The sequence below is a fragment of the Pseudophryne corroboree genome, chromosome 6, assembly GCF_028390025.1.
Source record: "Pseudophryne corroboree isolate aPseCor3 chromosome 6, aPseCor3.hap2, whole genome shotgun sequence".
Taxonomy (NCBI): domain Eukaryota; kingdom Metazoa; phylum Chordata; class Amphibia; order Anura; family Myobatrachidae; genus Pseudophryne; species Pseudophryne corroboree.
Window position 1 is genome coordinate 79,333,618 of NC_086449.1, and position 60,948 is coordinate 79,394,565.

A 60,948-nucleotide genomic window follows, 5' to 3' on the forward strand; every position below is an offset into this window, starting at 1 on the left:
GACAAACAAAGGCAGAAAAGATAACATAGGTGCCTATTCGGAAGAGCAAGGTGAACGTTTTCATCAAGATGTGATGGACTTTGAACGTCGTTATCAGGGGCAATACAATGAGAGTATGATGGGGGATTATATTTGGGGGCTAATACGAGAAAGTCCACAAATCACAGAAGGAATACGAAAAAATATTAATTTCTAAAAAAAATTATACACTGCTCAAAAAAATAAAGGGAACACTTAAACAACACAATGTAACTCCAAGTCAATCACACTTCTGTGAAATCAAACTGTCCACTTAGGAAGCAACACTGATTGACAATCAATTTCACATGCTGTTGTGCAAATGGAATAGACAACAGGTGGAAATTATAGGCAATTAGCAAGACACCCCCAATAAAGGAGTTGTTCTGCAGGTGGTGACCACAGACCACTTCTCAGCTCCTATGCTTTCTGGCTGATGTTTTGGTCACTTTTGAAAGCTGGCGGTGCTTTCACTCTAGTGGTAGCATGAGACGGAGTCTACAACCCACACAAGTGGCTCAGGTAGTGCAGCTCATCCAGGATGGCACATCAATGCGAGCTGTGGCAAGAAGGTTTGCTGTGTCTGTCAGCGTAGTGCCCAGAGCATGGAGGCGCTACCAGGAGACAGGCCAGTACATAAGGAGATGTGGAGGAGGCCGTAGGAGGGCAACAATGCAGCAGAAGGACTGCTACCTCCGCCTTTGTGCAAGGAGGAACAGGAGGAGCACTGCCAGAGCCCTGCAAAATGACCTCCAGCAAGCCACAAATGTGCATGTGTCTACTCAAACGATCAGAAACAGACTCCATGAGGATGGTATGAGGGCCTGACGTCCACAGGTGGGGGTTGTGCTTACAGCCCAACACCATGCAGGACGTTTGGCATTTGCCAGAGAACACCAAGATTGGCAAATTTGCCACTGGCGCCCTGTGCTCTTCACAGATGAAAGCAGGTTCTCACTGAGCACATGTGACAGACGTGACAGAGTCTGGAGACGCCAAGGAGAACGTTCTGCTGCCTGCAACATCCTCCAGCATGACCGGTTTGGCAGTGGGTCAGTAATGGTGTGGGGTGGCATTTCTTTGGGGGGCCGCACAGCCCTCCATGTGCTCGCCAGAGGTAACCTGACTGCCATTAGGTACCGAGATAAGATCCTCAGACCCCTTGTGAGACCATATGCTGGTGTGGTTGGCTCTGGGTTCCTCCTAATGGAAGACAATGCTAGACCTCATGTGGCTGGAGTGTGTCAGCAGTTCCTGCAAGACGAAGGGATTGATGCTATGGACTGGCCCGCCCGTTCCCCAGACCTGAATCCAATTGAGCACATCTGGGACATCATGTCTCACTCCATCCACCAACGCCACGTTGCACCACAGACTGTCCAGGAGTTGGCGAATGCTTTAGTCCAGGTCTGGGAGGAGATCCCTCAGGAGACAATCCGCCACCTCATCAGGAGCATGCCCAGGCGTTGTAGGGAGGTCATACAGGCACGTGGAGGCCACACACACTACTGAGCCTCATTTTGACTTGTTTTAAGGACATTACATCAAAGTTGGATCAGCCTGTAGTGGGTTTTTCCACTTTAATTTTGTGTGACTCCAAATCCAGACCTCCATGGGTTAATACATTTGATTTCCATTGATAATTTTTGTGTGATTTTGTTGTGAGCACATTCAACTATGTAAAGAACAAAGTATTTAATAAGAATATTTCATTCATTCAGATCTAGGATGTGTTATTTTAGTGTTCCCTTTATTTTTTTGAGCAGTGTATATTCTGTTACAGTAGTTGTTTGTTTAAAAAAAAGTACATAAAAGTAATTCAAATTCATAACAAAAGTTTGTTTTATTTTTACATAAAATAAAGTTATGAAAATAAGGAAATTTTGTTAAAATCCGTAATTTCATTCTGATAGCTACAAAAGCAAACTTTTTCGGGTACAACTATTTTTTCTTTAATTAGTAATGTGGAAGATATAAAAATCAGATATGCAGAATCCAGACTCAAAATTTGTGTTGACCGGTGTTATAGGTGATCCAACCACTGCATCCCCCAACAATCCATAATATTGATGCCACCAATCATCAGCTGACCTCCTGTGTGTAAAGTTACGGCCTTAGGGGGTCATTCCGGGTTGATCGTAGCTGTGCTAAATTTAGCACAGCTACGATCATTCACACTGACAATGACATGCGGGAGGACGCCCAGCACAGGGCTAGTCCGCCCCGCATGTCAGTGCCAGCCCTCCCCTTAGAAGTGCAAAGGCATCGCACAGCGGCGATGCCTTTGCACTTCAAGAGTAGCTCCCAGCCAGCGCAGCTTTAGTGTGCTGGCCGGGAGCTACTCATCGGTCCCCGGCCCGCAGCGGCTGCGTGTGACGTCACACAGCCCTCGAAACGGCGGCCAAACGCAGCTATTCCGCCCCCTCCCGCCCAGCTACCGCCTCTGCCTGTCAATCAGGCAGAGGCGATCGCTTTCCTGCTACGGCCTTCGGCCGCCTGGCGTGCGCCGGCGCACTACGGCACCGGCGCATGCGCAGTAGAGACCCGTTTGCTCGGCTGCGACAAACAGCAGCGAGCGAACGGGTCAGAATGACCCCCTTAGGACTAAGAGTCCCATTTATCATTAATTGCATATTGAATAAGATCTGGGCACAATATTAGCGCCCAGGATCCCGTTGCAATATGTGATTGTACCAGGATATGTATCAATGAGCACCTGCAGGGACAGGGGCTCTGAAGGGAACCCGTCCCTTGTACCAGGACATGTATCAATGAGCACCTGCAGGGACAGGGGCTCTGAAGGGAACCCGTCCCTGCGATGTGCTCAGTGTGGAAGCGGAACTACTGGGTATGCGCGGTCCCGCTGACCACACATACACAGCAGCCATTACTGGGTAGGGTTCTGCTGGGTAGTTTTGCAGTGTGTAACCTTCCAGTGGGGTCTAGTACTTTATGCCGGCGCCCAGCATACTGGCGCCGGGATCCCGACCGCCAGCATGCAGGCAGCGGGGTGAGCGCAGAAGATCCCCATGTGGGCTCACCGCGCCGGGATCCCAGCAGCCGGCATATCAAATGCCTCTCTTCCAGTTTGTAGTCCTCTTTAATCCCTGGGATCATATCTCCCCACCACGTCCCCATACACCTGCAGTCACACACTGCTTTATTTAAGGCACACATTTAAAAATACTGTGATATGGAATATGGAAGGTTATGGGTTCGAATCCTGGGTATGAAAGTATTTTGAAATGTGTTCTTTAAATAAAGGTGGATATGACTGAAGTTCCTGAGTATGACCGGCTCAGGGCACCAAAATGTCTAGTTACGGCTCTGGCCTTGTGTTCCTCTTTCCTGCATGAAAGTAGGTACATAAAATTATCTTTATTGTGGACTGTTATTCCAACTTCACCCAGTAGATGGCAATGCTTCCTCATTAATAGCTGTATAGCTTTCCGTGCTTGACGAGTTTACAATATCTCTGTTAGGTTTTTTTTGTCCATGTCTCATTTGTTTTTTCATACACCTAAAACTTTCTCCCAGTTCTTGCTGTTTGTATTCAAACTGTTCAACAAACTACATTAATAAGTCACCCCTAAAAGATACATTAACGCCCTTTGTATCTTACTGCCCGTGGGGGAGACTTAACAGGGGGTTTGGTACGAAATACCTGTGGTCAGGATGTCGGCGGTCACAGAGCCGGCCCTAACTAATATGGTGCCCTAGGCAAGATTTTGGCTGGTGCCCCCTAGCACCACCGCTAGTTCTGCCTCTGACCCTGCACCAATTTCCCAGCACCATCACCCCCCACCCATAGCAGTCCTTTTTTGGGTTTTCCTACCCCCTGTAATTTAAATAAGAACAGTGTGCACATTCGATGCACAGCCCAAAAAATTATGTGTTTTTGCTGGCAAGGGGCATGGCCACACAATAGTACCCCCAATTCAACTTATGCCTCACAGTAGTGCAACTTTATTCACAATTTATAATGTGATAGTGTCCCTTATTCACATTACATCACACAGTAGTACCACTTTACCTTATATATGTTACTCCTCACAGTAGTGCCCCTCATTCACATAACATCATACTGAATTGCTCCTTATTCACATTACACCACACCATATTGCTCTTTATTCACATTACCCCACACCATATTGCTCCTTATTCACATTAGACCACATAGTAGTGCCCTTTCTATACGTTACGCCACACAGTAGAGCACCTTATACACATAATGCCACACATTGGTAATGTATTTATACACATAATACCACACAGTAATGCCCCATACACATATGACACACATTATTAATGTCTTTATAAACATAATGTGCCTTACACATTATGCCAACCCTTATAAGTGCCCTTATGCACATAATTTCCCTTACACATATGCCGCACATTGTTAATGCCCATAATGACACACTTAATGTCCCTTACACATATGCCGCACATTATTAGTTCCCTTATACACTTAATGACACACATAGTGCCCCTTACACATATGTTACACATTACTAATGCCCTTATACACACATATAGTTCCGTGCGTGAGTCAACTGGCAGCTCTGCTAACGCTGGGTGCACATTTTTTATGAAAATGCATCTTATTTGCATTGCTATGTGGCTAGGATGCACAAGCAGTTTCTGCTGATTAAAATATGTGGCATGCCTATATACTGTGTGCATCTGTGGCTGTATCTGCATACAAAATGCTACACACAGAATATAGGCATGCCACATATCATTTTAATCAGCAGAAGCTGCTTGTGCCCCATGGCATACCAGATGCCCTAGGCAATTGCCTAGTTTGCCTATACCTAACGCCGGCTCTGGGCGGTCACATGACCGACAGCGGCTTCCCGACACTGAAGATCCTGACCACGGGTCCTAATCCGAACCCTGATACTTGCTGAACGCATCCCATATCAGATCTATCGCATGGTAATCACTTTGGCAGTACAGGTGCGATTTCATCGCACCTGAACTGCCGGTGCGATGCCCCGCGATGTTGCGTCACGGGGCATCGTACAAGTGTATGGGCACCATTACATTTATCTAGCACAGTCTTTGAAATGACAGTTAGGGTTTATTTACGAAGCGTCATGTTGTAAATCATGTTTATGGCCGGAATGTAAAAGTGCAATGATCTTACTAGCAAGCCCCGGCTAATAAAATCTCTCCCCTTTTAAATTTCAGTCATAAAGACAATCAGAAGTGCCGGGTTTTACAACCCAATACTTTGTAAATAAACCCCAAACTGATCTCCACTTTATCTCCCTCCAATGTTTGGTACATCAGCCCCTCTTATAGGAAGCATGCCAGAGATAGGGGTGTAGTATGGTTTGCCGGCGGTCGGGGTTCCGGCGACCAGTATACCGGCGCCGGAATCCCAACCGACGGGATACCGACAGGTGGGCGAGCGCAAATCAGCCCCTTGCGGGCTCGCTGCGCTTGCCACGCTGTCTATTCTCCCACCAGGGGGGTCGTGGACCCCCAAGAGGGAGAAAAGATGTCGGTATGCCGGCAGTCGGGATTCCGGCGCCAGTATGGTGTTCGCCGGGAGCCCGGCCCCAGGCAACCAGCAGACCACCCCAGAGATAGAGTGGGCCACTATATAACTGACCAGGTTGTAATAATCCCTCTTCTTAGCCCCTGAAGAGCTTCTGGGCAAATATACTATATAATTATATACCACATGGTAAGTACACCTGCTTTCTATGGATACGTGACTTTAAGATTGGACAATTAAGGTTGTATTCCTGCTCACCTTACTTGCCCTCTCAGTTTTTATAGCTATATATATATAGCTTGGCTGAATACCATCTAACTGCCATGTGTCTGATACTTGGAGGGGGAGATAATGTCTGTAGTAAAACCATAAAGCGTTCCGTTTTAAATTCCACGTTTACAGAAGTGACGCAACATTTTAATCTGTAGCAAACATCTCACTGGTCAGTTTGTTTTTCCTGGTACTGTGTCATGTTTGAAATGACACCTGCTGTGTTTTGTGCAACTTTCAGCTTAAATCTTATGATTAATATGAATTTAAAATAGTAAAAAAAAAAAAAAACAACTCATAGTTTTATTATTCCCGTCGATTGAATGGTAATTCTCCTGAAAGGCCAGGTTCAAGTGTAGTTTGGCGACGCATATGTCCAAGGGCCCGATTCAGACCTGATTGCTGCTGTTTGTTTACACACAGCGGGCGATCAGCAATAGACTGCGCATGTGCACGCGCGTTGCCAAACAACAACAGGCATCATTGGTCAGCGACAGGTTGGTGCAAAAAATCTAATTGCACAGCCATTCGCATGCTGATTAACAGGAAGAGGCCGTTTGTGGGTGGTAACTGACCGTTTTTGGGGAGTGTCAGGGAAAACGCAGGCGTTCCCAAGTGTTTTCAGGGAGGGTGTGTGACGTCAGCTCCGGCCCCGATCAGCTTGTTCTTATCACACTGTGGGAGTAAGTCCTGGGCTGCGCAGAGAATGCACACAGTAGAAAAATCATTCACTGGTGAGCGAGGTGCGAACGGATTTGCAGCTGTCCGCTGACTGAAGGTTTTTTGAGCAGCTCGCTGTACACATGCACACTTACACGGTGAATATACACTCCCCTTGGGCGGCGACTATCTGATCACAGGACAACAAGTTTAGCAGCCCAGCAATCAGGTCTGAATCACCCCCTGCCCCCAAATGTGGAAGATCTACTTGGTTTCAAAATTCATCCTAAGTGGTGGGACTCTATGAAGGGACCGACTGGGGCTAAAACTCACCCACAGCATTCACACAGGGAAATGGGGCGTGACCATGATGCAGGGGGCGTGGCCACGTGTTGCAGTCCATTTAAGCATGCCAGGAGAGTAGAGCCCCGGGAGGTGAAGCTGCTCAGCCAGATGGGAGGACCGGACCGTCAGACCATTACCCCTTCTGGCATTACTAGAATTGACAGGTGGCCAGTCCAGCCGTTGTGGAGACCCAGTAGGGTGGTTGTCCAATGACCTCACATAGAAAATTATTGTGGTTTGTAGTAGGGGGTGGTATTCATGTGACCGCCGGTCAGCTGACCGACAGTCACATGACCTCCTCCACCAGCCCGACGGGTCACTATCCCGACAGTCGGCATGCCGACCAACAGGGACTATTTCCACTCGTGGGTGTCCACGACACCCATAGAGTGGGAATAGAACCCGTGGCGACCGCTGCACTCGCCCCTCCCCGCCAGGATCCCGGCGTCGGTATGCTGCCGGGATCCCGGCGTCGGTAAGCTGACCGGCGGTCGGGAGACCACCGGTCAGCAGTACTACACCCGTAGTAGGAATGGCCATCAGAAATGTTCATAGGGAACCACTGTCGTTTACGATCTGATGGAGAAGCGTTTTCTATTAGATGCCAGGGCTGAGATGGTTGCCACCAACGCATAATCCTTTCCAATGCCCACTTTCCGATGGTTGCTGAAGTCACTGTTGCTGCATACAGCAGGACTGAGAGAGACTCTGTGGGGGTAATTCAGAGTTGTTCACAGCAGCAAATTTGTTAGCAGTTGGGCAAAACCATGGGGGTAATTCCAAGTTGACCGCAGCAGGATTTTTTTTAGCAGTTGGGCAAAACCATGTGCACTGCAGGGGAGGCAGATATAACATGTGCAGATAGAGTTAGATTTGGGTGGGTTATTTTAGTTCTGTGCAGGGTAAATACTGGCTGCTTTATTTTTACACTGCAAATTAGATTGCAGATTGAACACACCACACCCAAATCTAACTCTCTCTGCACATGTTATATCTGCCTCCCCTGCAGTGCACATGGTTTTGCCCAACTGCTAAAAAAAATCCTGCTGCGATCAACTTGGAATTACCCCCCATGTGCGCTGCAGGGGGGGGCAAATATAACATGTGCAGAGTGAGTTAGATTTGGGTGGGGTGTGTTCAAACTGAAATTTAAATTGCAGTGTATAAATAAAGCAGCCAGTATTTACCCTGCACAGAAACAATATAACCCACCCAAAACTATCTCTCTCGGCACGTTATATCTGCCTGCCCCCCCCCCCCCCCCCCCCCTGCAGTGCACATGGTTTTGCCCAACTGCTGACAAATTTGCTGCTGCGATCAACTCTGAATTACCCCCTGTGAGTAGAAAATGGAGGTTCCAAGCATTCCAATAATGAGAATTATACACATATAAATGGTGTCCCATCAAGTACATGATTCAAGTAAAAGGCTAAAATTAGCAATATTTTATCAGAAAATAATTACAAATACAATTTAATGAAGGAGTCCGAATCTACAGTATCTTAGGAAGCTTTCTACCATCTAGCTTGTAGCATATTGCTTATAGCGGGGTGCAGCAGATTGGATATAGCAGGGTGCAGCAGATTGGATATAGCGGGGTGCAGCAGATTGGATATAGCGGAGTGTAGCAGATTGGTTATGGGGGGTAATTCCAAATTGATCGCAGCAGGAATTTTGTTAGCAGTTGGGCAAAACCATGGGGGTAATTCCAAGTTGATCGCAGCAGGAATTTTGTTAGCAGTTGGGCAAAACCATGTGCACTGCAGGGGAGGCAGATTTAACATGCCATGCAGAGAGTTAGATTTGGGTGTGGTGTGTTCAATCTGCAATCTAATTTGCAGTGTAAAAATAAAGCAGCCAATATTTACCCTGCACAGAAACAAAATAACCCACTCAAATCTATCTCTCTCTGTACATGTTATATCTGCCTCCCCTGCAGTGCGCATGGTTTTGCCCAACTGCTAACAAAATTCCTGCTGCGATCAACTTGGAATTACCCCCATAACGGGGTGCAGCAGATTGGATATAGCGGGGTGCAGCAGGTTGGATATAGCGGGGCGCAGCAGATTGGATATAGCGGGGTGCAGCACATTGGATATAACGGAGTGTAGCAGATTGGATATAGCGGGGTGCAGCAGATTGGACATAGCGGAGTGTAGCAGATTGGATATAGCAGGGTGCAGCAGATTGGATATAGCGGGGTGTAGCAGATTGGATATAGCAGGGTGTAGCAGATTGGATATAGCGGGGTGTAGCAGATTGAATGTAGCGGTGTGCAGCAGATTGGATATAGCATGGTGCAGCAGATTGGATATAGCGGGGTGTAGCAGGTTGGATGTAGCGGGGTGTAGCAGATTGGATATAGTGGGGTGTAGCAGATTGGATATAGCGGGGTGCAGCAGATTGGATATAGCGGGGTTTAGCAGGTTGGATGTAGTGGGGTGTAGCAGATTGGATATAGCGGAGTGTAGCAGATTGGATGTAGCTGGGTGTAGCAGATTGGATGTAGCGGGGTGTAGCAGATTGGATATAGCGGGGTGCAGCAGATTGGATATAGTGAGGTGTAGCAGATTGGATATAGCAGGGTGCAGCAGATTGGATATAGCGGGGTGTAGCAGATTGGATATAGTAGGGTGCAGCAGGTTGGATATAGCGGGTATAGCAGATTGGATATATTGGGGTGTAGCAGTTGGATATAGCGGGGTGCAGCAGGTTGGATATAGCGGGGTGCAGCAGATTGGATGTAGCGGGGTATAGCAGATTGGATATAGCAGGGTGCAGCAGATTGGATATAGCAGGGTGCAGCAGGTTGGATATAGCGGGATGTACCAGATTGGATATATTGGGGTATAGCAGTTGGATATAGCGGAGTGCAGCAGATTGGATATAGCGGGGTGTAGCAGATTGGATATAGCGGGGTGCAGCAGATTGGATATATTGGTGTATAGCAGATTGGATATAGCGGGGTGTAGCAGATTGGATATATTGGGGTGTAGCAGATTGGATATAGTGGGGTGTAGCAGTTGGATATAGCGGGGTGCAGCAGATTGGATATAGTGGGGTGCAGCAGATTGGATATAGTGGGGTGTAGCAGATTGGATATAGTGGGGTGTAGCAGTTGGGTATAGCGGGGTGCAGCAGATTGGATATAGCGGGGTGTAGCCGGTTGGATATATTGGGGTGTAGCAGATTGGATATATTGGGGTGTAGCAGATTGGATATAGTGGAGTGTAGCAGATTGGATATAATGGGGTATAGCAGGTTGGATATAGTAGGGTGTAGCAGTTGGATATAGCGGAGTGTAGCAGATTGGATATAGCGGGGTGTAGCAGATTGGATATAGTGGAGTGTAGCAGATTGTATATAGCGAAGTGTAGCAGATTGGATATAGTGGACTTTAGCAGATTAGATAAAAAACATTATTAAAATGCTTATGTATCTAGTAAGTAGAAGAAACTAAGGGCACGATTCATCAAGCATCGCATTTTAGATGCGATACTTCCCGCTAGTTACTGCATACATAGTATTTGTAATGCCAGCACAGTGTCGGACTGGGGCATGAAGGGCCCACCGGGGAATGCACTAATAGGGGCCCATACTTAGGGGTGTGGCCAACCTCAACAGAGGCTTGGCTAACCATTATAGTGCGGAAGGCCTGGGCCCCTTTATAAATATACAGTAAATATAGTAAAAAGTGCTAGTGCATGCATGAAAATCTACCAAATTAATAACAGCAATGCACTGAAGAAAAGACAACAAAGTCCTGTGCAGCATAATGTAACATATATAACATATAATTCAAGTGCACAATCTAGATACTGATCCGCAGAGGAGGGGATGGGCCCTCGGGCAGTAGGGCCCACCAGGGGTTCCCCCTGTGCCCTGTGGGCCAGTCCGACTCTGTGCCAGCATGCAGGGCCGTAACTAGGTGTGTGCCGATGGTGCCTTGCCCACAGCGCACATGCACTGAAGGCGCACCATCGGCAGCATCCCCTCCCGCGCGCACACGGCCACAGACACTGTCAGTATACTCACTACTACAGAGTCCAGCGCTGCCGTCTGTCTCCTGCCGCCTGCCGGAGCCACTGTCTCTGAAGGACTCTGACCTCCACCCCCCACCCCCACCCTCCCAGCACTGCCACCTGTCTCCCGCTGGAGCCGCCGCCTCAGAAGGACTCTGACCTCCGCATTCCCCCATCACTGATGCCTGTCTCGAGCCGCCGCCTCTGAAGGACTCTGAGTGCTACATTTCCCCCACACTGCCGCAATGTCAGGTACCCGAGTCCCGCCGGTGCCTGTCTCCCGCCACTGCCACATCTGCAGGGGACGTGGGAGCTTGAAACACAGCAGATGGATGCCAGATTGCAGGTCACAGGTGAGTCTCTCTCTCTCTCTCTCTCTCTCTCTCTCTCTCTCTCCCTCTCCCTCTCTCTCTCCCATAAAAGGGGGACTGCCTGCCATAATGTGTACAAAAAAATGGGGACTGCCTTCCATAATGTGTAAATATGGGGACTGCCTGCCATAATGTGTAAAATAGGGGACTCTGCCTGCCTAATGTGTACAAAAGTGACTCTGTCTACCTAATGCGTAAAAAAGGGGGATTCTGCCTTCTTATGTGTAAAATAAATAAAGGGGAACTCTGCCTGCCGCAATATGTAAAAGTGAGCTCTGCCTGCCGTCATTTGTAAAAGTGAGCTCTGCCTGGCATAACGTGTGAAAGGGAGCTCTGCCTGCCTAATGTGTACAAAAGGGACTCTGTCTACCTAATGTGTAAAAAAGGGGGACTCTGCCTTCTTAATGTGTAAAATAAATAAAGGGGGACTCTGCCTGCCGCAATGTGTGATAGTGAGCTCTACCTGCCTAATGTGTAAAAGTAAGCTCTGCCTGCCATAACGTGTGAAAGGGAGCTCTGTGGTCATGCCCCTTCCCCACGAAGCCATGACCCTATATTTTTGCCGTGCGCCTGCGGCACGCACTTACCCTTATTTGTATATGGGGGGTGGGAGGGGGCGCCGACGCTGTTTCTTGCACACAGCATCAAAATATTTTACGGCACTGCCAGCATGTATGTAGATAAAGAATTAGAGGTTAGCAACTATATGCTTGTTCAGACGCTTCCATTTGGTAGATACATTACCTGTGACTGTTCAGTACACTGATGTCATTGTTTGCTATTAATGTGAACATTCCGCATCAGTAAATACAGCTTTCCTTCCTGCTGCAGACTCATAATAAACCACTGTTATATTTCTTTACCTGTGTAATAAAGCTTGACACTATTGCACAACGCAAACCCTGCCGTCACTTGGGCAATTCCAGGAGGGCAGACGTTACAGATCGGCACCAGTGTCGCTGCTGCTGCCAACATCACAACGGTATTATTAGCTGGTAACCTGACGACCAAGCTGGCCAGCAGAAGGCAGAGACTGAATAAATAAACATAACGAGAGCACCAACGGTACAGCTCAAGTAGTTTCTAGGGCTATTACTGCCAGCAAACCCAGGAAAATGTGATTTGTTGCAATAGGCTTATTATAGTATGACTTGTATCTTTTCAAACTGACAGACAGATATTCTAATGGTTTTATTTACAGATATGAAGGTAATATATGTAATGATGATGAGGCCAGGCGACGTTTCTTATCTTGCAGACTCGCAACCTCCACATATATATTCCTGACCTTTAAAATTTTCCCAGTGAGGTGCCTCCTACTGCGGTCGAAAATGGTGGGCTGCAGCAGATATTAGAGATATTCTGTCCTCCCTAGGTACATCCCAGGGATGCTAAATATTTGCGGGTAGTTTCCTATAATGGGTGTTTTTGGGGGATAACATGAATATTTTTTTTTTTATAATTTGTCCCAATGTGAGCCCAAAATTGCTGGTCATAATGCCCCCTCCTGAAAGGGTAACATCCCGGAAACACACATTCAGGGGAATAAATAAAACACAAAAAATAACTTACCCCTCCTGCAGTCCCGCACCGTGTCTTCACATGCTTTCAGTAAATGGCTATCAGCACTCTGACTGGTGGATAGCTCCAACCATCCACCAATCAGCATGCTGACTGCAGGCTGGGATGTGGTACAGAATGCCGCACTCTGATTTGTGGATTATGCCAGCCTTGCACCAATCAGCATGCTGACAGTCATTCACCATCTGGCTGCAGGCTGGGAGTAAGGTACAGAATGCTGCACTCTGATTTGTGGATATCGCCAACCTTGCACCAATCAGCATGCTGACAGCCATTCACTATCTGCCTTCCAGCTGGGAGGCAGGTAAAGAATGCTGCATTCTGATTTGTGGATAGCGCTAGCCATCCACCAGTCAGCATGCTAACAGCCATTCACCATCTAGCTGCAGGCTGGGAGCGGATGCATTTTAAGAGAAGAGGGAGCCAATGTGCAGGCTCTAATCAGGCCCCCTCCTCTCCAGTGGTGCAGTAGACTCTGGCATTGTTCTGCGCCTTGTTCCTGGGGGGACATCTCTGCTGCGCAAGCGCAATTCAAGTGGTGTCCATTTTCCCAGTGAGTTCTGCAGAGAAGTAAGTATAATTATATGGGAGAAGGGTGTGCGATGTGTAGGCCCCCCTGGATCCCGAGCCTGTGTGCACCCCACACACATTGCACCCATTTGTTACGAGCCACCGTCTCACTTCTATTACGAGCCGCCGGCCTGCTCTCCCCAGCGTCCTGGCCGTTGCTAGGTTATCGGGACGCTGAAGAGCTTTCACCCGGCGGCTTCCTGCGGTCATGCCGGGAGGGGGTTTAGCTACGTGCAGTGCTCAAGCTGCACTGAATTTTAGGCCCTCATTCCGAGTTGTTCGCTCGCTAGCTGCTTTTAGCAGCATTGCACACGCTAAGCCGCCGCCTACTGGGAGTGTATCTTAGCTTTGCAGAATTGCGAACGAAAGATTAGCAGAATTGCGAATAGAAATTTCTTTGCAGTTTCTGAGTAGCTCGAGACTTACTCTGCCACTGCGATCAGTTCAGTCAGTTTCGTTCCTGGTTTGACGTCATAAACACACCCAGCGTTCGCCCAGACACTCCCCCGTTTCTCCAGCCACTCCCGCGTTTTTCCCAGAAACGGCAGCGTTTTTCCGCATACACCCATAAAACGGTCAGTTTCCGCCCAGAAACACCCACTTCCTGTCAATCACATTCCGATCACCAGAACGATGAAAAATCCTCATTATGCCGTGAGTAAAATACCAAACTTTTGAGCAAAATAACTAAGCGCATGCGCTCTGCGAACCTTGCGCATGCGCAGTAAGCGACTAATCGCAATATAGCGAAACTCAGCAACGAGCGAACAACTCGGAGGAGGGCCTTAATTAGGAGAGAGTCTGGATGTGTAGTGCACGGTTGCACAGGATTACTAATTGGGGTAATTTACACCTACCTACTAAATGGGGTAAAATTAGGGGATTCTGTACTGGAAAAGGACTTAGGTGTCCTCATAGATAGCAAGCTAAGCAGTAGTACCCAAAGTAGGACTGCAGCAAAGAAGGCTAATAAGATATTAGCATGCATAAAACGGGGTATTGATGCTAGGGACGAGAGTATTATACTCCCGTTATATAAATCACTAGTGAGGCCACACCTTGAATACCGTGTACAATTCTGGGCACCGTACTACAAAAAGGATATCCTGGAGCTTGAAAAGGTACAGAGGAGGGCGACCAAACTAATTAAGGGCATGGAGACGATGGAATACAAGGAAAGGCTTGAAAGACTAGGCATGTTTACATTGGAAAAGCGGAGACTAAGAGGGGATATGATCAACATCTACAAATATATAAGGGGACAATACACAGAGCTTGCGCGGGACCTGTTTTTGGTTAGATCAACACAGAGGACTCATGGACACTCGCTCAGGTTAGAGGAGAGGAGATTGCGCACAATACGGCATAAAGGCTTTTTCACGGTAAGGACAATACGTGTTTGGAATTCCCTGCCCGAGGGAGTTGTAATGGCGGAATCTGTCAACACCTTTAAGAATGGGTTAGATAAATTCCTAATGGATAAGGATATCCAGGGGTATGGTGCATAGTCATGCATTATAGTTACTATAAATAGGGATAAAATGCAACGGCTGACAGCAGCATCAGTCAGAAATTTTAGTCAAATCATGCATAGGAGACCACAAATAGGTTGAACTCGATGGACAATTGTCTTTTTTCAACCTCAGATACTATGTTACTATGTTACTAAGGGAGCCTGACTGCATTGAATTTTGTCATTGGTTGGTGCTCCCTTTATATTCTCAGCCTACCCATTATTCCCTGCTGGTCATAGCCTCTGCTGCAGCGGGAGCCGTTGTCATGTAAAGTCTCAGTCCGTGGATTTCTCCAGCTGTTCATCTGTACTCGTTTCTGGACAGTGTTCCAGGGTCCAGCCATTGCTCTCTACATATTGCCTGCTGAGCTGTTCCTAGTACCTAACTCTCAGCTCTAATTATTTATTTCTGTTATACACCTATGCTATAGTGTTCCATTGTACTTATTGCTCCTCCCAGTCTGGAGGAAGCTCCCCAGTTAAGGGTAGTTTCTGTTACTCCTTTCCTTTCTTCCTCTTAGTTTTGTCTCTTCCTTTTCCTTCAGTACCTCCACTCCAGCCTAATCCTCATTGTTTGCCTTCCCTTAGCCCTGTCCTCCTCAGCCCAGGTCTGTAGTGTATCTCCGGTATTTGTTTCCTCCAGCATTACCTCAGGTCACCCAGGGGTTGAGCTCATACTACCGCCAGTGGAGTAAGTCCTGGTGGGCACCACAGTACCGGTGGGCGCATCAAGTCTTAAGGGAAAAGCAGCTCTTATAGGCATAAAGACCTGCTGGTGGGTTCTATGAGTCTCAACTCCAGGTGTACAGGAGTCACTGCCAGAAGACCTGCAAGAGACACAGAATCTTCTGAGAAGGAGTTCATCCAGTCATAACATCATTAAGGATAAGCCAGTGGCTGGGAGGACGGTGGGAAATGCTGGCTAACCACTCTGATTGTGTGTAAGCCACAGTCAGAGCAGCCGGGGCCGGGCAGCATTCTCTACCTGATTCCCACGGAGTTCTGGAGGCACCAGGCTGGCGTGCATCTGTTTACAGGTCCCAAGAATGGTGGCCCAGTGTGCCTATACTTTAAGATAGCCCTGAACAGAAGCAGCAGTCCCTCTATCTCTGGCTTTTATGTCAGTGCCGTCACACGCCTCCATGTGCTGGGTGACCTCACTCCATTCATGGTCACACTTGGGGCTCTAGCAAGTGCAGTCTTGATCCTCAAGGGTGAGCAATGCACCAGGGTTAGGTGTGAAATATCGACATGTTACTCACTCACTGGAAACTCAGTTGTTGTTTTTTTGGACCGGAAGTTTAGATATCATTTTCCCCATGCTACGAAATTGTACATTTCTGTATTAATATCATATGCTGCATTGTAATGTTAAGTACTTGTTTTACATCACTGCCAGTAAGTAACACAGTAAATATACCTGCAACCCCAGATCATATCTCTCAACTGCCCCGATTTATGCTGGGAGGGATTTATGCCCCCAGTTCTAATGAACAGTCCCGCCATCCAGCCAGTCATGACTTTTGGCTCAATCTTTGGAATGTTGGGGGTGGGGGGTAAATACCTCACAGCCATCTGCCCTAGGGGCAATGCTGGTTATTGTAAGGGATGAGTATTTCAGGATGGGGACCCACATAGTAACTCGGCCATGCCCAAAAGTATTTAAGCATTTAAAATGTTATTATTTTAAATGATGTTACTTTTCATTATTTAATGCCTGTTTCATGTTGGCCTGATGTTATAACATACTGAATACACATGTCCTGTTTATGGATAGGAAAAAAGGTTGCGTGCAGTCTTAACAGGGAAATCTAAAAAAAGGAACTCATACGCGTTTCTCAACTTTCTGTAAGTGTTGCCCCTTGCAAGGCTGTGATTGGCTGCCAGCTCGTGGCCAGGGACCTGTAACGTATTATACCCTGTACAGCATGCTGATGATGAGGAATAGAGGAATGTGCAAGACACGGGCCTACGCGTGAACTTCCCATAAACTTCTCATTCCAAGCCCTCTGACTTTTTAACCTTTCTCACTAAACATAACTGTAGGCCACACTGACACGTGCATTTTACACATAACCACACATTTGTATCACTAGTATTAGTTTATATTCTGCTCAAAAACATTCCTACATACAGTTCCGCTATTGGGGGCTTTAACTTAAGCAGGCAGTTATCAGTGCACTTAGGTCCCCATTCCCCACGGGCCAGAGGAGATACAGGGGTGATGGTTGTATATCCTCCCTTCTTCCCGTTAAAGGTGAAAATCGCTTTAAATATTGATCCTGATATATTCTGTATATCTGATATATGCTTCAAGATCAGGACATCTTAGATATAAAAGAAAATATATAAATCTTTGGAATGAAATCGGTAATTGGGTTAATGTGCACCTGGTGTTTGTATAATTGTGGTACCCATGTTTGGGGTACCCCTGCTGTAACCCCATGCCGCCCTATCTGCAGTCAGCACCGCTTAAAGAGCCTGTCATTTTGCAGGCACTGACAGGGTTAAACTCCCTACCTGGTGCCTGTCAACAGTTGGGGCACTGGGACCTAGGACAGCCCGCCGGATGCCAGGGAGCGGGAATCTCTGGAGCCCTGGGGATTGGAGGAGAAAAAGGTGCGAGGAAAAGGAGGAGGGAACAGTGTGGAGAACCGGGGCAAGAGAGGAGGAGAGAGGTCCGTCGTGGGTGCTAAGCAGAGCCAGGAGACCGGAGCGCAGGACAGCCAGCGGCCGCTGTACAAGGAGAGCGGGTGAGGATGCGGCTAGCGGGGACGGACGGGAAGCCGCTGCTGCTGTGAACAGAGACCCGCTGGTGGTGAGGAAGGAGAGCAGCCGTGCGGGGAGCAGAGACGGAGCTGCGTCAGCGCCAGGCCACTCATCACATCCGCGCCCAAGTACGGGAGAGAGACGGAGCCTCCCGTCAGCCTTCCCCCCTTGGTGACAACACTGCAGGCAGCCTCCTCAGCCCGGCGCTGGAGGAACAGGGAGCAGACAAGCGGACACCCGGCCAAGGGGACCGAACTGAGGGCTGCAAGTAGACGTGACTGGCAGGAGCCAGCAACTCAATCAGGTACCCTCATGTGCGGCCCCCCTTTTCTCCTCGATGTCATGGCCCCACAGTGACTGGTCCTCACCCCAACGTTGATATATGTACCCCATCACACCTCCGCTACTGCCCATTCACGTATTTGGGGGTCCGTCTGCAACAATATATCTTGGGTGGAAAGGGGGACGCCCCTGCCCGGAACACACCCCAATCCAGAACCCTCCCTAGGTGTGCCTTTACTACATCGGAACATTCCGCACGAACTTGTGCCCCATGCTCTTCTCCCAGGGCCAGTATTGTTTATAAAGTCACCACCCTATGGTACCAATACTTACCTTACGTCCACTGACTTCTTCAAGGAGACCATTATTGACATGCAGGTGTTCTTCCAATTAAAGGGGACATTGACCTAACGCCAGTTAAGGCGCAAGAACCGAACCTTATCGTACGGCGTGTAGCGCCCTCCTGTGGACAAAGTGGGTAGTGTGTTAAGTCGACTGCCAGGGCATTCCTTGCCTTAAAACGCTTGAAGCGGGTAAACATATCCTCATGATTAAATGCTGCATGTGATATATTTGATTGTTTGATCCAGTCCTAGTTATACTTTTGAGATATCTAAACTGTGAACACTGTTATAAACAGGGAAAGAAGTAGAGTATGATAATGATGTTCAACCTATGCAATTGCTCTAAATGACGAGCAAGTTATAGCGGTGACTGATATTTTCAGTGTAATAAATGGTTGTCACCGTATCCCTGTGTAGTGGTCCTTAAGCACACCGTGTTTGGGTTGTCCTCCCGGGGCTCTCCTGGTCCTTCTGTCCCAGCTTTACAGGTGACGCAAAGAATCGTTGCTGGCCTCGACATCGCTGAAGATGGGATACTGCCGATCACAAAACGACTGAACCACAGGTACAATCACACTCCACCAACCTTATAGCGATATTACACTTGGCGTCCGCGAACAGGATCATTTCAAGATGTCGAACCCAGACATTCCTGAGTCGTCCTCGGGACAGGGGCAACCACCAGCGGCACCCGGAAACCCGACAGGGACAACGGCATCACCTATCACCGTGCCATACTACTTTGGGGCCCCATGGTTGCCGACATACACAGGAAAACAAGTCCCTGGCTCAAGTACTTTTAAGGCATTCATAGACAAAATGCTCTCCATGTTTCACCTATATATGCTCACAGAAGAACAAAAAGTAGAGATCCTGAAGGGACAATTAACCGTCCCAACACTGAGGGAAGTAGAAGCATGGGTAGATACTGAGAAGAAGAGTGCAGATTGTATACTCCAGAAATTAAGGAACATATTTGAATGCAAAACGGTAGCAGAACTAAAGAGCCAGCTGTACGCAAGAAGGCAACGGCCAGGTGAATCTTTACGGGAATTTGCACTAGGCCTACAGGAAGCCTTGAGGGCTGTACGAGCGCTGGACTCACTGGATGCCGGACTGACCGATGACACCCTAATTAATTTATTCATTGAAGGAGCGCAAGGTGAAGCAATTTGGTCACAATTGCGAATGTGGAGACGCCAAAAGCCAGACAGTTCTTTCTCTGCATTTAAAGAAGATGTTCTACAGATATTAGGACTAAGTCAGGGCGACGGGACTGAAGATGACGAGGCACCAAGGAAAGTGGACGAAGAAAACCTCCAGAGCATCCCTCCGTACAAAGATGTAGATGTCGCCACCCGAGTGGGGGCAGTCCTTCAGCAGGCACAGGCCCCACCAGGGCTAGACCCTATCGAAGCCCTGAATCGACAGATGTCAGAAGTGACGCTCAGCCTGTCTCGGATGAGCCAGAGGCTAAAAGAACTCGGCAAAGAACCAAGTGGAAGCCGATGCAGAGAATGGCATCAAGAACGCGGTGGAAGAAACCACCCTCGATGGGAGGTCACGAGAGAGTCAGGCCGACGGCCTACCGATCGGTTTGAGCCACAGGGGCGACCGATTTGTAGGGGATGTCACCAGAGCGGACACATCGAAAGGAACTGTCCGCTTGACCCTTTAAACGGGGGAACCTCGAGGTGAGGGGCCGACCCTCGGGAGGAGAACCACTGACAGGTCCGCCATCACGGGATTGGTGGCCCCAGTATGTAGGAGAGTGCCCCCACCTGAACATCCGCATCAATGGGATCGAGATACCGACTCTCTTGGATACGGGCTCACAAGTCTCTACAATCCGACTCACGGAGTTCCTTCAACACTGGGACGAAGCCACCATTGTGTCCCCACCCACTACATGGCTCCACCTGCTAGCTAGCAATGGACAATCCATCGCCTTCCAGGGCTACTGGGAAGCCGACGTGGAAGTAGGAAATGCCACCTTGACCCACCAAGGATACCTCATCACTACCGCGCCCAACGCGCACTTGCCACCCGTGATCCTGGGCATGAACATTCTGAGAAATTGTCCAGAAGAGCTAGTAGAGGCCCTACTACACGAGATGAATACTGCGGCCCCTATGGAACGAAAGGCCCTGCAACAGGCCGTCAAAGTGCTAGAGGGCCAAAGGAAATTCGTTAATGGTCAGGGTGAGATTGGAAAGGCCCGAATCACCGACTGCCAACCTGTTCTGCTGAGACCGAACTCCGAGCAAGTGGTGTGGTGCAAAACAAGAACTGGTCCGTGGGGAAGAGACTACGAGGCTCTGGTGGAACCCTGTGACCGGGATGGGCAACAGCCGTTCGCTGTGGCAAGAACACTAGCCAAGGTGGTACACGGGAGGGTGCCAGTCCGCCTTCTGAACCCACACTCGTATGCCATCAGACTCTACAGGTACTGTCTGGTGGCGAAGGTCTGTTGGATCGACTTCCAAGACATTGTGGGACGAGAAAACGTCAGCAACTGAGGGAGAACATGCATGGTGGGCCGAGATCCAGATCGGTGATGTTGACACCCCCGCTGATAAAAGAGACGGAGTACTACAGATTGTACGACGCAACGCTGCTGCATTCAGTCAACACCCTTCTGATTTTGGACAAGCGGACGAAGTGTATCACCACATCCCCACGGGGACGACTCTCCCTATCAAGGAACGGCACCGACCTCTCCCCCCAGCCATGTATCAGCCAGTAAGGAACATGATTGCGGAGATGAAAGAGGCTGGAGTTATCCGTGAGAGCCACAGCCCATGGGCCGCTCCACTGGTGATAGTGAAGAAGAAAGACGGTAGTCTGCGCTTCTGCGTAGATTATTGCAGGCTCAATGCTGCAACTCACAAGGACGCCTATCCGCTTCCCCGAATTGAAGTATCTCTGACGGCCTTGAAGACGGCAGCATATTTCTCCACACTGGATCTCACCAGCGGCTACTGGCAGGTCCAAATGGCCCCTGAAGATATCGAGAAGATGGCCTTCACTACGCCAATGGGCTTATTCGAATTTATGAGGATGCCATTCGGGCTCTGCAATGCTCCGGCCACCTTCCAGCATATCATGGAGCACTGTCTCGGACAGCGCAACTTCGAGATGGTCCTGTTGTACCTCGACGATGTGATAATCTTCTCAAGAAATTACGAGGACCATCTGCGACATTTAGAAGAAGTGTTCCAACAATTGACCAACTGCAGCCTGAAGCTTAAACCGAACAAATGTCACCTGCTCAAGCCCAAAGTCCAGTATCTTGGACATGTCGTCAGTGCCGAGGGCGTGATGCCTGATCCAGAGAAGTTCAGAGTCGTTCAAGATTGGCCAGTCCCCAAGACCGTGAGAGATATCCGAAGTTATTTGGGATTCGTGGGCTACTATAGATGCTTCATTGAACGATTTGCCGCCGTGGCGGCCCCCTTGCATGAATTGCTCAGAGACCAATCGGGTCATGAGCGAAGAGGGTCTTCCTTGGTATGTTGGGGAGAGGAACAACAGCGAGCCTTTCACCAGTTGAAGATGTCTTTAATTGAAGCCCCATTGTTGGCCTACCCCGATTATGAACAACCATTCCAAGTGTACACAGACGCCAGTCACCGGGGGCTAGGAGCCGTACTGTCCCAGGTGCAGGACGGGTGTGAAAGAGTGATCACATATGCCAGCCGGGGCCTCCGCAAGACCGAGCGGAACTGTGAGAATTACAGCGCATTCAAGCTGGAGTTGCTCGCTCTCATCTGGGCCGTCACTGAGAAATTTAAATACTATCTGGCCGCCACGCCATTCATCATCGTGACGGATAATAACCCGCTGGCACATCTGTCTACCGCTAAGCTCGGAGCTCTTGAACAGAGATGGGTATCCCGACTAGCAAATTTCCGGTACACCGTATCCTACCGAAGTGGGAAGTCCAACGGGAACGCTGACGCCCTCTCACGATTACTCACTTTAGATGTTGCGGAGGAAGATAGAGATGTGGATGAGGATGTCGAAACCCCGGTGTTTAAAGTCTCTCGAAAGGGACAAACGGTCACGTCGGACCCCCTATTCGTCACCGGGCCTCCACGGGTGGAAAGCGCCCTACTAGAAGCTCCCACAATCGATTGGCGCGAGAAGCAGCGGAGGAGTCCAGTGCTGAGGGAACTTGTGGCCTTGATGAACCAGCGACGCCAGCTGACCCGGACCCAACAAGCCAAAGCTGATTAGGAATTGATCAAGTTACTACGGCATAGGGACCGCATTCACCTGGAGGAGGGAATCCTAGTGCGTACCAGCACGAATCCGAGTACTCACCAGCCAGTCACTCAAGGGGTTGTCTCTAAAGATCCAGCCACTCTTCTGCTCACGGCCTACCATGACAAATCCGGGCACTTCAGCACTCAAAAGACTGAAGCCATCCTACGCACACGGTATTTCTGGGTGGGCATGCGAGAAGATGTAGAAAGATGGTGCCGTGACTGTGTTTCATGCACAAGGAAAAGGCAGGCCGACGCTACCCAAAAGGACCCTATGCATCCCATTACGAGCCAACATCCACTACAAATCGTTGCCCTGGACCATGTGAAATTGGAGCCTAGCACCAATGGACATCTGTATGCCCTTACGATAACGGACCATTACAGTAAATTCCTAGTAGCAGTCCCGGCCAAAGACCTCACTGCTAAAACCACTGCCGAACTGTTTTTGAAGCACTTTGCCAGGCCCTATGGGTATCCAGACTGCATCTTGACCGACCAAGGCCCTGCCTTTGAGTCACAGTTGTTTCACGAACTGTGTTCCTACTACGGCTGTCGAAAAGCTCGGACAACAGCCTACCACCCGCAAGGGAATGTATTGTGTGAACGAACTAACCAGACCCTCATCGGGATGCTCTGGAACCTGGCGGCAGAAGATCGCACCAAGTGGCCGACCGTACTCCCCGAATTAACCTATCTCTACAACAACACTGAACATTGCTCTACCGGCTTCACGCCGTACTACCTCATGTTTGGCTGACGAGGCAAATTACCACAGGACCTGGAATTAGTCCCTGCTGTAGACCCTCCCGTCGACCCAAAGACTGACTGGGTCTGTGAGCACCAGCGGAGGATAGAAGCTGCCTGAGAAATTGTAACAAAAAGAGTGGAGCATGTCCAGCATCGCCAGGAGATGAACTACAATACCCACATCCGACCGGAAGCATTACAGGCTGGAGACCTTGTCTGGAAGAAACGAAACCACCGCACCAGCAAGCTTGACGCTATGTGGGAGAGTTGCCCATACATCGTGGTCAGTGTCCCTGAGGGCGAACGATACACCTACAAGATCCATCGGGGCCTGGAAGGTCCAGTCAGCGTGGTGCCAAGAGACCAACGCAAGCTCTGTACCGTAGAGTTGCCGACGTGCGCAGATCCACCTGTGGTCGAAGGACGGGAGACCCTGGGGGGCATACCCTTACACGATCCCATGGAGCTCTTAGTGTTTATGGGTGGCCTACCACCGCCGCATTCAGCCCCATCCGTAGCTCCAGACCCGGTGTCCGACAGGCCTGTTGAAAGCCTGGATCGGCCTAACCTAGTTAGGCTTCCCTGTAGTTGAGGCCAGAAGGTCGGGACGTAGCACACAAGGCGTCCCGCCTTTAAGGTATAGAGAGTAAGATGCTGACTGTTTCCACTGTATGTTTATACCTGATTTGTTTGCACTGGTTTAGCGTTATTTTTGAATTAGGAGACTCATGTTAGAGACTTTGTCATACTACTAAATGCATGAGGACACGCATTTTTCCACCAGGGGAACATGTGGTACCCACGATTGGGGTGCCCCTGCTGTAACCCCATGCCGCCCTAACTGTAGTCAGCACTGCTTAAAGAGCCTGTTGTTTTGCAGGCACTGACAGGGTTAAACTCCCTACCTGGTGCCTGTCAACAGTTGGGGCACTGGGACCCAGGACAGCCCGCCGGATGCCAGGGAGCGGGAATCTCTGGAGCCCTGGGGATTGGAGGAGAAAAAGGCACGAGGAAAAGGAGGCAGGAACAGTGTGGAGAACCGGGGCAAGAGAGGAGGAGAGAGGTCCGTCGTGGGTGCTGAGCAGAGCCAGGAGACCGGAGCGCGGGACAGCCAGCGGCCGCTGTACAAGGAGAGCGGGTGAGGACGCGGCTAGCGGGGACGGACGGGAAGCCGCTGCTGCTGCGAACAGAGACCCGCTGGAGGTGAGGAAGGAGAGCAGCCATGCGGGGAGCAGAGACGGAGCCGCGTCAGCGCTAAGCCGCTCATCACAGCCGCGCCCAAGTACGGGAGAGAGCCGGAGCCTCCCGTCAGCCTTCCCCCCTTGGTGACGACACTGCAGGCAGCCTCCTCAGCCCGGCGCTGGAGGAACAGGGAGCAGACAAGCGGACACCCGGTCAAGGGGACCGAACTGAGGGCTGCAAGTAGACGTGACTGGCAGGAGCCAGCAACTCAATCAGGTACCCTCATGTGCGGCCCCCCTTTTCTCCTCGATGTCATGGCCCCACAGTGACTGGTCCTCACCCCAACATTGATATATGTACCCCATCACACCTCCGCTACTGCCCATTCACGTATTTGGGGGTCCGTCTGCAACAATATATCTTGGGTGGAAAGGGGGACGCCCCTGCCCGGAACACACCCCAATCCAGAACCCTCCCTAGGTGTGCCTTTACTACATCGGAACATTCCGCACGAACTTGTGCCCCATGCTCTTCTCCCAGGGCCAGTATTGTTTATAAAGTCACCACCCTATGGTACCAATACTTACCTTACGTCCACTGACTTCTTCAAGGAGACCATTATTGACATGCAGGTGTTCTTCCAATTAAAGGGGACATTGACCTAACGCCAGTTAAGGCGCAAGAACCGAACCTTATAGTACGGCGTGTAGCGCCCTCCTGTGGACAAAGTGGGTAGTGTGTTAAGTCGACTGCCAGGGCATTCCTTGCCTTAAAACGCTTGAAGCGGGTAAACAATAAACATATCCTCATGATTAAATGCTGCATGTGATATATTTGATTGTTTGATCCAGTCATAGTTATACTTTTGAGATATCTAAACTGTGAACACTGTTATAAACAGGGAAAGAAGTAGAGTATGATAATGATGTTCAACCTATGCAATTGCTCTAAATGACGAGCGAGTTATAGCGGTGACTGATATTTTCAGTGTAATAAATGGTTGTCACCGTATCCCTGTATAGTGGTCCTTAAGCACACCGTGTTTGGGTTGTCCTCCCGGGGCTCTCCTGGTCCTTCTGTCCCACAGGACACAGTTACAGGTGACGCGAAGAATCGTTGCTGGCCTCGACATCGCTGAAGATGGGATACTGCCGATCACAAAACGACTGAACCACAGGTACAATCACACTCCACCAACCTTATAGCGATATTACATAATTACAGGAAGAAATTAAGTCTTGGACAGTTGATTTGTATGTCCCTTAACTGGGGTCATTATTGCAGACTTTGTGTATCATTTATTTATACAGAACTGCCATATTGGCAAATGCTGTATAGAGACGGAAGCCCAGATTTCTCAAGCCTTGGAGCATGATTAAGTGCACTGTGACAAAGTACCAACCAATCAGCTCCCAAGTGTCATTTCTCAAACACAGCCTGTAACATGACAGTTGGGAGCTGATTGGTTGGTACTTTATCACCGTGCAGTTAATCACTCTCCAAGGCTTGAGAAATCTGGGCTTTAGTCACACACATTACTATTTTATTCATTTGTTAAAACTTATATAGCACCACCATATTACATTAAACTTTACAATCTACGTATATAATAAAACTGTAAGGGGGATATCCAATTAGCCCGGTAAATTACCGGGGCTAATTGTCCCGCCGGGGGCTAGCTAATTAGCCCCGATAAGCTGCAGCACGCGCCGGCTTATCTGGGATTTTGTTTCACCTGCCTCCGGCAGGCGAAGCAGAATCCCCGGAAACAGCCTGTTTTCGTCCGAAAATGGGGCTGTTTCACACGAAAACACACAGGTTTCACTGAACCTGTGTGTTTTCGGGAGATGGGTTTTTTTTTTTTTACAGGCGATCCATCTGGATAGCCTGTAAAAAAATTATATCGGTGAAACATCGGAAAAAAGTCAGAAAAAAGTCCGTTTTTCGGACCCAATGTTTTACCGGGGATAATTGGATATCCCCCTAAAGGTTGAGTTTGTACATAGCATTTTTTTTTTTAAATATACTTCTAGGGCAGTGATTTTCAACCTTTTTTTACTCGCGGCACACCGAACAATATTATAAAATTGCCAAGGCACACCATCAGTTCCCCACAGAAAAAAAACAAAAACACACATTGGCCCTCACAGTAAAAAAAACAACAACACAATACATAGGCCTACACAGAAAAAACAATCACATTGCTCCCCACATAAATCCTGTTGCTCCCCACATAAATCCTATTGCTCCCCACATAAAACAATCATGTTTCTCCCCACATAAATCCTATTGCTCCCCACATGAATTATTCACATTATTCCCCCCATAAATCCATAAATCCTTATTTTCCCCACATAAATCCTATTGTTCCCCACAGGAGAAATAAAATAACAAATATTAGCCTCTACCGGTCAGCTGTCCTCCTCCCTGTCTCTCAGTGGCAGGGCCGTAACTACGTGTGTGCCAAGGGGGCTTGGCACACAGCGCAGTTGCCCTGAGGGCGCAACGGCCAGCGGCATGTAATGAGTCAAATTGACTCATTACATGCCGCCGAAGTCTGCGCCGTGCGCCCCGCTGTGTAGGGAGAAGAGGACCAGCGCCGGGCAGCGGAGAGAAGGAGGAGGAAGGAGGGGGAGCAGTGAGCCGCAGCAGCGCTATTTGATTGGTAGTAAGCGCCGCTGCAGCATCCCCCTCTCCTCCTGTATTGGCTGCCCGGCGCTGCTAAGGATGCTGGGATGCGGTTCCCCAGCATCCACAGCAGCGCCAGGCAACCAATACAGGAGGAGAGGGGGATGCTGCAGCGGCGCTTACTACCAATCAAATAGCGCTGCTGCTGCTCCCTGCTCCCCCTCCCTCCTCCTCCTTCTCACCTCACACAGCCTGCACCGAGAGGAAGCTGCACGAGGAGCCTGTCAGCGGGGAGAAGGTAAGTAAATCCCCCTCTCTCTCTCTCTCTCTCTCTCTCTCTCTCTCTCTCTCTCTCTCACCGTCTGCCGCAATGTGTAAAATGGGGTCTCGTCTGCCGCAATGTGTAAAATGGGGTCTCGTCTGCCGCAATGTGTAAAATGGGGTCCCGGCTGCCGCAATGTGTAAAATGGGGTCCCGTCTGCCGCAATGTGTAAAAAGGGGTCCTGGATGCCGCAATAGTAAAAATGGGGACTGGCTGCCGCAATGTGTAAAAAGGGGGACTGGATGCCGCAATGTGTAAAGAGGGGGACTGGCTGCCGCAATGTGTAAAAATGGGGACTGGCTGCCGTAATGTGTAAAAAGGGGGCCTGGATGCCGCAATGTGTAAAAAGGGTGACTGTCTGCCGCAATGTGTAAAAAGGGGGACTGGCTGCCGCAATGTGTAAAAAGGGGGCCTGGATGCCGCAATGTGTAAAAAGGGGGACTGGCTGCCGCAATGTGTAAAAAGGGGGACTGGCTGCCGTAATGTGTAAAAAGGGGGCCTGGATGCCGCAATGTGTAAAAAGGTGGACTGGCTGCCGCAATGTGTAAAAAGGGGGCCTGGATGCCGCAATGTGTAAAAAGGGGGCCTGGCTGCTGCAATGTGTAAAAAGGGGGACTAGCTGCCGCAATGTGTAAAAAGGGGGACTGGCTGCTGTAATGTGTAAAAAGGGGGACGCTGTCTATTGTAATGTATAAAAGGGGTGCTACTGTGCAGCGTAATTTGAATAATGTAGACTACTGTGCACCGTAGTATGAATTGCTATTATTTTGTGGCCACGCCCCTTCCCCATTAAGCCACGCCCCTATAAAAAAATTTTGCGCGCCCACGGCGCGCACTGCCCCTATCTTACATTGGGGGGGGGCGCCACTATCGTTTCTTGCACACAGCGCTAAAATGCCTAGTTACGGCACTGCTCAGTGGCGGGGTTGTTTATAGTGGGTTGCTGCGAATACTGAGCAGTGGGCAGTCGGGCAGGTGTGGATGTGGGTGGGCAAGGAAAGCTGTGTATGCAGGCAGGAACTGGAAGATGTGTAGGCAGGCGGGTGAGCTGGCTGGTGAGACGCAGCGTCCGTGACCTATGATATCACACCGCCGCGTTTTCAAGGCATAGGTCACAGTTGGAGCACTTCTGATCCTCTAAGAAAAGCCCGGGCCAACAGTTCACTCTGAAGGTGCAGGAAGCTGCTCTGGCTCCGCGGCACACCTTGCAACTGGTCGCGGCACACTAGTGTGCCACGGCACACTGGTTGAAAAAGCCTGTTCTAGGGACTGTTTATGAACTATAGAGACGAAAAAAAAGTTGTCAGAATTTTTTCTGTCTGTTCGTTCCAGCATCACGCAAGAACTATGAATTTGGATCGCATTTTCACTATTGTATAGCTTAGTGACTTAGAAAAAAACTGGGGTATGACATCAGATAGGAGAAATAAAGGAAAAAACAGACGCTTGACACTTGGCGCACTGAAAGTTGGTGTTCCAATCATCTTCTGGGGAACTCCGTCCAAGTAATGTAAAGGAACCCGACATTGGGCCTAATTCAGATCTGTTCGCTCGCTAGCGTTTTTTGCTGCGCAGTGATCAGGTAACTACTGCACATGCATATGCACCGCAATGCGAAGGTGCGTCGAACTTATACAAAGCGGATCGTTGCTGTGCACTGGTTCTAGCAAAGAATCCACTCGCACAGCCGAACGCAAGGTGATTGACAGGAAGAGGGCGTTTGTGGGTGTCAACTGACCGTTTTCTGGGAGTGTTTGGAAAAACGAAGGCGTATCGAGGCGTTTGCAGGGCGGGTGTCTGACGTCAATTACGGGCTCGAATAGGCTGAAGTGATCGCAGTGGCTGAGTAAGGTCAGAGCTACTCAGAAACTGCACAAACTGTTTTTGTACTGCTCAGCTGCACATGCGATTGCACATTTGCACAGCAAATATACACTCCCCTATAGGCGGCGACTATCTGTTCACAGTGCTGCAAAAAATAGCTAGTGAGCGAACAGATCTGAATTAGGCTCTTAAGGTGACTGCTATGCCGAGGAATCTAACTGGGACAGAAATACTCTACGGGGATGTGGCATAGGTGAGACTGTGTTTATACCGGGTAGTGCTCAGTATGCCGGCTGTTGGGATCCTGGCGCTCAGTATACCGGCGCCGGAATCCTGACACCCGACATACCGACACCTATTCTCCCTCTTGGGGGTCCACAACTCCCCTGGAGGGAGAATAAATAGTGTAGCGCACGTAGCGCGCCACCATGCCTGCAGTGAGCCCACAAGGGGCTTATTTGCACTTGGCCAGCTGTCGGTATGCCGGCGGTCGAGATTCTAGCGCCGGTATGCTGGCCGCCAGGATCCCGGCTGCTGGCATACCATACTACACCCATTTTACCACGTATACCACTTATACTAACAATTTTCCAAATGGTAAGTTGTATGATCAGTGTGTACAATATAAAATGTACATCACAATATTAGATGGCACTACTGTCTTTGTAAAATTAGTTCCGCAGAGCAATAACAGACATCCATGCGAGCAAAGCTGCAGGCAAACGCTAGTTGGGAATAAAAGAGTAGCACAAATTGCAGAAAAAGTTAATGCAGGCTGTGATAGCAAAGTGTCAGAACACACAGAGCATTACACCTTGTTGCATATGGGGCTGCATAGCCACTGACTGGTCACAGCACCCATGCTGACCTCTGTTTACTGCTGAATGCACCTACAATGGGCATATGAGCGTCAGAACTGGACCATGGAGCAATAGAAGAAGGTGGCCTGGTCTGATGAATCACATTTTCTTTGACACCATGTAGACAACCCGGTGCCTGTGCGTCACTTACCTGGGGAAGAGGTGGCACCAAGATGCACTATGGGAAGATGGTAAGCCAGAGGAGACAGTGTGAGGCTCTGGACAATGTTCTGCAGGATAACCTTGGATCCTGGCATGCATATGGATGTTACTTTGACATGAGCCACAAGGGGCAGATTAACAGAGGAGGAGGCCCATGTGCAGACTCCGTATGGGCCCCCTCCTCTCTACGGTGCCATAGACTCTAGAATTGTGCATTAGAAGGTCTCCGGAGACATGGCTCCCTCCATGTTCTGGTGACTGATCACTACAGAGCATGCGTGGCGACCAGTTTCCCAGTGATTTGTTTTGCTTCAGCTGCAGTGCTGACTCAGGACTACGGAAAGGTAAGTATTTAAACATGGGTACAGTGTGTGTGGTGTGGATCCCCCTGGTACCAGGGGGCTGTGTGCACTGCAAACACTGCACCCATTATAGCTATGCCAATGTGTGCCACCCATCTACCTAAACAAGTACACCTCATCATGGCAACGTTATTACCTGATTGCAGTGGCCTCTGCAGGATAATGTACCCAGCCACATTGCAAATATTGCTTAGGAATGGTTTGGAGAACATGACAAAGAGTTCAGCTTGGCCTCCAAATTGCCCAGATCTCTATCCGATCTAGCATCTGTGAGATGTGTTGGAAAAACAAGTCCGAGCCATGAAGCCATGAAGGCCCCACCTCACAACAAGACTTAATGGACCTGCTGCTAAGATGCCAGATACCACAGGACACCTTCAGAGGTCTTATGGAGTCCATGCCTCAACGAGTCTGGGCAGGAGGGGGTCCTACACAATATTAGTCGGCTGGTTTAAATGTTGTGGCTGATGGATGTATATTCCTCCTTGTTCGGCCGCACCTCCCTCATGTGCTTTGTATTCAATCTTTTCCTGTACCCTGTGAGCATGGTGCTATGTGTTACTTACCAGTCCTGCCGCCGCCAGACATTTTTGCACATGCGCCATTGATCCTGTATGACTGTTTGCAATACTGCGCTAAGATATCCATCATCGCTGTTCCGTAGCGCTGAGATAGGTACAATTAGCACATTGCCTCCTTAGACCCCACCACTCCACTACTCCATTACTTTCAACAAAATAAAGTTTGTACCCGAGTCCAATTGCACAAACAATATACTAATTTGTGATTACAAAATGAGTGGCTCTCACAAGACCAGAATTATGAGTCAATGGGGGTCATTCCGAGTTGATTTAAATTCAGCACAGCCACGATCATCTTCCCTGACATGCGGGGGGACGCCCAGCACAGGGCTAGTCCGCCCCACATGTCAGTCCGCCCCCCCCCCCCCCCTGCACAAATACAAAAGCACCACACAGCAGCGATGCTTTTGTATTTGTGGAGTAACTCCCGGCCAGCGCAGCGTGAGATGTCATGCCGCCGCTGAGGTCCGCCCCCCAGCGGTCCGGCCATGTCTGCGTTGGCCGGACCGCGCCCCCTAAACGCCGTCCAGCCCCCTCCCACCCTGCGTCAATCAGGCAGAGGCGATCGCCACTGAACAACGGACTTCGGGCATCCGGCATGCGCAATTCTGACCCGATCGCTGTGCTGTGATAAACTGCAGCGATCGGGTCGGAATGACCCCCAATATTACTGTTGGCTACCTAACATCAATGTTCATTATGTTACAATTAAAAATATTGTTAGCTTACATATTTCCTGCAGCCTGAAAATCTAGAACAATGTAACCAGGAAGAAAGTGCTACTATCAACAATTATACATCACAATTATTGGTACCAGAGGATAACATAATAATTGATATGTTATATTGTAGCACTTGTTACACTGTAATGTATGAGCCACAACTTAAGTATTTTCTTCAGTATGGTAGAAGTATTAAAAAAAATATAGTATTGGTCCTTCTCCCCTGTCCAACGTCATTCTGTGTTATCAGTATTCATGTATTGCATGTGTTTACTGTATAATGTAAAAGATAACAGCAGCGGGCTCTTTATCTCACTCCCCCTTAAATCTGTCCACCAGGCACACTGGGAGCAATGTGCTGAATACGTGATGTGTACAGGGCAGAGAATGACACAATACACAATTTATGGGGATATAACATGATATTTCATAGACTGCGGGGGTTATTTAGGTTTGTTAGCGAACCCATGTTGCACTGCAGGTGGGGCAGATGAAACATGTGCAGAGAGAGTTAGATTTGGGTGGGTTATATTGTTTTTGTGCAGGGTAAATACTGGCTGCTTTATTTTCACAGTGTAGTTTAGATTTCAGTTTGAACACACCCCACCCAAATCTAATTTTGTCTGCACATGTTACACCTGCCCCACCTGCACTGCACATAGGGCCTAATTCAGACCTGATCGCAGCAGCTCATTTGTTAGCTAATGGACAATACCAAGGAGGTCATTCCGAGTTGTTCGCTCGCAAGGCGATTTTAGCAGAGTTGCTCATGCTAAGCTGCCGCCTACTGGGAGTGAATCTTAGCATCTTAAAATTGCGAACGACGTATTCGCAATTTTGCGATTACAAACTTCTTAGCAGTTTCAGAGTAGCTTCAGACTTACTCGGCATCTGCGATCAGTTCAGTGCTTGTCGTTCCTGGTTTGACGTCATAAACACACCCAGCGTTCGCCCAGACACTCCCCCGTTTCTCCAGCCACTCCTGCGTTTTTTCCGGAAACGGTAGCGTTTTTTCCCACACGCCCATAAAACGGCCTGTTTCCGCCTAGAAACACCCACTTCCTGTCAATCACACTACGATCGCCTGAGCGAAGAAAAAGCTGTGAGTAAAAATCCTAACTGCATAGCAAATTTACTTGGCGCAGTCGCAGTGCGGACATTGCGCATGCGCACTAAGCAGAAAAACGCTGCGATGCTAAATTTTTTTCCGAGCGAACAACTCAGAATGAGGGCCCATGTACACTGCAGGTGGGGCAGAAATAAGATGTGCAGAGAGAGTTCGATTTGAGTGGGTTATATTGTTTCTGTGCAGGGTAAATACTGGCTGCTTTATTTTTACACTGCATTTTAGATTTCAATTTGAACACACCCCACCAAAATCTAACTCGCTCTGCACATGTTACATCTGCCCCACCTGCACTACACATGGTTTTGCCCATTAATGTGCTTTTTTAGTTTGCTGACAAACCTGAATAAGGCACAATGGGCGGGATGTACTAAAGCAAAAATGCGGTAAAACCCCCGAAAACTGGGGTTTTACCGCATTTCATATTTACTAACACCCTAACCGCCGAAAACGTCCAGGGTATTGCCATCTCGGGATGGCGATACCCTATAGAAGCCTATGGGCTTCTTTTCGCCGACCGCCGCAACCCGCCGCAGACGCCTCCCCCCCTCCCCCCTGGCATACCTTCCTCCAGGTTGCCCTGGACCCGGACGGTAGTCTCCTCCTCCCCCTAGCAACGCTGCCGGACGTCCTTCCGGCTGCAGGGGGGAGGAGGAGGCGCCGGGAGCAGCCTGCTGCTGCTTCCCGGCATCTAGCCAGTGTGGGGACCCCTGGGAGGTGACGGAGACCCCCCGCAGATCACCTAACAGGTATCACGGGGGGCCTCTGTCACCGCATCGCGATGTTGATCGCATATGTTAGTACATATGCGATCAACATCGCTGCGGTAACCGGCGAGGGGCAGCGATGTATGTTAATACATCCCGCCCAATAGATGTTACCAGTGTATGGGCTCTGTATGCTTTTCACTGTGAATGACTGATGACATAACAATGTTGATCCCTATAGTAAAAGAATCCTCCATATACACTGATAGTTTTTCAAATCGATGACAAAACAGTGACAGAACTACTGGAGAATAAGTGATGTGACCCCTACTGGACCCAGAGGTTAGGGCCACGTAATGCCAAATCCTACCAACTCTGAGCATGGCATAATGTGGCACAGCTACAGCTACTCCCCCAGCCGGGTCGGCGTGGGGGGAAAGGAAAGGAGTAGACACCCACGAGTGGGAATAGTCCCTATCAGTCGGCATGCCGACTGTCGGGCTGTCCATCAGGCGAGATTCCGGCATCGGTATAGTGACCGCATCCCCCCAGCCTCACATGATTGCTGTACAAAGGTCCAATTTGTTGAAGAATAAAATTATTTTCCAGATGATTTGGGCATGCACAGTAGAGAAGTCCCAGGAACAAGGCGCAAGCACCATATAACTGGTGATCTGCGCAAGTGCAGTGGACTCTGTGCACTGCAGGGATGGGGGGGGGGGGGGGGGCAGATATAACATGTGCAGAGAGAGGTAGGTTTGGGTGGGGTGAGTTCAATCTGAAATCCAAATTGCAGTGTAAAAATAAAGCAGCCAGCATTTACCCTGCACAGAAACAAAATAACCCACCCAAATCTAACGCTCTCTGCACATGTTATATCTGCCCCACCTGCAGTGCACATGGTATTGCTCATCTGCTAACAAGTTTGCTGCTGCGATCAGATCTGAATTAGGCCCTTAAACTGGTTCGGTTCCAAAGTGCGTGCAGCAAGACACTCTCCGTGCACAGAATTGTATCTTACCCTGAATCTGGACCTTTATGTTTTAGCACTGTATAAAAACTTATTTTCCAGTCATTCACCCCATAACATCATTACAGGCAGACTCATAACCAGATATATTAGTGCTAGGAACAAGTAGGAAAATGACACCCCCACAGCTAATTAACTTAAAATATGAATTCCATGCGGCTGCCTTCAGATTTTGCCCTACTTCCGGGCATGATTAGGGTATATTTTTATTAACGGACCAGCTTTGTCCTACTACTCATTCATGCCATGTACTAATCAGCGCCTCTTATCATCCCAGCCATACAGCAAAATGCAATGTCATCAGTGTTAAATTGGTGACACAGCCACTAAGAGAAGAAGGGGAGATGAAAGGAAAGGGGAGGGCGGGGACATGTCACAGTTTCCAGCCTATCAGAAGATGGCTTTAAAGTCTCCAAAACTTCTTGAAAAAAAAAAAGAAAAAAAAATATTTTCTGCGAGTCGTCCCCTCACTAGCTGATATAACTGACTGAAATACAGAATAGAGGAACTTATAATAAGCAACACTGATATATATGAAACACTAGTTATGGCATTAGCTTCCTGCAACTATCAAAGTCACATGCTGTATGATAATACTCAGGTAAGTGCCTTCCCCTCCAAGCGTTCCCTGTCTGTCTGTATGCACGCTGCATGCTTGCTGTATGATTGCTGCATGATTGCTCTGTGCTTGCTGTATGCTTGCTGTGTGCTTGCTGTATGCTTGCTGTGTGCTTGCTGTAAACTTGCTGTATGATTGCTGTATGCTTACCGTATGATTGCTGTATGCTTGCTGTATGCTTGCTGTATGATTGCTGTGTGATTGCTGTGTGATTGCTGTACGATTGCTGTGTGATTGCTGTTTGCTTGCTGTGTGATTGCTGTGCGATTGCTGTTTGCTGTATGATTGCTGTGTGATTGCTGTGTGATTGCTGTACGATTGCTGTGTGATTGCTGTGTGCTTGCTGTGTGATTGCTGTGCGATTGCTGTTTGCTGTATGATTGCTGTATGCTTGCTGTATGATTGCTGTGTGATTGCTGTGTGATTGCTGTACGATTGCTGTGTGATTGCTGTTTGCTTGCTGTGTGATTGCTGTGCGATTGCTGTTTGCTGTATGATTGCTGTGTGATTGCTGTGTGATTGCTGTACGATTGCTGTGTGATTGCTGTGTGCTTGCTGTGTGATTGCTGTGCGATTGCTGTTTGCTGTATGATTGCTGTATGAGTGATGTGTGCTTGCTGTATGATTACTGTATGATTGCTGTATGATTGCTGTGTGCTTGCTGCATGATTGCTCTGTGCTTGCTGTATGACTGCTGTGTGCTTGCTGTATGATTGCTGCATGCTTGCTGTATGATTGCTGTGTGCTTGCTGCATGATTGCTCTGTGCTTTCTGTATGATTGCTGCATGCTTGCTGTATGATTGCTGTATGATTGCTGTGTGCTTGCTGTATGATTACTGTATGATTGCTGTATGATTGCTTATGCTTACTGTATGATTGCTCTGTGCTTGCTGCATGATTGCTCTGTGCTTGCTGTATGATTGCTGCATGCTTGCTGTATGATTTCTGTGTGATTGCTGTGTGCTTGCTGTGTGCTTGCTGGATGATTGCTGTGTGCTTGCTATATGAGTGCTGTGTGCTTGCTGTATGATTGCTGTGTGTTTGCTGTATGGTTGCTGTATGATTGCTGTGTGCTTGCTGTATGATTGCTGTAACTTGTGCAACAGCTTTTCTACAATTATGTTAATCATTTATGTTATTTTCTGAGACCATCTATTCCCTGGGGAATTCAACATGTAGCCCTCCAGCTGCTGTGGAACTACACATCTCAGCATGCCATGCACCAGTTTTGCTATCAAGGCATGCTAATACTGTGGCAGGACATGCTGGGATGTGTAGTTTCACAGCCCATGTTAAATAACCCTGCTCTATTACCTGCCAATGAGCTCTTTGAAGTAGTGACTTAGGGAAATTGTTGGGGCCAGCGGGCAGTCGGGGAATAGTAGGGGAGTATGAGGCCAGTGGGGAGTACAGGAAAAGTAGGAGAGTATGAGGTCAGTGGGGAGTACAGGAAAAGTAGGGGAGTATGAGGCCAGTGGGAGGTACAGGAACAGTAGGGAAGTATGGGGCCAGTGGGGAGTACAGGAACAGTAGGGGAGTATGAAGCCAGTGGGGAGTACAGGAACAGTATGGGGCCAGTGGGGAGTACAGAAACAGTAGGGGAGTATGGGGCCAGTGGTGAGTACATGAACAGTAGGGGAGTATGGGGCCAGTGGGGAGTACAGAAACAGTAGGGGAGTATAAGGCCAGTGGGGAGTACAGGAACAGTAGGGGAGTATGGGGCCAGTGGGGAGTACAGAAACAGTAGGGGAGTATGGGGCCAGTGGTGAGTACATGAACAGTAGGGGAGTATGGGGCCAGTGGGGAGTACAGAAACAGTAGGGGAGTATAAGGCCAGTGGGGAGTACAGGAACAGTAGGGGAGTATGGGGCCAGTGGGGAGTACAGGAACAGTAGGGGAGTATGGGGCCAGTGGGGAGTACATGAACTGTAGGGGAGTATGAGGTCAGTGGAGAGTACAGAAACAGTAGGGGAGTATGGGGCCAGTGGTGAGTACATGAACAGTACAGAAGTATGGGGCCTGGGGGCAGTATAGGGACAGTAGAGGAGTATTTGGCCAGTGGTGAGTACAGGAATAGTAGGGGAGGGAGGGGTCAGTGGGAGTACAGAAACAGTAGAGGAGTATGGGGCCAGTGGGTAGTACAGGAAGTCAGGACCAGTAGGAGAGTATGGGGCCAGTGTGGAGTAATGGAACAGTAGGAGAGTATGGGGCCAGTGGGGAGTACAGGAACACTAGGGAATATGGGGCCAGTGTGCAGTACAGGAACAGTAGGGTGAGTATGGGGCCAGTAAGGAGTACAGGAACACTAAAGGAGTATGGGGCCAGTGGGCAGTGCAGGATCAGTAGGGTGAGTATGGGGCCAGTGGGGGTACAGGAACAGTAGGTGAGTATGGGGCCAGTGGGGAGTACAGGAACAGTAGGGGTGTATGGGGCCAGTGGGGAGTGCAGGAACAGTAGAGGAGTATGGGGCCAGTGGGGAGTACAGGAACAGTAGAGGAGTATAGAGCCAGTGGGGAGTACAGGAACAGTAGAGGAGTATAGAGCTAGTGGAGAGTACAGGTACAGTAGGGGAGTATGGGGCCAGTGGGGAGTACAGGAACAGTAGAGGAGTATAGAGCTAGTGGGGAGTACAGGAACAGTAGAGGAGTATGGGGCCAGTGGGGAGTACAGGAACAGTAGAGGAGTATGGGGCCAGTACAGTAGAGGAGTATAGAGCCAGTGTAGAGTACAGGTACAGTAGGGGAGTATGGGGCCAGTGGGGAGTACAGGAACAGTAGAGGAGTATAGAGCCAGTGGAGAGTACAGGAACAGTAGGTGAGTATGGGGCCAGTGGGGAGTAAAGGTACAGTAGGGGAGTATGGGGCAGTGGGGAGTACAGGAACAGTAGAGGAGTATAGAGCTAGTGGGGAGTACAGGAACAGTAGAGGAGTATAGAGCCAGTGGAGAGTACAGGTACAGTAGGGGAGTATGGGGCCAGTGGGGAGTACAGGAACAGTAGAGGAGTATAGAGCTAGTGGGGAGTACAGGAACAGTAGAGGAGTATGGGGCCAGTGGGGAGTACAGGAACAGTAGAGGAGTATGGGGCCAGTACAGTAGAGGAGTATAGAGCCAGTGTAGAGTACAGGTACAGTAGGGGAGTATGGGGCCAGTGGGGAGTGCAGGAACAGTAGAGGAGTATAGAGCCAGTGGGGAGTACAGGTACCGGGGATGTGCGGCGAGCTAAATGGCTCAGGAGGCACTGGCTAACCCCAGAGCCATATTCCCATGCAATATATATGCCAAATGGTACATCTGGGCATTATACACAGGTACAGCAGTATAAACTCCTGGGAATTTGGTGAGTTTTGATCAGAGATGTGCTGAAAAGATAAGCAGTGAGCCATAGACTTTTTACTCCAGAGTTTGGGCTATAAAAATTATTAGAATAATGCAAAGAAGATATTTCATACAAATTATTAGTACAGTATATTTCATATACTTTATTCAATCAAAACTCGGGTTTAAACGTAAGTATGACAGGAAAGGCTCTGCCTCACCTGCCTCACCCCACCACGCGTTACTGACAGATCCAGTAGAGAACTATGGGGCCAGTGGGAAGTTAAGGAACAGTAGAGGTGTATGGGGCCAGTTGGGAGTACAGGAACAGTAAAGGAGTATAGAGCCAGTGGGGAGTACTGGAACAGTAGAGGAGTATAGAGCCAGTGGGGAGTACAGGAACAGTAGAGGAGTATAGAGCCAGTGGGGAGTACTGGAACAGTAGAGGAGTATGGGACCAGTGGGGAGTACAGGAACAGTAGAGGAGTATGGGACCAGTGGGGAGTACAGGAACAGTAGAGGAGTATGGGACCAGTGGGGAGTACAGGAACAGTAGAGGAGTATGGGGCCAGTGGGGAGTACAGGAACAGTAGAGGAGTATGGGCCAGTACAGTAGAGGAGTATAGAGCCAGTGGGGAGTACAGGAACAGTAGAGGAGTATGGGGCCAGTACAGTAGAGGAGTATAGAGCCAGTGGGGAGTACAGGAAAAGTAGAGGAGCATAGAGTCAGTGGGGAGTACAGGAACAGTAGAGGAGTATGGGACCAGTGGGGAGTACTGGAACAGTAGAGGAGTATGGGGCCAGTGGGGAGTACAGGAACAGTAGAGGAGTATGGGGCCAGTACAGTAGAGGAGTATAGAGCCAGTGGGGAGTACAGGAACAGTAGAGGAGTATGGGGCCAGTACAGTAGAGGTGTATGGGGCCAGTTGGGAGTACAGGAACAGTAGAGGAGTATAAAGCCAGTGGGGAGTACAGGAACAGTAGAGGAGTATGGGGCCAGTGGGGCGTACAGGAACAGTAGAGGAGTATGGGGCCAGTTGGGAGTACAGGAACAGTAAAGGAGTATAGAGCCAGTGGGGAGTACAGGAACAGTAGAGGAGTATGGGGCCAGTTGGGAGTACAGGAACAGTAGAGGAGTATAAAGCCAGTGGGGAGTACAGGAACAGTAGAGGAGTATGGGGCCAGTTGGGAGTACAGGAACAGTAGAGGAGTATGGGGCCAGTGGGGAGTACAGGAACAGTAGAGGAATATGGGGCCAGTTGGGAGTACAGGAACAGTAAAGGAGTATAGAGCCAGTGGGGAGTACAGGAACAGTAGGTGAGTATGGGGCCAGTTGGGAGTACAGGAACAGTAGAGGAGTATGGGGCCAGTTGGGAGTACAGGAACAGTAGAGGAATATGGGGCCAGTTGGGAGTACAGGAACAGTAAAGGAGTATAGAGCCAGTGGGGAGTACAGGAACAGTAGAGGAGTATGGGGCCAGTTGGGAGTACAGGAACAGTAGAGGAGTATGGGGCCAGTGGGGAGTACAGGAACAGTAGAGGAATATGGGGCCAGTTGGGAGTACAGGAACAGTAAAGGAGTATAGAGCCAGTGGGGAGTACAGGAACAGTAGGTGAGTATGGGGCCAGTTGGGAGTACATGAACAGTAGAGGAGTATGGGGCCAGTTGGGAGTACAGGAACAGTAGAGGAATATGGGGCCAGTGGGGAGTACAGGAACAGTAGAGGAATATGGGGCCAGTTGGGAGTACAGGAACAGTAAAGGAGTATAGAGCCAGTGGGGAGTACAGGAACAGTAGGTGAGTATGGGGCCAGTTGGGAGTACAGGAACAGTAGAGGAGTATGGGGCCAGTTGGGAGTACAGGAACAGTAGAGGAATATGGGGCCAGTTGGGAGTACAGGAACAGTAAAGGAGTATAGAGCCAGTGGGGAGTACAGGAACAGTAGGTGAGTATGGGGCCAGTTGGGAGTACAGGAACAGTAGAGGAGTATGGGGCCAGTTGGGAGTACAGGAACAGTAGAGGAATATGGGGCCAGTTGGGAGTACAGGAACAGTAAAGGAGTATAGAGCCAGTGGGGAGTACAGGAACAGTAGGTGAGTATGGGGCCAGTTGGGAGTACATGAACAGTAGAGGAGTATGGGGCCAGTTGGGAGTACAGGAACAGTAGAGGAATATGGGGCCAGTGGGGAGTACAGGAACAGTAGAGGAATATGGGGCCAGTTGGGAGTACAGGAACAGTAAAGGAGTATAGAGCCAGTGGGGAGTACAGGAACAGTAGGTGAGTATGGGGCCAGTTGGGAGTACAGGAACAGTAGAGGAGTATGGGGCCAGTTGGGAGTACAGGAACAGTAGAGGAATATGGGGCCAGTTGGGAGTACAGGAACAGTAAAGGAGTATAGAGCCAGTGGGGAGTACAGGAACAGTAGGTGAGTATGGGGCCAGTTGGGAGTACAGGAACAGTAGAGGAGTATGGGGCCAGTTGGGAGTACAGGAACAGTAGAGGAATATGGGGCCAGTTGGGAGTACAGGAACAGTAAAGGAGTATAGAGCCAGTGGGGAGTACAGGAACAGTAGGTGAGTATGGGGCCAGTTTGGAGTACAGGAACAGTAGAGGAGTATGGGGCCAGTGGGGAGTACTGGAACAGTGGAGGAGTATAGAGCCAGTGGGGAGTACAGGAACAGTAGAGGAGTATAGAGCCAGTGGGGAGTACTGGAACAGTAGAGGATTATGGGGCCAGTTGGGAGTACAGGAACAGTAGAGGAGTATAAAGCCAGTGGGGAGTACAGGTACAGTAGAGGAATATGGGGCCAGTGGGGCGTACAGGAACAGTAGAGGAGTATGGGGCCAGTTGGGAGTACAGGAACAGTAAAGGAGTATAGAGCCTGTGGGGAGTACAGGAACAGTAGAGGAGTATGGGGCCAGTGGGGAGTACAGGAACAGTAGAGGAATATGGGGCCAGTTGGGAGTACAGGAACAGTAAAGGAGTATAGAGCCAGTGGGGAGTACAGGAACAGTAGGTGAGTATGGGGCCAGTTGGGAGTACAGGAACAGTAGAGGAGTATGGGGCCAGTTGGGAGTACAGGAACAGTAGAGGAAAATGGGGCCAGTTGGGAGTACAGGAACAGTAAAGGAGTATAGAGCCATTTGGGAGTACAGGAACAGTAGGTGAGTATGGGGCCAGTTGGGAGTACAGGAACAGTAGAGGAGTATGGGGCCAGTGGGGAGTACAGGAACAGTAGGTGAGTATGGGGCCAGTTGGGAGTACAGGAACAGTAGAGGAGTATAGAGCCAGTGGGGAGTACAGGAACAGTAGAGGAGTATAGAGCCAGTGGGGAGTACTGGAACAGTAGAGGAGTATGGGGCCAGTGGGGAGTACAGGAACAGTAGAGGAGCATAGAGTCAGTGGGAAGTACAAGAACAGTAGAGGTGTATGGGGCCAGTTGGGAGTGCAGGAACAGTAGAGGTGTATGGGGCCAGTTGGGAGTACAGGAACAATAAAGGAGTATAGAGCCAGTGGGGAGTACTGGAACAGTAGAGGAGTATGGGACCAGTGGGGAGTACAGGAACAGTAGAGGAGTATGGGGCCAGTGGGGAGTACAGGAACAGTAGAGGAGTATGGGGCCAGTACAGTAGAGGAGTATAGAGCCAGTGGGGAGTACAGGAACAGTAGAGGAGTATTGGGCCAGTGGGGAGTACAGGAACAGTAGAGGAGCGTAGAGTCAGTGGGAAGTACAGGAACAGTAGAGGTGTATGGGGCCAGTTGGGAGTACAGGAACAGTAGAGGAGTATAAAGCCAGTGGGGAGTACAGGAACAGTAGAGGAGTATGGGGCCAGTGGGGCGTACAGGAACAGTAGAGGAGTATGGGGCCAGTTGGGAGTACAGGAACAGTAAAGGAGTATAGAGCCAGTGGGGAGTACAGGAACAGTAGAGGAGTATGGGGCCAGTGGGGAGTACAGGAACAGTAGAGGAATATGGGGCCAGTTGGGAGTACAGGAACAGTAAAGGAGTATAGAGCCAGTGGGGAGTACAGGAACAGTAGGTGAGTATGGGGCCAGTTGGGAGTACAGGAACAGTAGAGGATTATGGGGCCAGTTGGGAGTACAGGAACAGTAGAGGAGTATAAAGCCAGTGGGGAGTACAGGAACAGTAGAGGTGTATGGGGCCAGTGGGGAGTACTGGAACAGTAGAGGAATATGGGGCCAGTTGGGAGTACAGGAACAGTAAAGGAGTATAGAGCCAGTGGGGAGTACAGGAACAGTAGAGGTGTATGGGGCCAGTTGGGAGTACAGGAACAGTAAAGGAGTATAGAGCCAGTGGGTAGTACAGGAACAGTAGAGGAGTATGGGGCCAGTGGGGAGTACAGGAACAGTAGAGGAGTATAGAGCCAGTGGGGAGTACAGGAACAGTAGAGGAGTATGGGGCCAGTGGGGAGTACAGGAACAGTAGAGGAGTATGGGGCCAGTGGGGAGTACTGGAACAGCAGGGAAGTAAGGGGCATGTGGGGAGTATAGGAATAGTAGAGGAGGATTGAGGTTTGCTGCTATTGGTCATGCAGGGCAAGAAGAGCAATGTGTTTAGTCCTCAAAGGAAACCTATTGTAAAATATGTACCTAAAGGTGTACTGGTAGGTAGTTAGGGATCTTTAAGAATGGTGCTGGGATGTATGTCGGGTCTCGGTTGTATGTGGAAAAACAGCAGACACAATGGTGTGGAATTTTCTTGACAGCCATGTTTGTCCCAACCTTGCAGGTCTGGAATCCTCCAGCCCCACTGACGGTCACAGGGACCATTACCGAGCACCCAGACAGATTTCCTTTGATCTCTGCTCTCCTGGACGGCCCTATTTCTCACAGCAAAAGGGAAGACTCCTATTGGGACCTGGATTTTCTGCAAACTAACTTTCCAGAGTCCTGCGCAAGTGCCAGTGACACCCCCCAGGCACCTGCCACCCGATGCCAGCTGCAGACGTTCACAGATATGTGCCAGTCTGACATGTTCAATCCACCATTTATTTCCTCTGAAGACAGTCAGACAGATCCTTTGTCCTTTGTCCCTACAACCACAGCAGAGGTTTATACCAGGCCAGAAGAAAGTATAGTGACGGTAACTGGGGAATCAACAAATCATGACCAATCTGGCCACTGCCTAGAGAGTGGTGCTTACAACGTACAAGAGACTATGGGGTATGTGTACACCCTGATGTCTAAGCCAGACCTAAAGTCAACTGTTCTTCCCAGTGACCACTTCTCCATGTACCCGGTTCCAATTTTACCAAGGACCTTCTGCCACCATATATACTCACAATCTACCACCTCATCTAGCCCTCAATCATTTTCAGTACCGGCAAAGGGGATGAAGAGCAAGAAGAGCAACCGAACATCAAAGAAAAGCATCACATACTATAGCTGTACTTACTATGGATGTGTAAAATCTTACGCCAAGAGCTCACATTTGAAAGCACATATCCGTACACACACTGGTAAGAGCAGTATATGGGGATACAACAGGGCTGGGAGTATGTATATGTTTCTTTCCATAAACAATACAATTCACTAATTGCCCAGTGTTTCATTAATTGCCCAGCTCCTGAGTGTCTTATTCCCCCTGTAACATCTTATTACAGTAACCCAGCTCCTGAGTGTCTTATTCCCCCTGTAACATCTTATTACAGTAACCCAGCTCCTGAGTGTCTTTTTAACCCTGTAACATCTTATTACAGTAACCCAGCTCCTGAGTGTCTTATTACCCCTGTAACATCTTATTACAGTAACCCAGCTCCTGAGTGTCTTATTACCCCTGTAACATCTTATTACAGTAACCCAGCTCCTGAGTGTCTTATTCCCCCTGTAACATCTTATTACAGTAACTCAGCTCCTGAATGTCTCATTACCCCTGTAACATCTTATTACAGTAACTCAGCTCCTGAATGTCTTATTACCCCTGTAACATCTTATTACAGTAACTCAGCTCCTGAATGTCTTATTACCCCTGTAACATCTTATTACAGTAACTCAGCTCCTGAATGTCTTATTACCCCTGTAACATCTTATTACAGTACCCAGCTCCTGAGTGTCTAATTACCCCTGTAACATCTTATTACAGTAACCCAGCTCCTGAGTGTCTTATTCCCCCTGTAACATCTTATTACAGTAACCCAGCTCCTGAGTGTCTTTTTAACCCTGTAACATCTTATTACAGTAACCCAGCTCCTGAGTGTCTTATTACTCCTGTAACATCTTATCACAGTAACCCAGCTCCTGAGTGTCTTATTACCCCTGTAACATCTTATTACAGTAACCCAGCTCCTGAGTGTCTTATTACCCTTGTAACATCTTATTACAGTACCCAGCTCCTGAGTGTCTAATTACCCCTGTAACATCTTATTACAGTAACCCAGCTCCTGAGTGTCTTATTACCCCTGTAACATCTTATTACAGTAACCCAGCTCCTGAGTGTCTTATTACCCCTGTAACGTCTTATTACAGTAACCCAGCTCATGAGTGTCTTATTACCCCTGTAACACCTTATTACAGTAACCCAGCTCCTGAGTGTCTTATTACCACTGTAACATCTTATTACAGCAACCCATCTCCTGAGTATCTTATTACCCCTGTAACATCTTATTACAGTAACCCAGCTCCTGAGTATCTTATTACCCCTGTAACATCTTATTACAGTAACCCAGCTCCTGAGTGTCTTATTACCCCTGTAACATCTTATTACAGTAACCCAGCTCCTGAGTGCCTTATTACCCTTGTAACATCTTATTACAGACACCCAGCTCCTGAGTATCTTATTCTCCCTGTAACATCTTATAACAGTAACCCAGCTCCTGAGTGTCTTATTACCCCTGTAACATCTTATTACAGTACCCAGCTCCTGAGTGTCTTATTACCCCTGTAACATCTTATTACAGTAACCCAGCTCCTGAGTGTCTTATTACCCCTGTAACATCTTATTACAGCAACCCAGCTCCTGACTGTCTTATTACGCCTGTAACATGTTATAACATTAACCCAGCTCCTGAGTGCCTTATTACCCCTGTAACATCTTATTACAGTAACCCAGCTCCTGAGTGTCTTATTACCCCTGTAACATCTTATTACAGTAACCCAGCTCCTGAGTGTCTTATTATACCCCTGTAACATCTTATTACAGTAACCCAACTCCTGAGTGTCTTATTACCCCTGTAACGTCTTATTACAGTAACCCGGCTCCTGAGTGTCTTATTACCCCTGTAACATCTTATTACAGTGACCCAGCTCCTGAGTGTCTTATTCCCCCTGTAACATCTTATTACAGTAACCCAGCTCCTGAGTGTCTTATTACCCCTGTAACATCTTATTACAGTGACCCAGCTCCTGAGTGTCTTATTACCCCTGTAACACCTTATTACAGTAACCTAGCTCCAGAGTGTCTTATTACCCCTGTAACATCTTATTACAGTAACCCAGCTCCTGAGTGTCTTATTATACCCCTGTAACATCTTATTACAGTAACCCAACTCCTGAGTGTCTTATTACCCCTGTAACGTCTTATTACAGTAACCCGGCTCCTGAGTGTCTTATTAGCCCTGTAACATCTTATTACAGTGACCCAGCTCCTGAGTGTCTTATTCCCCCTGTAACACCTTATTACAGTAACCCAGCTCCTGAGTGTCTTATTCCCCCTGTAACATCTTATTACAGTAACCCAACTCCTGAGTGTCTTATTACCCCTGTAACATCATATTACAGTAACCCAGCTCCTGAGTGTCTTATTACCCCTGTGACATCTTATTACAGTAACCCAGCTCCTGAGTGTCTTATTACCCCTGTGACATCTTATTACAGTAACCCAGCTCCTGAGTGTCTTATTACCCCTGTAACATCTTATTACAGTAACCCAGCTCCTGAGTGTCTTATTACCCCTGTAACATCTTATTACAGAAACCCAGCTCCTGAGTGTCTTATTACCCCTGTGACATCTTATTACAGTAACCCAGCTCCTGAGTGTCTTATTACCCCTGTAACATCTTATTACAGTAACCCAGCTCCTGAGTGTCTTATTACCCCTGTAACATCTTATTACAGTAACCCAGCTCCTGAGTGTCTTATTACCCCTGTAACATCTTATTACAGAAACCCAGCTCCTGAGTGTCTTATTACCCCTGTGACATCTTATTACAGTAACCCAGCTCCTGAGTGTCTTATTACCCCTGTAACATCTTATTACAGTAACCCAGCTCCTGAGTGTCTTATTACCCCTGTAACATCTTATTACAGCAACCCAGCTCCTGAGTGTCTTATTACCCCTGTAACATCTTATTACAGAAACCCAGCTCCTGAGTGCCTTATTACCCTTGTAACATCTTATTACAGAAACCCAGCTCCTGAGTATCTTATTACCCCTGTTGCATGGTATATGGGAGATACAAGATAATATTATCACATTGTGTTTCAGGAGAGAGGCCCTATGTGTGTGAATGGGAAGGTTGTAGCTGGAAGTTCGCCCGCTCAGACGAGCTAATTCGACATATACGTAAGCACACGGGTGTGCGCCCCTTCCAGTGCCAACTCTGTCAGCGAAGCTTTGCCCGCTCTGACCACCTGGCTTTACACATGAAAAGACATGAATAAAGAAATGTGCAGCATCAATGGGAGACGTGATGTGGCAGAGGATAAAGAGCGATGAATGAAAATACTCTATTTCACTTGGTGTATGAATTGTCCATGTTAGGGGAATATTGTGCATTTTTTGGTCACTGTTACTGATACTTTACTTCTCTGTTAACATACAATAGCAGCTTCTGGTTACATAACATCAGGTACCTATGGATCGATGACTTGGACCTGATCAGGGGTGGATTGGCCATAGGGCACACCAGGAAGATTCCTGGTTGGACGAAGTATCTGTGGAGCCTGTTTTGTATGTTGTCATGTGGCCCCACCCCCCACATAACAGGCAGCCCACTGCACTCAGTACACTGCATTGTCTTCATTAATTCTGTTATTCCATCTCTGCAGTACAGCGACTCTGCCATCCAGTGATGCTGCCATGGCTACATGGCATGCAGTGGCGCAACTAGAAATTTTTCTCCCCCAAGCCAAAAAATTCTTCGGCGCCCCCCCCCCCTTCATGCTCCATAATTGGGAGCAAGAAAGGGATAAATATGTGCGCGCCAAAAAGGGGGCGTGGTTTCGTTGGAATGGGCGTGGTTTCGCATAAAGGGGCGTGGCATTGCAGGAAAAGACTACCTTTTACCCCAGTTTTGCAACCTGCACGCCCATACGTTGGCCACCACAGGAAAGAAAAATAATCCTGATTCATGCCCCTTACATTATTTGTCATTTTTCCTCCTTATAGTAATGCCCAGTATACATTATGCCACATACTGCAATGGCCCTTAGACATTATGCCGCACACAATAATGCACATGACACAATATGCACACACTGTAATGCCCCCGACACATTATGCCACACAACGTAATGCCTGTGACACATTATGCCACACACCGTAATGCCTGTGACACATTATGACAGGAATCGCAATGCCCGTTATACATTATGCTAACACACTGCAATGCCCCTGATACATTATAGCACATACAATGTCTGTGACACATTATGACACACACCGCAATGTCCGTGATACATTATGCCACACACTGCAATGACCCTGAGACATTATACCACATATCACAATGCCCGCGATATAGTATACCATACACCGTAATGCCTGTGACACATTATGACACACACCGCAATGTCCGTGATACGTTATGCCACACACCGTAATGCCCATTACACATTAAGTCCTACAGTAAGGCTTCTAATTACTTTTCAATTACCTGCTCGTTGTCAGGGGTTTCATGCACTGGGTGTCATGCTCGTTGCCAGGGGTTTCATGCTCTTGGTTCCATGCACGGTGCCAGGGGTTTTCATGCTCAGGGTGTCATGCTCGTTGCCAGGGGTTTCATGCACTGGGTGTCATGCTCGTTGCCAGGTGTTTCATGCACTGGGTGTCATGCTCGTTGCCAGGTGTTTCATGCACTGGGTGTCATGCTCGTTGCTAGGAGGTAGTCCTTGTTGCTAGGGCTGTGCTCTCAGTGCCACATATGTCCCCAGTGCCAGATATTCCCCCACGGTGCCAGGTACTCACATGCCCCAGTGCCAAATATAGCCCCCCCCATGTGCCAGGCACACATATCCCCCCCCCAGTGCCACATATGCCCCCAGTGCCAGATATTCCCCCCCAGTGCCACATATGCCCCCAGTGCCAGATATGCCCCCAGTGCCATATATTCCCCCCCAGTGCCATATATGCCCCCAGTGCCATATATGCCCCCAGTGCCAGATATTCCCCCCCAGTGCCATATATGCCCCCAGTGCCAGATATTCCCCCCGTGCCATATATGCCCCCAGTGCCAGATATTCCCCCCAGTGCCATATATGCCCCCAGTGCCAGATATTCCCCAACAGTGCCACATATGCCCCCCAGTGCCACATATGCCCACAGTGCCATATATTCCCCCCCAGTGCCAAATATGCCCCCAGTGCCACATATGCCCCCAGTGCCAGATATTCCCCCCCAGTGCCATATATGCCCCCAGTGCCAGATATTCCCCCCGTGCCATATATGCCCCCAGTGCCAGATATTCCCCCCCAGTGCCATATATGCCCCCAGTGCCAGATATTCCCCCCCAGTGCCATATATGCCCCAGTGCCAGATATTCCCCCCTAGTGCCATATATGCCCCAGTGCCAGATATTCCCCCCAGTGCCAGATATTCCCCCCCCCAGTGCCATATATGCCCCCAGTGCCAGATATTCCCCCCCAGTGCCATATATGCCCCAATGCCAGATATTCCCCCCAGTGCCATATATGCCCCAGTGCCAGATATTCCCCCCAGTGCCAGATATCCCCCCCCCCGCTTTTTGGAGGGACACGGAGGGCACAGCTCACCTCTCCTGTGTCCCTCCTGCTGCATCATCTCCGGCGGCCGCGTGTCTAATAGGGGGAAGTGCCGGTTCGTGAGCCAATTAGAGCTCACGGACGGCACTTTCCCCTATTAGACCCGCGGCCACCGGAGATGATGCAGCAGGAGGGACACAGGGAGGCGCGCTGTGCCCTCTGTGTCCCACCAAAAAGCGGCGGAGGGAAGGAGACTGCAGACTGACATGCGGACGCTCGTCCGCATGTCAGTCTGCTGTAAATCAGTGGCGCCCCCGCAGCCCCTCGCCACCAAGCCACCGCGAGGGCTGCGGGGGCAGTAGTTACGCCACTGATGGCATGTTATACCTCTTGTGCTGCCCATATCGGGCCACTTCTACAAGGTTTTACAGGGCCATTTTTAGTTTCCAATCCGCCCCTGGTCTCAGACACAACTGCAGCATAAGACGCGAAAATGGCTGCAACTGATTACAATCAGACCCTATGAGGAGGGATCCGCCCCCCTCAGCAGACCCCACCCCCTCATCAGACCACACCCCCATTAGGGCTGTTTCCATACATTTCCCGGGCTGGTTTTCCATCCAAATCCGCCTCTGGACCTGATGCACAGCTGCATTCAGCCTGCACACAATGCTGATGACCAATTTCTTGCAACTGCTCATATGTGAAAATTTCAACAGACTGGTATGGCGCCTGCGTTACACAGACACACGGTGCGCACAAAACCACTATAGCGTACGAGATGGAGGGTAAGAGAGATGTGGTGGAAAAGCGATAGAGGTTCATTGGCGGTGACTGCGGGGCAGCTAGTAATGCACGCAAACATGGTCCGTTCTGTAGGCATGTTATGAGTGATAAGGCGTGTCGGCACAAGCGGCTGTGTTCCCAGACGCACAGCCATAGGCATTGGAGGCCATGGTCAGATGGAGAAACTGCACCTGCCATAGGGCAGGTGCAGGTTCCTATGGTGCGACCGATCGTGCCGTATACAGTGAGTACGCACCTATCGCATTGGCGTTTCTACAATGGGTGCGGTGCACACGGGCCCCTGGGTCCAGGGGGGGCCCACACTGCACCCATTGCACCCATTTTAATACTTACCTTCCCGGAGTCCAGCGCCGGGAGCTGTGATCGCGCCGGAAATCGCATCCAAAATGGCTACCGAGCATGCACGGTAGCCAAATTGGTCTCCGGAAACATGGCGGGCTCCATATTTCTGGAGACCTGCGCATGCGCACTAGACTCTGGCACAATGCCGGAGTCAACAGCGCCATGCAGAGGAGGGGGCCCACCCAAAGGTGCACACAGAACCCCTCCTCTGTAGAAACGCCCCTGACCTATCGGTATTACAGTGTGCATGGGTCCCAAAAGTGGGCATCTCCGACCTTGCACATTCAGCCTTTTGTATCAGCATTTGTATAAAGTTGACCGGTGACTGCAAATAGACGAAACTACGTACGACTCATAATCAGGTTATTGGAGTCTGAGCCATGGAAAACGGATTAAGTTGCACTGAAACAGAAATGTAAATTTGCGGAACTGGAAGGTAAGATCACCTTTAACCACTTGCTTGGTAGGGTCGCATCGTTTGTGACCATGCCAGGCTGTGCATTATCTGACATGGTCATAAACAATGCGACCAGTCAGAAACACAGAGTGGCTGGCTGCCAGAAAACAAGCTTCTAGCAGCCATCAATGCAGTGCTGATCGTCCAGCACTGCAGGCAGCTGCACAGAGGAGCAGTCGCCTGGGAAATGTCAATTAACTTCACTCAGCACTCCAGATTGTACCAGCAGCATCGCTCAGTCGTGATGGTTCGATGATCGGTGTTCCGATATTTCAATCACCGGTGTTTGTGGGAAAAAAATTATATTTTACAAATGTAAAAAAAATATATGTTTTAAATAAATCGTTTTATATAAGTTTTAAATAGATGTTCTTGACATACTTCAATCATAAAACTAGAGATGAGCGCCTGAAATTTTTCGGGTTTTGTGTTTTGGTTTTGGGTTCGGTTCCGCGGCCGTGTTTTGGGTTCGAACGCGTTTTGGCAAAACCTCACCGAATTATTTTTGTCGGATTCGGGTGTGTTTTGGATTCGGGTGTTTTTTTCCAAAAACACTAAAAAACAGCTTAAATCATAGAATTTGGGGGTCATTTTGATCCCAAAGTATTATTAACCTCAAAAACCATAATTTACACTCATTTTCAGTCTATTCTGAATACCTCACACCTCACAATATTATTTTTAGTCCTAAAATTTGCACCGAGGTCGCTGTGTGAGTAAGATAAGCGACCCTAGTGGCCGACACAAACACCGGGCCCATCTAGGAGTGGCACTGCAGTGTCACGCAGGATGTCCCTTCCAAAAAACCCTCCCCAAACAGCACATGACGCAAAGAAAAAAAGAGGCGCAATGAGGTAGCTGTGTGAGTAAGATTAGCGACCCTAGTGGCCGACACAAACACCGGGCCCATCTAGGAGTGGCACTGCAGTGTCACGCAGGATGGCCCTTCCAAAAAACCCTCCCCAAACAGCACATGACGCAAAGAAAAAAAGAGGCGCAATGAGGTAGCTGACTGTGTGAGTAAGATTAGCGACCCTAGTGGCCGACACAAACACCGGGCCCATCTAGGAGTGGCACTGCAGTGTCACGCAGGATGGCCCTTCCAAAAAACCCTCCCCAAACAGCACATGACGCAAAGAAAAAAAGAGGCGCAATGAGGTAGCTGACTGTGTGAGTAAGATTAGCGACCCTAGAGGCCGACACAAACACCGGGCCCATCTAGGAGTGGCACTGCAGTGTCACGCAGGATGTCCCTTCCAAAAAACCCTCCCCAAACAGCACATGACGCAAAGAAAAAAAGAGGCGCAATGAGGTAGCTGTGTGAGTAAGATTAGCGACCCTAGTGGCCGACACAAACACCGGGCCCATCTAGGAGTGGCACTGCAGTGTCACGCAGGATGTCCCTTCCAAAAAACCCTCCCCAAACAGCACATGACGCAAAGAAAAAAAGAGGCGCAATGAGGTAGCTGACTGTGTGAGTAAGATTAGCGACCCTAGTGGCCGACACAAACACCGGGCCCATTTAGGAGTGGCACTGCAGTGTCACGCAGGATGTCCCTTCCAAAAAACCCTCCCCAATCAGCACATGATGCAAAGAAAAAGAAAAGAAAAAAGAGGTGCAAGATGGAATTATCCTTGGGCCCTCCCACCCACCCTTATGTTGTATAAACAAAACAGGACATGCACACTTTAACCAACCCATCATTTCAGTGACAGGGTCTGCCACACGACTGTGACTGATATGACGGGTTGGTTTGGACCCCCCCCAAAAAAGAAGCAATTAATCTCTCCTTGCACAAACTGGCTCTACAGAGGCAAGATGTCCACCTCATCTTCACCCTCCGATATATCACCGTGTACATCCCCCTCCTCACAGATTATCAATTCGTCCCCACTGGAATCCACCATCTCAGCTCCCTGTGTACTTTGTGGAGGCAATTGCTGCTGGTCAATGTCTCCGCGGAGGAATTGATTATAATTCATTTTAATGAACATCATCTTCTCCACATTTTCTGGATGTAACCTCGTACGCCGATTGCTGACAAGGTGAGCGGCGGCACTAAACACTCTTTCGGAGTACACACTTGTGGGAGGGCAACTTAGGTAGAATAAAGCCAGTTTGTGCAAGGGCCTCCAAATTGCCTCTTTTTCCTGCCAGTATAAGTACGGACTGTGTGACGTGCCTACTTGGATGCGGTCACTCATATAATCCTCCACCATTCTATCAATGTTGAGAGAATCATATGCAGTGACAGTAGACGACATGTCCGTAATCGTTGTCAGGTCCTTCAGTCCGGACCAGATGTCAGCATCAGCAGTCGCTCCAGACTGCCCTGCATCACCGCCAGCGGGTGGGCTCGGAATTCTGAGCCTTTTCCTCGCACCCCCAGTTGCGGGAGAATGTGAAGGAGGAGATGTTGACAGGTCGCGTTCCGCTTGACTTGACAATTTTGTCACCAGCAGGTCTTTCAACCCCAGCAGACCTGTGTCTGCCGGAAAGAGAGATCCAAGGTAGGCTTTAAATCTAGGATCGAGCACGGTGGCCAAAATGTAGTGCTCTGATTTCAACAGATTGACCACCCGTGAATCCTTGTTAAGCGAATTAAGGGCTGCATCCACAAGTCCCACATGCCTAGCGGAATCGCTCCCTTTTAGCTCCTTCTTCAATGCCTCCAGCTTCTTCTGCAAAAGCCTGATGAGGGGAATGACCTGACTCAGGCTGGCAGTGTCTGAACTGACTTCACGTGTGGCAAGTTCAAAGGGCATCAGAACCTTGCACAACGTTGAAATCATTCTCCACTGCACTTGAGACAGGTGCATTCCATCTCCTATATCGTGCTCAATTGTATAGGCTTGAATGGCCTTTTGCTGCTCCTCCAACCTCTGAAGCATATAGAGGGTTGAATTCCACCTCGTTACCACTTCTTGCTTCAGATGATGGCAGGGCAGGTTCAGTAGTTTTTGGTGGTGCTCCAGTCTTCTGTACGTGGTGCCTGTACGCCGAAAGTGTCCCGCAATTTTTCTGGCCACCGACAGCATCTCTTGCACGCCCCTGTCGTTTTTTAAAAAATTCTGCACCACCAAATTCAAGGTATGTGCAAAACATGGGACGTGCTGGAATTTGCCCATATTTAATGCACACACAATATTGCTGGCGTTGTCCGATGCCACAAATCCACAGGAGAGTCCAATTGGGGTAAGCCATTCCGCGATGATCTTCCTCAGTTGCCGTAAGAGGTTTTCAGCTGTGTGCGTATTCTGGAAAGCGGTGATACAAAGCGTAGCCTGCCTAGGAAAGAGTTGGCGTTTGCGAGATGCTGCTACTGGTGCCGCCGCTGCTGTTCTTGCGGCGGGAGTCCATACATCTACCCAGTGGGCTGTCACAGTCATATAGTCCTGACCCTGCCCTGCTCCACTTGTCCACATGTCCGTGGTTAAGTGGACATTGGGTACAACTGCATTTTTTAGGAGACTGGTGAGTCTTTTTCTGACGTCCGTGTACATTCTCGGTATCGCCTGCCTAGAGAAGTGGAACCTAGATGGTATTTGGTAACGGGGGCACACTGCCTCAATAAATTGTCTAGTTCCCTGTGAACTAACGGCGGATACCGGACGCACGTCTAACACCAACATAGTTGTCAAGGACTCAGTTATCCGCTTTGCAGTAGGATGACTGCTGTGATATTTCATCTTCCTCGCAAAGGACTGTTGAACAGTCAATTGCTTACTGGAAGTAGTACAAGTGGGCTTACGACTTCCCCTCTGGGATGACCATCGACTCCCAGCGGCAACAACAGCAGCGCCAGCAGCAGTAGGCGTTACACGCAAGGATGCATCGGAGGAATCCCAGGCAGGAGAGGACTCGTCAGACTTGCCAGTGACATGGCCTGCAGGACTATTGGCATTCCCGGGGAAGGAGGAAATTGACACTGAGGGAGTTGGTGGGGTGGTTTGCGTGAGCTTGGTTACAAGAGGAAGGGATTTACTGGTCAGTGGACTGCTTCCGCTGTCACCCAAAGTTTTTGAACTTGTCACTGACTTATTATGAATGCGCTGCAGGTGACGTATAAGGGAGGATGTTCCGAGGTGGTTAACGTCCTTACCCCTACTTATTACAGCTTGACAAAGGGAACACACGGCTTGACACCTGTTGTCCGCATTTCTGGTGAAATACCTCCACACCGAAGAGCTGATTTTTTTGGTATTTTCACCTGGCATGTCAACGGCCATATTCCTCCCACGGACAACAGGTGTCTCCCCGGGTGCCTGACTTAAACAAACCACCTCACCATCAGAATCCTCCTGGTCAATTTCCTCCCCAGCGCCAGCAACACCCATATCCTCCTCATCCTGGTGTACTTCAACACTGACATCTTCAATCTGACTATCAGGAACTGGACTGCGGGTGCTCCTTCCAGCACTTGCAGGGGGCGTGCAAATGGTGGAAGGCGCATGCTCTTCACGTCCAGTGTTGGGAAGGTCAGGCATCGCAACCGACACAATTGGACTCTCCTTGTGGATTTGGGATTTCAAAGAACGCACAGTTCTTTGCGGTGCTTTTGCCAGCTTGAGTCTTTTCAGTTTTCTAGCGAGAGGCTGAGTGCTTCCATCCTCATGTGAAGCTGAACCACTAGCCATGAACATAGGCCAGGGCCTCAGCCGTTCCTTGCCACTCCGTGTGGTAAATGGCATATTGGCAAGTTTACGCTTCTCCTCCGACAATTTTATTTTAGGTTTTGGAGTCCTTTTTTTACTGATATTTGGTGTTTTGGTTTTGACATGCTCTGTACTATGCCATTGGGCATCGGCCTTGGCAGACGACGTTGCTGGCATTTCATCGTCTCGGCCATGACTAGTGGCAGCAGCTTCAGCACGAGGTGGAAGTGGATCTTGATCTTTCCCTAATTTTGGAACCTCAACATTTTTGTTCTCCATATTTTAATAGGCACAACTAAAAGGCACCTCAGGTAAACAATGCAGATGGATGGATTGGATACTAGTATACAATTATGGACGGGCTGCCGAGTGCCGACACAGAGGTAGCCACAGCCGTGAACTACCGCACTGTACTGTGTCTGCTGCTAATATATAGACTGGTTGATAAAGAGATAGTATACTCGTAACTAGTATGTATGTATAAAGAAAGAAAAAAAAACCACGGTTAGGTCACTGGTATATACAATTATGGACGGGCTGCCGAGTGCCGACACAGAGGTAGCCACAGCCGTGAACTACCGCACTGTACTGTGTCTGCTGCTAATATATAGACTGGTTGATAAAGAGATAGTATACTCGTAACTAGTATGTATGTATAAAGAAAGAAAAAAAAACCACGGTTAGGTCACTGGTATATACAATTATGGACGGGCTGCCGAGTGCCGACACAGAGGTAGCCACAGCCGTGAACTACCGCACTGTACTGTGTCTGCTGCTAATATATAGACTGGTTGATAAAGAGATAGTATACTCGTAACTAGTATGTATGTATAAAGAAAGAAAAAAAAACCACGGTTAGGTCACTGGTATATACAATTAGGGACGGGCTGCCGAGTGCCGACACAGAGGTAGCCACAGCCGTGAACTACCGCACTGTACTGTGTCTGCTGCTAATATATAGACTGGTTGATAAAGAGATAGTATACTCGTAACTAGTATGTATGTGTCAAAGTCAGAAAAATGTCCCAATGCACGTTGCCATATTTGCACCACACACTGGTCCGCGCTGCGCGTGCGTACGCTCTCCCGTGGAGGCGCATACCCGCAATAGCGTGCACTCGCAGGCGCGGTATGCGCATTTACGGTAGAGTTTATGTAGTCGTAGCGTGCGACTCATTCGTTACAAATGTTCACAATTAATGTAGTTTATAGATCATGGTCCCTTTGATAGATTCTGAAAGTTTGGTTAAAATACAATGTCCCAGAGCTGAGGAATCCCTCTTTATATCGTACGAAGGGTCTAACAGGAATCATACAGCAGTGTTTGGTACCCATCGGAAGAGTATTTAATTAGCAATATTCCAGTGTTGGTTTGGAGCGTATTAATCGCTCGTGCGAATAGTTATGGACATAAGAAGTTTATGTCCATTTCTATTAATTACACATACTCAGGTATGCGGCGGGAAACCCAGTTTCCCACCCACCTGAGCTGTTGGAAATCGTCACAGCCCACCTGTATGAATCACCCTATGACCTTTTGTTATGATACAGGGCCGAATTCCTTCGGCCAATGGACAATGGGATTGTAGGACCAGGAGATTGCATTGTGTGTGGGGCATAAATAGGCAGGCCGACCACATCCAGCTCTCACTCTCTCATCAACGGTTATCTGCTGATAGCCGGGAGCTGGATATCGAGGCGCAGGCGATCATACCCTTTGTGCGTAAGTTTCTCTCCGTTATCATTGTCTTTCTGTGAGCCAATCTCTCTCTCTCTCTCTCTCGCTCTCTCTCTCTCTGTCCTGTTCTCTCATATCTCCCCTAGACTAGGCTAGTATTGTATTGTATTAGATAGTATTGTATTGTATTACATTTAGGTCAGTGTAGTATTGTCTTTTTGTATTTATTGTTTAGTTCTGTGGTTAGGAAGTCTTTGTTATATTGTAGTGTATCATTTGTACTGTTATCCCTTTTTACAAGTATTTTAGATATAATACAGTTGATAGGCTTTGGAACCTAAACCAGCATCTGTGTATTTCCTATAGTGTTAAGTGTTCACTTGAGCGTCGGTGACGCTCAAGCAGCTTTGTAGTTAGTCAGGTTACACAAGGTTGCACTTACACCCCGTATTCACATTAAGTTATTCTGTGTATTTCATTGGTATAAGGTTTTAACATAAAGGTATAGTGTTGTGAGCGTCTGCATCGCTGGTGACCTCCTCGTGGTCTCGAGCGTAAGCTACGCCATAGCGAATCATTACCCTAGACATAACCAATAACGTGTCCTGTGATCGCTGGGCCGTGAGCGAACGTGACGCTTGAGCGTCTCGCCTACGGCTGAGCGATCGTTACGCAACTAGCGTACCATTACGGTACTTCTTAAGTAAACAGCGTACAGTGTTCTTAGCTTCATAAAGGGTTGTTATACGACAAAGGAATTTAGCATTGTCAATTGGGGACTCGTCCTATCCTTCTCATATCTGCACTAGGTAGATCAGCAGACATTATCCCTCCAGCAAAGGGTGGGAGGTTGTCTCACAGTGCTGACGGGATAAGCGTCTGCTTCGCTTAGATAAAGAATGCTGAAGGAATCCGGGAACCGGAAGTAAGAACAAAACGCTTGTGTCTTTTAAAACTGTTTTATTTCTCTTCTGTCTTGCGTATACACGCACGCATACATATATCTGCATTTCTGTTTCATTTTCGTATATCACTATTCCTGTTTGCCAATTTTATAGTTGATAGAAAGTGCTAAAAAGAGATTTGCTGTTATTTCATAGTAGAGGTGATAGTTAAAGTATAGAACAAACACACGGTTTGTCTGAGATACAAGGCAGTCAGTGTGGATTGCGGTAGATGATCAGGGATCATTTACATTGATAAAAATAGAAATTGTGTTACGGTGGATCCTTTGCATTGCGTACACGTGTCGCTAACAAAGACTAGCGTACGCAATCCAAAAGGCAGACGCACGCAGCGTTCATTACGCAACGTAGCGTCCGGTTACGCCCACGTAGCTCAAGTTGTGATAAAGTGAAGTAACGCAAAGGCGATAATTAACGCACAGCGGTAGATAACGCGAAGCGGTAAATAACGCAAATCTATTTTTGGAAAATCTGAAATTTAGTTTAACAGATCCTGCTCCTAATTGGTAACACTTTTGGCCTAAAGACAATTTCTGCGCAGAAATAGATATAGAAACAAAAGTGTACATGTGTTGAGTGAGTGTGTTTTGTATACAAAAGTTTATATAACTTTAAGGTGGAACCAAAAGGAAAGCCGGGTACTCGTCAAGGGACATACGTGTAAGTGACATATACGGTGGCTAGGGAGGCATCCCTGGTTAAATAATATTTGAGCATTAGAGTATAGCGGACCATAAGGTAACAAGACCAGGAGGTCATAAGGTAACAAGACCAGGAGGTCGTAAGGTAAAAGGTCCGCTATAAAAGTCCAGTGGCACAACGCCTGGGGTGTTGGTGCAGAACCCATATAGGCCATAAGCTCTGGCTGAAGGAATCGCAGCCGGAAACATAGATTCCATTGATCTTTCAGTACATGACAAGTAGTGCTCGTATACTGAACGATTGGACCGCACGTTATTGTGTGCAGTAGTTAGTAATCTGACCTAATACCATTAGAGTAAAGTGGTCACAAACGCTATCTGTACATTCTGACGTGATTTGTGTAATTTTTTATTTTTGGAAGGGAAGTTCGCTGGTCACTCAGGAACTATCTAACAACCCCAACTTTACTGGAAAGAGTAAGTGTCCTGCGGGTAACCCTCATATGTTCCAGTAAATAAAGGTTCACAGGGGCCCTAGGTTGGGTACAGCAGCTCTGGTTACAGTGATTGCAGTACTGGCCAACGTGGGCGAGAAGTAAGTGGGGTACTTGATAAACCACCACCGCCGGCCTGCTCAAGGACATCTTGGTTTGTTTGTAAGGGTTCGCTGAAAGCCTTGATATTCAAGGAGGAATAAGCAACGCCTGCAGATTATGGGGGCCATTTGTTCAGGTAGGGGGCGATCAACCCTGGTTCAGGTTGATTCTGTGAACCGACCAGTTGGGTCGGCACGATATGTAATGTGTGAAAAATATGGAATTCACACCGAATCTTTATGTGATGAATGGGAGAGAATGACTGTACAAGACAGGGACAAATTCCCAAGAATAGGTAGCTTTAGTCCAGAAGTGTTACAAAATTTAAGGAGGAGGATATGTCTCGTAAAATCAGCAAAGAGACGAATTCAGCATCATGATTATTTACAGTTATGGCACCAGGAAGGTGAGATACAGAGAGGTTTGGCTCTGGCGGCAGGATCTGGGGCAGTCAGGAAGTTGATTGCCACAGCTCCTCCTCCACCATACATTGCAGGAGAGAAGTTGATTGCGGAGAGAAACGCACTGGGTTGTAAAACACAAACTCTTAGTAACACTGTAAATGTTAATGATGTTAACCAAATAACTCATGCAAGTATTAACCCGTGCAAGATGTACCCTGTTTTGAACCTTCCTCAGGAGTGTGATCAAGAAGACGATTCAGCAACAATTTCAGCTCTCTCTCTTGCAGCCACCATAGCAGAGACCACAGTAGGCACAGCGACACCCACGAGATTAGTGAAAGCCCCTAGCGGAGGGATAGGTGAGGACGTGTCAACGGGTAAGTACGGCACCATGCACTACACTGAAACAATTGTACCACAACAAGCTGTAGAATCTACACAGGAAGAGGCTGTTAGAATTGCTCCTGTAAGGGTAATAGCAGTTCCCAATGGAAAAACAGATGTGTCTGGAGCCACTCCCATAAGGAACATTGCCATGTACACTCCATTTTCCAGAATGGAATTAAGAACAATAGTGTCCGAATTTCCTGACCCCAGAAAGGATTTAGTTGCTAGCCAAAAATACATCAGGGATCTAGGTAACACTGTAGAACCCAACAACAAGGATTGGCAGATACTGCTAAGAGCTTGTTTACCTTCCAATGTTGATGCAACTCAGTTTTTAGCTGACTGTGCATTGGATAAAGATGTACCGCTTACAGACGTGTACAACAAGGATAATGTAAAAAGGA

At 48.7% G+C, this 60,948-nt stretch overlaps 1 protein-coding gene across 1 annotated transcript; it reads left to right on the forward strand.

Annotated features, from left to right (window-relative positions):
- Nucleotides 1–27,200: 27,200 nt before the first annotated feature.
- On the forward strand, nucleotides 27,201–47,334 carry KLF1 (KLF transcription factor 1; the record flags this gene model as incomplete). Its single annotated transcript, XM_063929763.1, has 3 exons — nucleotides 27,201–27,380; nucleotides 43,466–44,195; nucleotides 47,159–47,334. Coding segments are annotated over 3 exons (1,086 nt in total), but the record flags the coding sequence as incomplete, so codon positions are not given.
- Between the last annotated feature and the right edge of the window lie 13,614 nt (nucleotides 47,335–60,948).